Raw genomic sequence first — 72,089 nt, forward strand, 5'->3', positions numbered from 1 at the left:
TAGAAGAACAAACAGACACAAGATATGGAGACTATTCTTTATTCCTCTAAATATTGGTGATTACAATATAGAGCTCTCACGTATATATAGTTCTGCCAAGGCTTAAGAGTTTTGGTAAGAGCCCACATACAAATGGAATAGGACTAGAATTCTTTCTCCTTTTCTTCTAGGATTAAGTCCACAGTAACAATTGGTGTAAACTGGGAACCGTTCGTGCTCCTAGCACTGGCAGGCCGGGCCGGGCGGCCTTTAGCCATCCATATCTAGAAGTTAGATAAGCTATGACAGAAATGACTGTTGGCTGATTTATTGTAAAAGAAAAATATAGCTGGTTGATAGATCCGGCTGATAAATTCAAACGAACAAGGCTGCAAGTTGTTCAGGCCTGGCGGACAGCCTGCTGTGGCCGGTTGAGTTACCGGTCCATACTCTAACCGTGTGCCTTCCGCAAATGTAAATGGCCGGCCCACTATTAGGGAACCCACTATTGTTGATTTATTTAATATTGATTCTGTAAATAAAATTTGTTTTTCATAAACCGCAATTATAATAATTAGATTCTTACGGAAAATACAACTTTCATAAACTGAGCCAAATATATTATATACTGGATAAATGCTCATACGTTATATTTAATTCACATCCTTAACGATGCGTAATTGGGCTGATATGCACGGGTTAGGTAAAGTTACTGTCGTCTACCACTCTACCTTCTCGTGTCATCAGCACATTCATGAATCACTCACAGGCCTGCTGGGCCTATATTAGTTTGGGCTCCTTTTAAGAGCAAGTACAACAATTGGCTTATAACCAAGCTAATTAATATTTTTGCTGATGTAGAAGAGAGAATGAAGAAGAGAGAAGATAGTTTGGCTCTCATGCAGGCACCAAGCTGGATACGGAAGCATAAACAGTAGTGGGTCCCAATAGAGATATATATAAAAGAAGGAATAAGAAAGAGAATGAGAACATATAATAAAAAAAATTATAGATAAATAGAAGATTAACTATTATATAGCTTGACTCTTATAAATTGACATATAGCCAAGCATTTAACTTTATGATTGATCTTGCTCTAACAGGCATCGGGTAGCCCTCTAGAAACCCTAAGAATGCTGACATTATTTACTAATTGGCTCACCTATCTAGCTCAGGAACTTCATTTCGTTATTTTTCAGTTTAATAATTGGTTTATTGTTTAAGAATGTTGACATCAGGGAGCTCAGGAACACTCTCTCTTCTTTCTCCCGTAGCCTCCATAGCACTATTCTTCTTCTTCCTTCCACTCGTGCTCCCCCGCCCAGCTCTGCCGCCGCCACCCTCGGCCCCTTCTAGGTTTGGCGCAAGTACCCCTGCCTCCACCACCTCCTACCGCCCCACTATGGCATGCTAGGCCTTTGCCGGAGCTCCCCAGCCGTGGCTACAGAGCTCCAGCGAGCCCTAACGCGCCCACGGTGGCCGCCTTCTTCCCCTACCCCCTCCTTCCTCATGCCATCACGAGCTTCAAGCCGGACTTCCTTCTTTTTGTGGTGAGCTCTGGCCATGGCGCCCCTGCCCTGACCTAACCCGGTCGCCTCCGCCACCGCCGTCAGGGCCCCGAAGCCGCCCGGCTGGTCTTCCTCCCCTGAATCCCTTCCAAGGCCGCTAGAGTTAAGGTTGGGGGCGGCGGTGGTGCGATTGCTGCGGGGGAGGAAGAAAACAGCGGGGACAGGCATAGACGGGCGTGAATCCAACAACCTCCTTCCCCTTGCGAATTAGATGAGGGTGTGCCCACCGAAGCTTCATCGTGTGCGCACTCGGAAACTAGACAGCACGCTACAAAAAGATCCAAACCAGTCGACAGAGATCAAGAGTCAGACTAGTGGGTTCAAAAGTTTAACCCATCATGAATGGTACTAAGTATATCTGTACAAACCATATCAAAGGCTTGAGTTAAGTCACCGTACCAAGTCTACTGCGCCTGAAAAAAAGTTAACTTGTCAGTAAACATAACCAGAGTAAGCATTTTCTTACCAATTTTGCATGTTGCTGTCTTAGTGTCCATAGCTTAGCCGTCGAGGTACGGGACCTTGGGCACGTTCCCCGTTCCGGGAACTTCGTTCCGAAACACGGAACGAGAACATCATGGAACGTCATTCCCAAATGCAGTGGAATGCGAATCGGAATCATATGCACGAGCAATCACAAGAACGTCAGTCCCAAGTGACTATGGAACTTCGTCTCGTGTGCGTGCGTACTGCACCGTGCCCGTCCGTGAGCGGCCGGTGGCGGCGATTGGCAAAGAATCTAGTTGTCAATTGACTCATTAATCTGGACCTGCAATGGGCCTTAAGGTTGGAGTTGGATGGCCCAAAATGAAACAAAAAAATACAACAGTAAACTATACCACACTAGAAATCAAACTCATCTGGTTTAAAACAACACGTAAAACTACCAGAGCCAACCACTACGTCCCAGACACGTTCCTTTGAAAAGTGGAACGCGTTCCGCAACTTGAAGAACGAGACGAAGCTATATACCCCTTACGTTTCACAGTTTATGAGAATATCGTACCATGTACCACGTTTCCGTACCACGTACCCTATATTCGGAGAACTTAGCTGCTAAGGTCCATAGTGACAAAACATTGAGTATGTATGGTTTGGCCCTGGGTAGAGCACCTTCCAGCGCGCGCGGAGACTGTCGAGTCCACAGCCGCCTGCATTCCAGACCGGGCCGACGTCACCCTGCATCGCATCTCGCTGCCGTGCCCCTGATCCTCTGCCGAGTCCGCAGCCGCCTGCATTCCAAACCATAGTTAGTGCTTGTCTTTTACTAAAAGTCTATTTTATGGACCCATAACAACTTCATTCAAGATTATAGTCTTTACATTGTTAATAAACACTTTTTTTAATAATTTATGATTTTATTATGGTTGTTAGAATTAATTTTTCCTTTTCTCCGTTGCAACGCACGGACACTTTTGCTAGTAAAGATATATTGACAAACCATGCTTTTATGTGGGCTGTAGTTTTCATCTTCTTGTGAGTACAATACAAATACTATAATAATGAAGATCTTTTTTTATTTCAACAACATGAGAAGGAGCACTGCGCACTTTCCGTTAAGAATATATATATTTTTAATTATAAAGAACATCATAGGACGTTCTTTCTAAAAAAACATATCCAAGGCTTGAGATTTAAGTCACCGTGCCAAGTCTAATGCGTCTGAAAAAAGTTAACTTTTTTTTAAAAAAATAGTTAACTTGACAGTAAATATAACCAGAGTAAACATTTTGTTACCAATTTGCATGTTGCTGTCTTAGGGCACGTACAACGGCAACTTTCTGCCGTCTGCATACCTCGAGCAAAACAAAATAAGCCGATGTCTTCACGATTAAATGAGGAGAGAGATGGTTGCCGTCGCCTGATGAGACGCCGGCTGCGGCATAATCGTCAGTTGAGTGGCCGCCGTATGATCACGTACAGGGACGGAGCCAACGCACGGGCAGGGCGTGCTCGAGCCCCCCCTACGGCTCCTGAGTACGTAGAGCACCTCTAAAGCCCCTCCTTAAAATTTTACGTATACATATAAAGAATAGGAAGGGCTGAAACATTTTGGGCCAATTTTATAGAGAATAGAGCATTATTAAGTCAAAGCCCAAGGCCCAATAATGAAAAAAAAACTTTCAATCATCAAATCCAGTATCCACCGTAACCCTGCCCTTTCCTCTTCCCAGTCGCGACCTAGCTTCTCTTCTCCCCATTGCGACTCGTAAATTTCATGGCGGCGCCGCGGCGGGCGGCGGCTACCCTACCTGACTCCCTGCGGCCCTCGCGGACGGCGGCGTTGGGCGGCGCGGCTCCTGCGGCGGCAGCGCTGCACTGCTGCAACCAGGCGTAGGCGAGCAGGTGCCAGCAGGCGAGCAACCAGGAGCAGGCGAGCAACCAGGCGCGGCGGCCGGCGAGCATAGCGCAACCACCTCCTCTATTTCGGCGCGTCACGGTCGCTGCTCGCCGGAGCGGCGGAGCCCACCTCCACTCCACGCAGCAGCTGCAGCCTGCAGGTCAGCAGGGGGCGCAGCGAGCACAACAGCCAGCGCCCAGCACCGAGCGGAGTAGCCGAGTAGGACAACAGGCAGGTGATTTTTTTAACTGTGAGTATCTTATTCTTATGTAAGACTAAGTCCCTGATTCAAAGATTAAATGTTTTTATGTTTGATTCATGATATATTTTAATTTTTAGATTTTTAGAATGTCGAAAAGAACTTTGCGTGGCTATTTTTCAAGTTCAAGTGGCAGCGGCTCAACTCAGCATACTAATGAGAGCACAAATCAACCAAAGAAACCTAGAGAAGAATTTAGTCATTCAAATCTAATTGCTGACCCTGCAAAGCGCAAACCGATCGATTGTTATGAACCAGAAATTAGAGATCAAGTAAAGAGAGCATATGCTTTGAGTGGTCCAACCCAACCTCATGAATTTTCTTTTCCTCGTAAATGTATGAGTGGTGAATGGAGATCATTTCAAAAGACTTGGTTTGATGAATTTGATTGGCTAGAGTATAGTGAGTCCAAAGATGCTGCTTATTGCTTATATTGCTATCTTTTCTTTAATTCGGCAAAGCCTGAAAAATTTGGAAGTACTGTGTTTGCACATCAAGGTTATGTGAATTGGAAGAACGCTAAGGATACTTTTCATAAGCATAGTGTTTGCAAGACTCATGTAGAGGCTAGACTGAAGTGTGATGACTTTATGAACCAAAGGACAAGTGTGGTTTGAAAAATAGTTAAGGTAAGCACGGAGGAAGAAAAAAGATATGAGATTCGTTTGACATCTTCTTTAGATGTTGCAAGGTTTCTCATATCGCAAGGGGAACCTTTTCGTGGAGATGATGAGAGTTCTACTTCCCTCAACAAGGGTACATTCAGAGAGATGGTTGACTGGTATAAAGATAAGGTAGATATAGTGAAGGACGCATATGACAAAGGTTCTAAAAATTGCCAGATGGTATCTCCTGATATACAAAAGGATCTTGCAAAAGCTTGTGCAGAGGAAGTCACAACTGTCATTATGGATGAGATTCGAGGTAGAAAATTCTCGGTGCTTATTGATGAGTCTCGAGATGTATCAATAAAAGAGCAAATGGCGGTGATTCTAAGGTTAGTAATCCAAAATTGCAAATTTGCGCATAAATTTTATTACAATTATTTCTACAATTACACTAACATATAAATAAATATGTTGTGCAGGTTTGTGAATGATAAAGGACAAGTGGTGGAGAGATTTCTTGGACTTCAGCATGTCCAGAGTTGTACAGCTATTGCATTGAAAGAAGCTTTGGTCGGTATGCTTTCAAGTCATAATTTGTCTATCTCTATGCTTCGTGGGCAAGGGTATGATGGAGCTTCTAATATGAGAGGTGAATTTAATGGGGTGCAGAAATTGACTCGTGATGAAAACCCTTATGCTTTCTATGTGCATTGTTTTGCACATCAATTGCAACTAGTGGTTGTTACTGTTTCGACTTCTAGCGCAGACATTGCAGATTTCTTTAACTATATTCCTTTAATAGTCAGCAATGTGGGTGCATCTTGTATGAGAAAAGATGCCTTGCTACCTAAGCATCATGATGTGTTGCTAGAAAAGATTGAGAAGGGTGAGATTATGACTGGAAGAGGTTTAAATCAAGAAAGTAGCCTAGCCAGACCAGGAGATACTAGATGGGGTTCACATCTTAAAACTTTACTTTGTATTTTGGTGATGTGGGAGGCTATCATAGATGTGCTTCAGATAGTGAAGAAAGACTCCATTAAACCAACAAATAATGGTGGAGCTTTTGGTTTAATTGGAAAAATGGAGAGCTTTGATTTTGTGTTCATCCTACATTTGATGATAGAATTGTTGAGCATGACAGATATTTTGTCACGTGCTTTACAAAGGAAGGATCAAGACATAGTGGAAGCAATGCATTTGATCACGGATGTAAAAGATAGCTTGCAGGATATGAGGGAAAATGGATGGGAGCTGAAAGAGCATCTAGGCCCCCAGTGATTTCGGTGATTAATGACATTATGATTACTATGACTAACGTGTGTCTTGCAGAGGCAAAGTCATAGGTAAGGTCATGGTATATAGGTACTCGATGGACAGGGACGTACATGCCTACTTAATAGTGGAAATCATTTCGGTTTTCAAATGATGGATGGACGTCGTCAAGGCTAGACTAGGTCTAAGTGCCATATGGTGAAGAAGGGCACTTGGAGTAGTTTAGGACTTTGTTTTCCTTTAACCGTACTATTAAGAGGGGCTTTGATCTAGTAGCTTGACTTAGGCAAGGCTTTAGGTTTAGGTGTGGTGCACACTTGGTAAACCTAGCACTAGGCAGCTCAGAGATAGTCCTTAGATCGAGAGGAACAAACTTCATTTTGGAGCGATCGCGTTTCGACGAAGTTTGGGTGCCCAAAGGGGCACCGGACGCTGCACCGGACGCTCTGTGAGTGCGTCCGGTGAGGTCCTTAACCGTTAGAACAGTGCCGTGCTTAGGGTTAGGCACCGGACGCTAGCACCGGACGCACCGGGTAGCGTCCGGTCCCTTACCCAGGGAGGTTGCAAGCTTTCCCTGAGCACCGGACGCTAGCACCGGACGCGCCGGGTAGCGTCCGGTCCCATGCGCAGGGAGCATGTAAAGTTTTCCCGAGCACCGGACGGTGCACCGGACGCTGAGAGTTAGCGTCCGGCGACCTGTCAGAGCAAAGTGCAGGTAGCCGTTATGAAGCACCGGACGCTCGGTGCAGTGTGTCCGGTGCAACATAATGTGCGTCCGGTGACCCCGTTTTCAGTGGAAAACGGTTGGCCGACCTTTGGACTTTGTGGATAGTATTTATACTCCTCCACCTCGTCCATGAGAGCACTCTTGCCCATTTGAACATCAGAGAACCTTGTTGTGGAGCAAGAGAGTTGCAAGAGCCTAGAGAGGATTGAGATTTGAGTGATTTCTTGAGAGAATCCTTCTCTAGTGAGTTCCAAGAGTCAAGTGTGCATCCACCACTCTCTAGAGCCTTGTTTGGGTCAAGTGAGAGTTCTTTGCTTGTTACTCTTGGTGATCGCCATCACCTAGACGGTTCGGTGGTGATTGGAGGCACGAAGACCGCCCGGAGTTCTTGTGGGTGGCTCGTGTCAAGCTTGTGAGCGGTTTTGGGCGATTCACCGTGACGAAGTGTCGAAGAATCAGCCCATAGAGAGCACTTGGTCCTTGCGCGGACCAAGGGGGAGCAAGACCCTTGCGTGGGTGCTCCAACGAGGACTAGTGGAGAGTGGCGACTCTCCGATACTGAAAGCCCTAGTTTGGTTTTGGATAATTGATAAAACCCTAGTACTAACCTCTATGCTAAGTGTGTGTAGACTTAATGAGGTTGGTACATGCCAAGTGATGGAGCAAGAGATGATCATGGTGATGATTGTGATGACCACAAGATGATCAAGTGCTCAACTTGAAAAAGAAGAAAGAGAAAAACAAAACCCTATGGAGATCAAGGCGAAGGTATTGCTTAGGGTTTTGGTTTTGGTGATCAAGACACCATAGAGGGTGTGATCACATTTAGGATAGATAGCCGTACTATTAAGAGGGGAATTCTTTGGCTAAGCGGTTATCTAGGTGTCATTGTTCTTGTGCATGCATTTAGAACCTAGTGAGCTAACTTAACTCCTTCGAAGAAAATGACTGTGAAAATGCTAACACACGTGCACTTGTTGGTTTACACTTTGTGGTGTTGGCACACTTTGAGAAGGAGGTGGAGTTTGAAGGGTAGAGAGAGGATGGGTTCCTATCTCCTTCCCGCTGAGCTTGCGAGGCGGGATTCGGCGCTTTTCGAGAAAATGAAGTGCATATTTTCTATTGCGCCGGTGGAAAATTTGGAGAAGTCGCGGGAGTGTTTCTCGCTGAGGAACACTCACCGGACGCTGGCTTAGAGGCACCGGACGCTGTGTCTCAGCGTCCGGTGTGCAGGCTGCCTGACTCGGTTAGGGTTAGGCACCGGACGATAGGCACCGGACGCAGCTTGGAGCGTCCGGTGGTGTGCGTCCGGTGTTAGGAGGTTTTGCAAACCTCTCTGCACATGAGTCCGGTGAGCACCGGACGCTCAGGGTGCGTCCGGTGGCTTGCGTCCGGTGACCCTGCGAGTTTGCGGAGCTCTCTGCGCATGAGTCCAGTGTGCACCGGACGCGTCCGGTGCCAACCTGCTCAGCGTCCGGTGCTCTGCAGGTTACCGTTAGATTCTGACACGCAGCTGACGTTGGAGCACCGGACGCTGGTCTTGAGCGTCCGGTGCCCCTTTAAGAGCGTCCGGTGACCCCGAGTTTTGCCCAGTGAAAGAGCCAACGGCTCTATTTGTTTGAGGGGCTATAAATACGTGTTTGGCCGGCTTGGGGCTCACACTCTTGGCATTCTAACATACTTGACATCCTTGTGAGCCTAGGCAAACACCTCCCACTCATCTCCTTCATAGATTATACATCTTTGTGAGATTGGGAGTGATTCCAAGTGCATTTGCTTGAGTGATTGCATCTAGTGGCACTTGGGGATCGTTCTAGCTGCGGTTTTCTTGTTACTCTTGGTGGTTGCCGCCACCTAGACGGCTTGGAGCAGCGGAGGAGGATTGGCACGAGTTGGTGATTGTTCGTGGCCATCTCCCGGTGATTGTGAGGGGTCTTGTACCTTCCCCGGCGGAGAGCCGAAAGGTAACTCTAGTGGATTGCTCGTGTCATTGAGTTACCTCACTTGTGGGTAGGTTCTTGTGGTGTCCTAGTGAGGACGAGGTTCGTGCTACACCTCTTAGCCACTGAACCACCAAGTGTTGGTTGACACAACGGGGACGTAGCGTGCCGGCAAGCACGTGAACCTCGGGAGAAAAATTGGTGTCTCAATTGTGTTTGATTGGCATTCTCCCGGTGCTTGATTGTTTATATTGGTGATTGGTTCATCCCCTACACGGCGGTATAAATATCTCATCCTATCCTTTACTTACCGCAAACTAGTGTAATTAGTTTAGTTGCATACTTTGCCTTGTGTAGCTTAGTTCTCTAGTGTAACTTGTAGAGACTTAGTTCTTGTGTGCATAGTGATCATAGCAACTAGAATTGTTGGGTAGGTGGCTTGCAAACACCCCTTTAGAGCTAGAGCAAAAAGCTTCGCTTTCTTATTTACTAACTCCTTGCTCTAGTGAGTTTTTAGAATTTTTAAATAGGCTATTCACCCCCCCTAGCCATATTAGGACCTTTCAGATACCTCGGCAAAACATCGCCGAGCACTTTCCTCCACTACTCCTTTACTTTCTAGCATTTACTTTGTGTTTTTACATTCTTAGAATTGCCTTGCTAGAATAGGATTGGAACTAGGTTGCAAAACTTTTTATCCAGTAGCTCTCTAAGTCACACTAGGCACAAGGTGTTGAATTGGAGCTTATAGGTTGCTTAAATTTTTAGAGAAGCCCAATTCACCCCCCCTCTTGGGCATCTTGATCCTTTCAATTGGTATCAGAGCCTAGTGCTCATTATTTAGGCTTCACCGCCTAGAGAAAGATGTCTAACGGGGATGGACCGCCACCCATGTTCGATGGGAATGACTTCCCGTATTGGAAAATACGGATGGAGTCATACCTTGAGGCATGCGATGTAAAGTGTCTAAAAGCCGCGACCGAAGGGTTTGCCCCTCCGGAAAGAGCCACCGCTCTTACTCCACAAGAGCAAGAAAACGAGAAGTGGAATGCGAAGGCCAAAAACCACATCTTTAGAGGTCTTTGCAAAGAGGTGTTCAACCGCGTTCGGAGCCACAAAACCGCCAATGAACTTTGGAAGGAACTTTGTGCGCTCTATGAGGGAACAAAGAGTGAACGCGAGGAACGCTATCACCTAGTGATGAACAAGCTTAATACATTTGAAATGCTTCCTAAAGAAAATGCTAATGAAATGTATTCTCGCTTGAATGTCATTGTAGAGGAGCTAAATGGACTTGGGCTTACACAAATGAGTACGGCGGATGTAGCAAGGAAGATACTATGTGTGCTTCCCATTGAGAAATATGGGCACATAGTAACCGTGCTTCATCAAGGCGATCTTTCCACCGCTACACCAACCACCATATTGGGGAAGATCAATGCTCATGAGATGTACATGCACATGAACCCTCAAGATGGCTCCTCGTCGGCCAAGAAAGAGAAGAAGGATTTGGCTCTCAAAGCTTCTCACAAGGGCAAAGCCAAGAAGATTGAAGTTGAGTCATCAACTTCAAGTGATGATGATGCATCTATTGCCCTCTTGGTGAGAAGAACCACCAAGATGTTGAAGAAGCTCAACAAGAATGGAGTCAACTTTGATTCCAAGAAGAAGAAGTTCTTCACAAGTAGCAAGAGGAAACCCATCTCCGAGATGGATTGCTACAATTGTGGTGAGCTTGGTCATCTTGCTCATCAATGTCCAAAGCCCAAGAAGGACAAGTACAAGAAGAAGAACAAAGAGCAAGATGACTCAAGTGATGATGAGAAGAATGACAAGAAGCAATACAAGAAGAAAGGTGGCAAGAAGAAGGAGCACTACAAGAAGAAGAATGGTAAGGCTTACATTGTTGGTGATTGGCTCACCGACATTGAGAGCTCAAGTGGTGACTCCTCCGGCAATGAAAGTGATGATGAGAAGGTTGCCGCCATCGCCATCGATGCTCCATCACCATCATCTTCACCACCATCTACATCCTCTACACACCTATGCCTTATGGCCAAAGGTGACCGGAAGGTACAAAGTGAGGATGAGAGTAGTGAAAGTGATAGTGAATATGAATCACCCTCTTATGATGAACTTGTAAAATTGCTAAACAAATACACAAAAGTCATAAGAAAGACTAGAAGTGAAAATGAAAATCTTGAACTTGAAAATGACACACTTCTAGCAAAGCTTAAGTCTAGTGATGAGCTTAGAGACCAAAATGAGATCATGACCACTAGGCTCAAGGAGCTCAAACTCTCTCTAAAAGAGCTCAAAGAAAAACATGATAAACTTGAGAGTGTTCATGATGAGCATATCACTAGATATAGAGCAATGAAAGAAGAACTAACAACTCTAAAGGCAAACTATGACAACCTTGAGATTGCTTATGAACTTGCAATTGGTGAAACACATATTGCTACTAACAATGTTGCTAAGCTTGATGTAGCCACATCTTGTGATGACTTACTTGTGGAGAGCACAAGCAAATGTGTTGATTGCAAGGGCAAGAAAGTGGTAGTGGCCGAGAGTTATGAGGACACTATCAAGCTCAAGGATGAAATTGTCATGCTCAAGAAAGAGTTGCAAGACCAATCCAAGCACAAGACCATTGTGATTGAGTCACTTGATCAAGACAAGACACTTGCATATGAGAACAAGTTACTCAAAGAAGAAAATCAATATCTCAAGCTTGGTTTGATGTATGACAAGCAAGAAGAAGATGAGATATTCATCTTGGATGAGTTAGCAAGCAACAATGACCCAATCATCAAGAAGCTAACTCAAGAGAACAACAAGCTCAAGAAAGAGAAGGAACACCTAACCATGGGGTTAGCAAAGTTCACAAAGGGGAAGGACCTTCAAAGTGAGCTTTTCATGAACACCGTCATGAAGATGGACAAGAGTGGAATTGGCTACAAGGCACATCAAACAAAGCTCATCAAGTCACTAGCTACTCATGATCAATCAAGCAAGCTAAAACCAAAGAGATGCATTGAGTGTGGTCATGAAGGACACTTTGCTCATGAGTGTAAGGCACCACTACCACCACCCTTGCCCAAGCATGCAAGACCATTTGCCTTCAATGCTCCCTACATTGTAAGGAAAGACAAGAGTGGCAAGGTTAAGGTTAGCTTCATGGGGCCGCCCAACAAGCAAAGGCCAAAGAAGATTTGGGTGCCAAAGCAACTAGTAGAGAAATTCAAGGGCCCTAAGCAAATGTGGGTCCCTAAATCTCAAGCTTGATCTCTTGTGTGTAGGTGAACTACAAGACCGGTGGATCACATTGGGTAATTGATAGTGGTTGCACTCAACATATGACCGGAGATCCCCGGATGTTCACCTCTCTTGATGAAGATGTTGACAACCAAGAGAAGATCACATTTGGTGACAATTCAAAAGGGAAGGTCAAGGGGCTAGGAAAGGTTGCCATATCAAATGACAACTCAATCACCAATGTGCTTTATGTGCAGTCTCTAAGTTTCAACGTGCTCTCGGTTGGACAATTATGTGACCTTGGATTTGAATGTCTATTCAAGAAGAAGGAAGTAATTGTGACCAAGGAAGATGACAATGAAGTGATTTTCAAAGGCTTCCGGCACAACAACTTATATGTAGTTGATTTCTCATCCAATGAAGTTGATGTCAAGACTTGCTTATTCACCAAGACTTCACTTGGGTGGTTGTGGCATAGAAGGTTAGCACATGTTGGAATGGGTACACTTAAGAAGTTGATGAAGAAAGAATTGATTAGAGGCTTGAAGGATGTGACATTTGAAAAGGACAAGCTTTGTAGTGCATGTCAAGCGGGCAAACAAGTTGCAAACACTCATCCAACCAAAGCCTATCTCTCTACTTCAAGAGTGCTTGAGCTACTTCACATGGATCTATTTGGACCAACCACATATGCTAGTCTTGGAGGCAACAAATATTGCTTGGTCATAGTTGATGATTTCTCCCGGTACACTTGGACATTTTTCTTGCAAGACAAAGCCGAAGTTGCATCAATATTCAAGAAGTTTGCAAAGAATGCCCAAAATCAATTTGATGTGAAGATCAAGAAAATTAGAAGTGACAATGGCAAAGAATTTGACAACACCAACATTGAAGAGTATTGTGATGAAGTGGGAATCAAGCATGAGTTCTCCTCAACATATACACCACAACAAAATGGGGTTGTAGAAAGAAAGAACCGGACGTTGATCACCTTGGCAAGAACAATGCTAGATGAGTACAAAACTTCGGAGAAGATGTGGGCCGAGGCAATCAACACCGCATGCTATGCTTCAAACCGGCTCTTTCCTCACAAGTTCCTAGAGAAGACACCATATGAGTTGCTCAATGGGAAGAAGCCCGATGTCTCTTTCTTTAGAGTGTTTGGGTGCAAGTGCTACATCTATAAGAAACGCCAACACTTGGGAAAGTTCCAAAGAAGATGTGACATTGGCTATTTGGTTGGCTATTCATCAAAGTCCAAGGCATATAGGGTCTTTAACCATGCCACAAACATGGTTGAAGAAACATTTGATGTTGAATTTGATGAAACTAATGGCTCCCAAGGAGCAAGTGATAACCATGATGATGTAGGTGGTGAACCATTGAGGGATGCCATGAAGAACATGCCGGTGGGAGACATCAAGCCTAAAGAAGATGATGATGATGTGCAAGTCATTGAGCCACCATCCACCTCACATGTACCACAAGATGAAGACAAGGATGTGAGAGATGCTCATGAAGACACCCAAGTCACTCATGAGAAAGCGGTGGCACAAGCACAAGATGTTGATGCTCCCCAACCAACCCCTCAAGTGGCACCAAGAAGAACATCACATCTCCTCCAAGATCACTCTCAAGATCTCATCATCGGGAGTCCATCACGTGGTGTAACTACTCGTTCTAGACATGCTTTATTTATTGAACATCACGCTTTTGTGTCTCTTGAAGATGAACCAAAGACTATAGAGGAAGCTCTTCGTGATGCGGATTGGATCATAGCCATGCAAGAGGAGTTAAACAACTTCTCTCGCAACCAAGTATGGACACTTGAAGAGCGACCCAAAGATGCAAGAGTGATTCGAACAAAGTGGGTCTTCCGAAACAAGAAGGATGATCAAGGCAAAGTGGTGCGCAACAAGGCAAGACTTGTGGCAAAAGGCTTTTCACAAGTGGAAGGTCTTGACTTCGGTGAAACCTTTGCATCGGTGGCAAGACTTGAAGCAATCCGTATCCTACTTGCATATGCATCAAGTCATGATATCAAATTATTTCAAATGGATGTGAAAAGTGACTTTTTAAATGGTTATATTAATGAGCTTGTCTATGTTGACCAACCCCCCGGTTTTGAAGACTCTAGGTACCCCAAGCATGTCTACCGGTTGTCCAAGGCACTCTATGGTCTCAAGCAAGCTCCTAGAGCTTGGTATGAGAGGCTTAGGGACTTCCTCATTGAGAAGGGCTTCAAAATTGGGAAAGTTGACACAACACTCTTCACCAAGAAAATGAAAGGGGAAATCTTCATTTGCCAAGTTTATGTTGATGATATTATTTTTGGCTCTACTAATGAAGATTTTTGCAAGGAATTTGGTGATTTGATGTCCAAGGAGTTTGAGATGTCCATGATTGGCGAGCTATCCTTCTTCCTAGGATTTCAAGTCAAGCAAATGAAGGAAGGGGTCTTTATCTCTCAAGAGAAGTACACTCAAGATCTTCTCAAGAGGTTCAAGATGATGGATTGCAAGCCAATCAAGACTCCCATGGCATCAAATGGGCATCTCGACTTGGATGAGGGAGGTAACCCTATTGACAAGACTCTCTATCGCTCCATGATAGGAAGTCTACTCTACCTCACCGCATCTAGGCCCGATATCATGTTTAGTGTGTGTATGTGTGCAAGATATCAAGCAATGCCTATGGAATCTCACTTGATTGCGGTCAAGAGAATTCTTAGGTATCTAAAATACACACCCTGCCTAGGCTTGTGGTATCCCAAAGGTGCAAGATTCCAACTTGTAGGCTATTCTGATTCGGATTATGCCGGGTGCCGGATTGATAGAAAAAGCACATCCGGTGGGTGCCACTTCCTAGGTAGATCACTTGTCTCTTGGATGTCAAAGAAACAAAATAGTGTTGCCTTGTCAACGGCCGAGGTGGAATACATTGCCGCCGGGGCTTGTTGTGCACAAATACTCTACATGAAACAAACTTTGCTAGACTATGAAGTAGTACTAGACAAAGTACCTTTGTTGTGTGACAACGAAAGTGCCGTAAAACTTGCAAACAACCCGGTTCAACACACCCGCACAAAACATATTGACATCCGCCACCACTTCCTTAGGGATCATGTTGCTAAAGGAGACATATCTCTAGAAAATGTGGGAACGGAAAATCAATTGGCGGATATCTTCACAAAACCTCTAGATGAAGCTAGGTTTTGTATGTTGAGAAATGAACTTAATGTGCTTGACTTATCCAACTTCACTAAAAGATAAGAGTTGTGTGTTAAATCTTGTAAATAACTTTTGCTATGCATATCATGCATACTAAAACTAAAAATACAACTTGCATGTAGGGCTTGTCTAACATGGTTAAGATAACCCCCTTGTGTGTGTGAAAAAGCTTAACCTTGGATCAAACTTGTCGCACCCGGTTTAAAAAAAACAAAACCAGGCTAGCCATATGTGTGCCCAGGAAGTCCACACATACAACAACAGAAGCAATAATATCAAAAACAATGTTATATAGCGGAACCATACTTATAAATAACACTTACATTAGAGAATCGTAAAACAATAACTAATCTTCAAGCTCAATCTTCACAGGGACCGTTGACTGGGGGTAACATATGCCTAGCACTTCTTGTATCCTGAGAACATCCTTCATGACTCCATCCTTCTAATCAACTCTTTCTAGTGGACTGGAGTGGTGGGAAATAGCAAGAGTGAGCACATATCGTACTCAACAAGTATAACCAGGGGTTCATGAGGCTCAAAAAGCTTACACTGGTTTTACTGCATTTAGCTTTTATATGTAGATAGCATGTTTATATTTAGATAGCAAATGTCAAGGAAGCATAAATAATCCGATAATCACATGATCAGTTGTAAGCATAATTAACTCATAGCATAAACGATAATCAAATGAACATAATAACATAATAAGCTCATCGTCTTAATGTAGATGTCCCCAAGGCCGCTCCTGACCGTGAGCTCGGCTAGTATACTAGTTTCTAACACTCTGCAGAGGTTGTACATCTTTACCCATGAGTCATGATTTACCCTTTCGCCCGAGGTGATCAGCCTCTTAACCCACTTCCAAGGAAGGTCGGCAGGGATCACTATGAAGCCTTTCAAAAGTTCGTCTAACATGTTAGGGCCGCAAGGTTTCCTTCGCGAGCAGATATGATACCCCCTTCCGAATGGCACAATGACGCGCAACCTATACACATAGGGACAGGGGCTCGCACTATACCCGTGTCGGTTCAGCCCCTCTAGCGCCCTTTCGGGTAACCGCTAATAAGCTAGAAAAGGTCTTCATACTGAGCTAAAGCCAGAGCCATTATAGCCCTCATGGTTGCACTGTTATCCCGGGTGATCACGTACAGACAAGATCTCATACAGTTATTTGTCATTCTTTTATGTTCATTGCACAGCTATTAATCATCTTACAAGATCATGGATTATATCAAGCACTAGCACAACTACACGAAATGCATATCAAGTAGGTAGCAAGGAATCCAGGTAACAATCATCTATGATTTTGCTAAGGTTGACAAGGTGAAAGCATGCATATGATATATATGTGTATTTATAAGTGAATAGGTAACAAGGATGATCCCAAGTTATACTTGCCTTAAGCACTTGCTCAATTCTCACACCAACAGCTTTTGGTCATCATCTTCTCATCTTCAACGTCCACAAACAGTTCTCATCTACTCGTATCAAACACCACACATAGGCAAACATACAAACAACAATAGAACAACTAAGAACGGTACACCACACAAGAGAAAAGAGTGTACTAATAAATGATCAGCACTACAAGATCGCAAGAACCACCGAAACCGAACCTATCGTTAAAAGAAATGACTAACGATAGTTTTATATTATAAAAGAGAAGCTTACATATTTAATTTATTTAACTATTTAAGTAAACAAAATAATATAAAAGTTATTAATTCAGATTATTGTTAACATAAATTATTTTTAAAAGTCAAGTTAAAACTAATCATGTTTTATTTATAAATATTTAGATATCATTTATGCCAAATCCACACTAACATGTAAATACAAACTGACATATGAGAGCATCTAAAATCTAATCAAATTTAACATACATGTTTGGACTAAATAAATTATAATTTAGAAACATGATTATGTATACCATTTAATCAGGTTAACATTTATATATGAAATACATAAATATAAAACCTATACTGATTTTTACTTATCAAACTAGATTCAAGTGTATTAATCACTTTAGTATTTAACTATGTATAGAAAGCATGTTTGAATTGCAGTAGTGAACGACTCTTAAATCGGTATTCCCCCCCCCCATTATTTTGAATGGCATAATAAAATAGAATAAGAATAAATGTTTCCCTAATCTGTATATAGGGAAACTCCAGGTCCGAACAGCATTATTATCTACAGATCCCCCTTATGTACATATCCCTATGGGGAATCGTGCTTTAATTTTTCATTGCATTAAATATCTTGAATAAAAAAAAGAGGGAATTTGCTCTGATATAGATTATAGCCTGGCCTTCTTGGCCCACCTAAGTGCAATTACGATAAAAGAAAGGATATGTAGATAGGTATTATGTTTTAAGTTTGAATTAAACAACTTATAATTCAAAAGACATTAAAGTTGATATTAATTAAATTAATATTAATTTATATAAAAAAACCTAAACACAAATCCGTGTTGCTTTTAATTTGAAGCTTAATTGCATAAGCATAAATTAAATTAATATTTAACTTATAACATTCGATGATGTGAGACATGTTAAACATCGCCACTAACACGTAGCTTATGGTCGGCACGGTCGTGGTGCGACAAGAACGAATTTACGACCCTAGGTTGGTTTTAATTAAAAAGCTATTAAATAAATACTAAACAAATTGTATTTTTAAATTAATAAATTCAGAATTGGGACACATCATAAACATTGGTACTACTACAACGTTACGAAAATAACGCAACTTGAATGAACTGAATTAGATTTAAGATGATTAAATTGTAGAAATTACGGATGAGTGGTGATTCTGTAAATACCTCATCTTCTATCTTGTGCCGGATCGTAACCTCCATGGCCATGGCGTTCACTGTGTACGTGAGTGGTAGGAGGCTCGCCTTGCCTCCTGGCCAGGGAAAGACGCCAAGGTGGGAGCTCACCAGCTGACCAAGAGGCCCAACGTGGCCAGTGATGCGCAGCCCCGCACATGGGGCACGATGAGGCCACGTCGGAGCAGCTGGCCGGAGATAGCCTTGCCGGCCAGACTGGGACCAGTAGCGCAAGGGTCACGAGACTTAAGTTGGGGCGCACGTCCCAAGGGTGGCGCGATGTGCAGGAGCAGAGAGGGGTAGGGGTCACCGGCGGTCGAAAAAGATGAAGAACAGAGTCATCTATCTATGGTGGAGCTCGTCGGAAAACATAAAGAAGGGTTAGGAAAACGATCATACGGCCACGGATTCAAAATAATAATGACATGCCGGTGTAGAGGATAACAAGACGAACCTCTAGATGGCGACGGTTTTCGCAGGAAATGTCCAAGATGGCTGGAAAAGCTCGCCGAACCTTCGCCGGAAGTTCGTCGGAGCTTTAGGTTTCGAAACTTCGGCTTTAGATCTAGGACGATAGCAGTGGCGGCTCAGAAAACCGATCGTACTTTCGGAACCAGCGCGTCAAGGGCTACGCCGGCATATATATAGTGTTAGGGTTTTGGGTTGATGGAAAAACGAGATATTTTATTATTTTCGGAATTAATTAATTTCGTGAATAAAAATAATTCTAGAAAGTCCAGAATTAATATTTAAGGTCCGAAAAATACTCCGAATGGTCCAAAAATCATGAGAAAATTCTTAGAGATATTTTAGAACATGAGGAACCCAAATAAAGTATTTAGAGCTCATAAAAGATATCTTGGAGTATGTAAAAATTAGATTATGCTCACAGAAAAGTGGAACGAGTTTCAGGAAAATGCTGAAATAATTCCCAGTAACTTTTTAGAGATTGATTGACGGGTGAGGAACTGAAAGGAGTGATTTGGATTACACAAAAAAGATTTTGAGAAACTCGAAACGAAAGCATAGGCTGTAAAACAAGGAATAAATATGTGCCGAACAAGGAGCAAATTTATTTTTTACATTTTCATTAGCACTCAAATACAAAACTAAATCAATTTTCATCTGTTTTAAAAGGATCAGATTTTAGGGTGTTACAAAACTTGACAAGCATTAGTTTACTTTCAAGTATTGCATTACAACTCATATCATGTGCATGCTTGTTAGTTGATCGTTTCTTTTCGGTTATTCGTTGAGCATCTGCTGTGTTCGTCCATAGATAGGGGGAGCATTCAAAGCTCATTATGTTACAAACCCCTAGCTTTATGGCCATATGATGCTCTTTGGTGTTTTTCTCAAACTATTTTCATAAAAACTACTAAGCCTATGGCTAAATATTTGTGAAAATTTGAGGGTTTGAGAGAGGTCACTCATACCAGTTCCATTTGGTGTTTAATTGTGTGCTTTTGGAAATGGAACTTGGTTGGGTCAAAATCAGACGTGGTGCTTAGTTGAAAAAGTGCTCAGAGGAGCACCGGACGATGCACCGGACGCTGTCTCTGTGCGTCTGGTGCGGTGAGTGTGCCAGACTGCACTCACCGGACGCAGGAACAGTCTCCCTGTAGCGTCCGGTGTGGTGCGTCCGGTGCTCACCTGGTGTGCCCTTGAAGCACCGGACGCTCAAGCCAGCGTCCGGTGCCCATCGTCCGGTGCAATGCCGGATTGCAGACCTCTCTGCGCATGAGTCCGGTGGTCACCGGACGCGTCCGGTGCCACATAAAGATCGTCCGGTGACCCCGTGGCGGGCGCATTAAGCCCGCGCCCAGGGGTTTCGCGCGGCCGTTTTCTTCCTCTTCCGCCGCCTTCGCCCGCGCCTCCCCGTGCCCTAAGACCGCCGACCCGCCGCCGCCGTCGTCCATTCGCCGATTCCACGGCGCCCTTGACCTCTTCTCGCGCCAGATCTACTCCGAGGCCTTCTCCTTTTCCCTCTCCTCGCCAGAGCTCTCTTCTCTGCGAAGTGTTAGGGTTTGGGGTAAGTCCTTTGATCTATGCCCACAAGGTGCTCGAGTTTATGTGTCATTGGATAAGAAAGGTGTTTTGATCTCGATCTTGTTCATTTAATCCTTGTAGCACCTTGAGGAGAGGATTCGTGGTCTCCGGAAATCTTCGATCGAGAGATTTCATTCGGAACGTGTCTCGTCCGTGGATCGTAAGCCGTTCGCGCCCGTATCTCGTCTTTTCTTGCGATCTATAGGGTTTACTCACCTCTAGTTGGTATAATTTCTTATAAATACCCTATCTTGTCTATTCTCTGCAGCACCTTGTTCTCCGATTGGCAGTCGATTGTTTGTCAGACGATTGATATGCAATGGCTCGTACCAAGAACGTCAGTGGTCCGACAGCTGGCTCAGGAGGTTCCCCAGGAGGTGATGGTGGAGGTGATCCTCCCCGTCGCCTGTCAGCGGCAGAGAAGGGGAAAGGCAAGAAGCTGGCCACCAAGAAGCGGAAGGCCAGTGACAGAGATGCAGAGGTCGCAGAGGCAGTTGCAGCAGCGGCTGAGGCAGCCGAGAGAGGTGGTCGCTCAGGTGCTCTGAGGATAGGTGATGATCTTACGCCGCGTCAGAGGCGTGCAGTACTTGAGGCAGAGGCATTCCATGGATCCCCTCCAGGCACCGTGACGATTGGAGGACAGAGGGTTAGGCTTGTGGTCAGGGATCCAGCTCAGGAGGATCCAGACACTGAGACAGAGACCCAGGCAGAGGGTCCAGCACAGGAGCAGGAGCAGGAGCAGCCCCTCCGGAGGTCGACTTGCGCTCGTACTCAGGCCCCTCCTCGGACTGGTACGTAGGGTCAGTCCACCTCCACCGCTCGTGCTACACCAGCTAGAGGCACTCTTGCTTCTCGACCGAGGCCAGTCAGGATCCACAGGGATCTCTCTCTTGTGTCAGCCAGAGAGATCCAGCAGCTGAGGTTCGTTCCGTTTCCCACCTGGTTTCCAGCTGCCAGGGATCCCAGAGCCGGTGCCAGGTTCTACACAGTCGTCCAGGAGGACATCTACGAGGCACTGGTTCGCTCTCAGGCTCAGTTCAGGGAGCACAGAGTGATAGACCTAGAGATACTGGGGAACGTGGTAGGAGCAGACATTCGTCACTATTTCACCTACCTCCACGGACTTCCAGAGTTACTAGCACTCCCCGGCACTTACTGTGAGCAGTGGGTCAGAGAGTTCTACGCGTCAGTGTGGGTTTCTCCAGATCACAGTTATATCCACTACGCACTGGCGGGGACAGACTACAGAGTGACAGCTCAGAGGGCCAGAGAGGTGCTTAGACTGCGAGCCTCTTCCACCAGGATTCACCAGCTATGCTACGGGAACGTGGATCCCCCTCATCGTCCTCACGGTGGTGAGATCCCATCGGTTGACTTCGTGGCTCCCTGTTTCCGTGCACCTTTTGGGGAGGGCTCCAGCAGGACAGTGGGAGATTTGACACGCCCAGCTAGGATCCTCGACTTTGTGTTGAGGAAGACTCTTCTCCCCAGGACAGGCTACAGAGATGGATTCACTCGCATCCAGCAGTGGTTAGTTGCTCACCTCATCTCCCAGACAGAGTTCGACTTGTGGGATCTGATCGTCTCAGAGATAGAGGACACCATCACAGAGAGCTTCAGAGGTCGGCGTCAGTTGCCATACACACATTGGATCACCCTGCTTATACTTCGTGCTAGGCCACTACCTCTGCCAGCTCACTTGCAGAGGGAGTTGACAGAGTCCGACACTGTTTTTCCCCACTACGACCCCCGACAGATGTTGAGAGCGCACCACGACCTTCGCGGTGCACCTCCTCGTGCTCCACGTGGACCGGTGCCCCCACCTTCTCCTAGTGGCACCCGCAGTACAACAGCAGTTGCAGAGACAGAGGAGCAGCAGGACATAGCTATTGGCGCGTTTGCAGATGCAGAGGCAGAGGGTGAGTTTGACTTCGCCTCAGACAGCTCAGATGATGACTATCAGTCGCCAGTGACAGATCTCCCTCCCAGAGCACACGACCACGAGGCAGGCGATTCTTCGAGTACTTCAGACCCCGCCCTGCTTGCTATCTTAGAGGGGATGAGGGCGGATCAGCGCCGTGCAGCTGAGGAGCAGGCGAGGCAAGACAGGGATTAGGCTGCCATCAATGCAGCCATGCAGGCCAGGCAGGATGAGCTCCAGCGTCAGCTTCTCACCTTTCAGGAGCAGTAGCTTGCTTTCCAGGCCCAGCAGACAGCTATGATGGCCGCTCTCATGGCCGCCTCAGGGATTCAGCTACCGCAGATTCAGCTCCCAGGCACGTCGACTGTCGGGCCACCTACTCCAGTGCCTCAGACTCAGAGCCCGACTCAGCAGCCGCTTCAGTTACCAGCTCAGAGTCAGCCGTTCTCGACGCCACAGCACCAGGTCTCTCAGGGTGCTATCTCTTTCGGCTTTGAGCAGGTACCTCAGTTCACTCCTCTTCGCTCAGGCTTCACTCCTCAGTCAGCGTCAGCGTCACAGCTCGTGTGGGACTCGCAGACAGATCCGCACCTCAGCTTCACCTACAGTGCTCTGACTGGTGACCCTGCGCCTCCTCCTCTGCAGGCTCCTGCAGTCTTTACGGCGCCAGTTACCACTACAGAGCTTCTGTCGTCGTCAGTAGCGTCGTCCGAGCAGCTTGCACCGTCTACTACCGTACCAGAGACGACAGCTACAGCGACCGAGTCCGTGCCAGCTTCGTCAGCCGGACTCGAGCAGCCAGCACAGCCTGTGACAGCGCTAGAGCAGACCCGGACTGCTTCACCAGCACCTGCAGCTTTAGAGGGTCACTCCACCTCCTCCGCCTCGACGGCCGACAGTTCAGATGATGCAGCTCGCTTCGTGGCCGTGCTGAGGGACTCTACTGCTCCGCCTCCTCCTCCGGCTTCTTAGGTTTTTGGCGCTTGATGCCAAAGGGGGAGAGAGTGCGTATGAGAGTTAGAAGTTAGGAGTTAGGGGGAGCTAGAGAGGGTGTTTAGGAGTTTATTCTTTTGAGATACTTTTTATGTGTGCTATCTTATCATGCATCATGTTTACTTTTATGCATTGCACTTTGGTGAGATACTATGGTTGTGAGACATGACTTGTGGTTATTGTGATATCTTAATGTCATGTGTTTTGGCTCATATTACCTTTGCTTCCGCGTTTTTACTCCGATGTACTTATGAGCCTTGTGTTTATATCCTGTTGTATTTCACTCACATATTTGGATGCAGGGTATCGGACTTGGTTGACATCGGACTTGGTTGACATAAGCATGTCTAATCCCTTTGCTCTTATTGTATCATGCTTATTGAAACCAAGTCTCTTTAAAAACCTCAACTCTTTTCATACTCGAGGTTGTCATCAATCACCAAAAAGGGGGAGATTGAAAGAGCATCTAGGCCCCCAGTGATTTCGGTGATTAATGACATTATGATTACTATGACTAACGTGTGTCTTGCAGAGGCAAAGTCATAGGTAAGGTCATGGTATATAGGTACTCGATGGACAGGGACGTACATGCCTACTTAATAGTGGAAATCGTTTCGGTTTTCAAAGGATGGATGGACGTCGTCAAGGCTAGACTAGGTCTAAGTGCCATATGGTGAAGAAGGGCACTTGGAGTAGTTTAGGACTTTGTTTTCCTTTAACCGTACTATTAAGAGGGGCTTTGATCTAGTAGCTTGACTTAGGCAAGGCTTTAGGTTTAGGTGTGGTGCACACTTGGTAAACCTAGCACTAGGCAGCTCAGAGATAGTCCTTAGATCGAGAGGAACAAACTTCGTTTTGGAGCGATCGCGTTTCGACGAAGTTTGGGTGCCCAAAGGGGCACCGGACGCTCTGTGAGTGCGTCCGGTGAGGTCCTTAACCGTTAGAACAGTGCCGTGCTTAGGGTTAGGCACCGGACGCTAGCACCGGACGCACCGGGTAGCGTCCGGTCCCTTACCCAGGGAGGTTGCAAGCTTTCCCTGAGCACCGGACGCTAGCACCGGACGCGCCGGGTAGCGTCCGGTCCCATGCGCAGGGAGCATGTAAAGTTTTCCCGAGCACCGGACGGTGCACCGGACGCTAAGAGTTAGCGTCCGGTGACCTGTCAGAGCAAAGTGCAGGTAGCCGTTATGAAGCACCGGACGCTCGGTGCAGTGCGTCCGGTGCAACATAATGTGCGTCCGGTGACCCCGTTTTCAGTGGAAAACGGTTGGCCTACCTTTGGACTTTGTGGATAGTATTTATACTCCACCTCGTCCATGAGAGCACTCTTGCCCATTTGAACATCAGAGAACCTTGTTGTGGAGCAAGAGAGTTGCAAGAGCCTAGAGAGGATTGAGATTTGAGTGATTTCTTGAGAGAATCCTTCTCTAGTGAGTTCCAAGAGTCAAGTGTGCATCCACCACTCTCTAGAGCCTTGTTTGGGTCAAGTGAGAGTTCTTTGCTTGTTACTCTTGGTGATCGCCATCACCTAGATGGTTCGGTGGTGATTGGAGGCACGAAGACCGCCCAGAGTTCTTGTGGGTGGCTCGTGTCAAGCTTGTGAGCGGTTTTGGGCGATTCACCGCGACGGAGTGTCAAAGAATCAGCCCGTAGAGAACACTTTGTCCTTGCGCGGACCAAGGGGGAGCAAGACCCTTGCGCGGGTGCTCCAACGAGGACTAGTGGAGAGTGGCGACTCTCCGATACCTCGGCAAAACATCGCCGAGCACTTTCCTCCACTACTCCTTTACTTTCTAGCATTTACTTTGTGTTTTTATATTCTTAGAATTGCCTTGCTAGAATAGGATTGGAACTAGGTTGCAAAACTTTTTATCCGGTAGCTCTCTAAGTCACACTAGGCATAAGGGGTTGAATTGGAGCTTATAGGTTGCTTAAATTTTTAGAGAAGCCCAATTCACCCCCCCCCTCTTGGGCATCTTGATCCTTTCAGGAGCCATTACTCAAAAAAGTAAAAACATTATGTGAGAAGAATGAGATTGAAGTACCAGATATGGATAAGGAAATAAATGTTAGAGGGACATCTAGACGAAGAAAGCAAAAGGTAACAAACATGCATTACTATCATGTTGAGATTTTTCTTGTCGCCATTGATGCCATCTTGACTGAGCTAAATCATCGATTCGGTGAAATTACTTCAGAGTTATTAGTATGTATGGCTGCTTTTAACCCAAGGAACTCCATCTCTAATTTTGATGTGGACAAACTTGTGAGGCTTGCTGAAATTTATGCTGAGGATTTTGATATTGGTGACGTTGTTGTTTTGCCAAATCATCTTAGACAGTTTGTCAATCGTGCTAGAAGAACTCTAGAATTTCTTGGATGCACTGAACTTGGAAAAGTTGCTGAAATTATGGTCAAGACTAATATGCACACATCTTATAAATTGGTTTACCGTCTCATTGAGCTAATCTTGATACTACCGGTGGCAACGGCTTCAGTTGAGAGGATATTTTCAGCCATGTCCATTATAAAAACAGATTTGCGTAGTAAAATGGGTGATGAATGGCTCAATGATTTGATGATATGCTATAATGAGAAGGAGATATTTAGAAAGATTGATAATGAAAAGATCAAAAAGAGGTTTCAAGAGATGAAAAAGCGTCGTATGTTATTGCCTAAAAAATTAGTGGTATGATCTATTATCTTCTATATTCATAATTTGGAGGCCCATATATGTTTGAATACTCAATTTTGTCTATTTCTGTAGATTGCTACTTCGGATGAATAATGCGTGCCAATATCAGGCGTCATTTGTTAGCTTCGTAAATCATAATTGGACCTTTTGGTATGAGTGACCTACATCCTTTATTTTTTTATGTTATATTTTGCAAATTTCATCGTTAATTGAAGTTTCAAATATAAGACTTCCAATTTATTATATATTTGTCTATTGTGAGTGTTTATAGTAGAGCTAAGTCGCTGTAAGACATTTGTTCAGCCCTCTCTAAATTTTTTTCTGGCTTCGTCCTTGATCACGTACATTGCTTGGTGACACTTGTTGCATAGTTTGTGCCTGGTGTTTGCCTTATTTGGAGCAGATGTTCACTTCAACGCACATATTCTATAAACTAAATGTTCACTTAAACGCATACATTCTACAATTCTATTTCAGTTACATGTATATTCATTTCATTTTGATTCTTGATGTGGAAACAGAAAAATAGACATAAATGTTTCAATCATACTTGTTTTTTTTGGGTAAGACATGTTATATTTGATTTATGAAATTTATTATATTACATTATATATATAATATATGGTTTATCCTAGATTTCATCAATTAGCAACACAATGATATATAGAAATGATATTCATAATTGATCATGGCTATATGCAAGCATTAAACAATTTGTAGACAGCCAAATAGACAGTTGCTGTCGGTGGGTTGTATGAGCTGTCTGTTTAGGCATCTATTTTCAAAAACTTACAGACAGCAGCTATCTATGTTGTACATGCCCTTAGTGTCCATAGTGACAAAACCTTGACTAATGACTATGGTTTGGCCCTGGGTAGAGTAGTAGATGGTCCATCTTCCAGCGCGCGCGGAGACTGCCGAGTCCGCAGCCGCCTGCGTCACCCTGCATCGCATCTCGCCGGCGATCGAGCCCCTGATCTGCGGACAATGTGGTCGCATCTCATGTTCCTCGATCTGTGCTGCCACAGCCACTTTGTAGTCGCCTACCCGTGACGTGACGCAAGCCGTGACAGTAGCCGCGCGTCTTAGCATTGCATGCAGCAGGCTCTTCTCCATCCTCTGACCGTCTCCTCCTTCCCTATAAAAGCAGAGCCCTCTCCCACATGGCCATACACAGAGACAGACAGGAAGAGGAGCACGTACGACAGCAATGGCGGGCGAGAATAACGGGCTCCAGCTGCTAGACTTCTGGGTGAGCCCGTTCGCGCAGTGGTGCCGCATCGCGCTGGCGGAGAAAGGCCTGGCGTACGAGTCCCTGCCGCAGGACCTGTCCAACAAGGGCGACCTCCTGCTCCGCGCCAACCCGATCCACAAGAAGATCCCGGTGCTCCTCCACGACGGACGCCCCCCGGTCTGCGAGTCCCTCATCATCCTGCACTACCTCGACGAGGCGTTCCCGGCGACGCCGCCGCTGCTGCCGTCCGACCCCGCCGCCCGCGCGCACGCCAGGTTCTGGGCCGACTACGCGGAGAAGAAGGTGTTCGACTGCGGGACCCGGCTGTGGAAGCTCAACAAGGGCACGGCGCAGGCGCAGGCGCGGACGGAGATGGTGGAGGCTCTGCGGACGCTGGAGGACGAGCTCGGCGACAAGGCCTACCTCGCCGGCGAGGCGTTCGGGTTCGTGGACCTCGCCGTCGTGCCCTTCGCGACGTGGTTCCTCGGCTACGGCCGCCTCGCGGAGTTCAGCGTCGAGGAGGTGTGCCCGAGGCTGCTCGCGTGGGCGAAGCGGTGCGGCGAGAGGGACAGCGTCGCCAAGAACCTGTACCTGCCGGAGAAGGTGTTCGAGTTCATCGGCTATCTCAAGGACAAGTACGGCGACAAGTAGAGTCACGAATCCATCCATCACAAATTCACATGCATGTTCATCATGGTCGGTTTCTCTCTCTCTCTCTCTCTCTCTCTCTCTTGGAGTTCTATCTATTTGGTCATTGGCCATTGATGATGATTCGGTCTGCATCTCCTACTCGATGTCCGCTCCATGTTTGAGAATTGAATAAATAAAAAGGATATTTTTCCTGACTGCTCTGTTCCTGTTCTCATCCATTGTTCGTCGTTACATTGAGTAATTGAGTTGAAGATCTACACTATTGCTTACGGTGTCACCCAAAATGTATAAAAATCCAGTGAACCTCTACCACTTACCGACAACTTTCTATGCCAATCCAATTGTCCTTTCCCTCTGAGATCTCAACACGGTAAGGTTCTGCTATCATGCTACAAGCTTCCCCCAGTGCTCTGTTGCAAAATGGCCGAAGCGAAAAAAAAACGTGATGCGCAAGTCCAGCAGCGAGACGGCAGGGGCCGGCCGTCGCGGTGCACGCCGACGGCCCCGGTTGCTGGGGTTATTGGCGTTGTTGGTGTCTTGTTGTGGTGGCGGCTGATAAAGAAAGGGAGTGGTGATAGTGGTCAATATGGAAGGGGAGTGGCGACAGTGATACATTTTAGGGTAGGTATGGGAGCTGGAATTGTGGTACTGCTATGGCCGGAGTGGGGGGACACTTAGGGACGAAAACAGATCGTATATGGTTGGATATTACTGGTACCACATTTATTTTTATATTTTTGGTCAAATTTAGATTCGAATACGAATAATATCAATTCTATCGGATAAGATATGATTGGATGTCGACATCATAAATGTACGATTTAAGTATTCGGATACGAATATGATATTAGATGTTAAATATTCGGACTCGGATACGGACAGATCTAAACCCCTCTAAACGAATACGGTTGAAAAATATCCGTATCATTTTCATCTCTAGTCACACATTGCCTTGATGCCTTACGAATGCCTGGGGCTGACAAGAGTAATAAAAACCATTCCAGTGGTGAAAGAAGGCATATGCTCGGCACAACCAAATCACCGAGGTGATCCCAATCCCACCCTAACCTCATCAGCTGCTTACATGGTACTCCAACACAGGCCATAACCCATACATGGAGAGAATTGTAGGTACAACTTTAGAAAAAGCCATGACGGATTTCACATACGATGCATACCGACGGCCCCGGTTGCGGTGGGATTGACAGCCACTATGTACCGAGAAAATAAGGGGTCGGCTTCATAGACTAGCTTTGCCTTGCCTCTCCAACAAGAGCAAGCCTCACCTTGCTAGGTTGAGCAAGTCGCCGAGACCAGTAAGGACTTCTTACAAGCATATAGACCCCAAGGCAGCTAACCCATCAACCAAATGCATAGGCTTGATCCTACCAAAGAAGGCCTTAATGCAGCTTGGGGCCTCGGATTAGACTGGTTGAACTCTAAATAGACAATACATTTTTTTGAAGGTCTAGACAATACATTTCTAGCAAAGGCATGTGAAACTAATCAAAACCAGTCAGTTTTTTGCTTTTTTTAGGAGGGAAGGATAAGTGTTAAGATATATATTATAATTATAGAAGTTATGAATAGTATAGTAGTTCCATTTCTAACATAGTTTTGGGTTAGAGTTGTTTTAGGAGTACGTATGAGCATTGTGAACCTTTCACTGCGGAAATTTGTTGTCCTAAATGGCTAGCTAGTTCCTATATAAGTCAAAGACTGTTGGTGTTCGAGCAACTGATAACCCATTTATTTTCCCTTCGTAGATTACTTAATGATGAATACTGCTTTAATAATTCAAATTCATTATTCGGCACATGACATGACATGACATTCTGTTCGCTTAAACTTATCTACTGAATCTACCAGCAATTCAACAATGTTTTTCTCTCATAATAAATCAATGAACAATACTTTCAACTATAACTTTTCCTAGCGAACAGACTCTACATTGGCAGTGATGATGTGTCATACTTGTGTATTATGGTACAGGCCCTAATTAAACGAAAGTTCTCCATGTCTCCATTTTGGTTATGCTGTACTTGATGGCTAAGACTCTGTACAGAACACGAAAACTTTTCTCTATTTCTAGTTTTTTTTCTATAAAATAAAATTCAACTATTTTCTATGAAATTTCTATATGACTTTTTTAAAATAAAACTCTTATATGATTCATGTGAAATTTCGTTGCCAACGTATGTTAATTGTTGTGTGCAGTCTTTGGTGCACAAAGATTTGATAGTGCTCAAAGGCTCATCGCCACCATTTGGTAGGTGTCAGTTTTGGCAGGTACCGGCAACTTTTGCAGAACAACCCGGCTGACAAGTTTGAATCAGACAGAATTCCTTATCAGCGAATACATGCATGATCGATTTATGAATAGTTCTTTCTGGAGCATACTTTCACTCTTGAGCTTGAAACGTTCTGCTACGCAGAGCGGACAGCTTAGACCTTCCACAGTATGAAAGTAGAGCCATCAAAAAAAATTGGACCTCACTGCCAAAACCAGGAGTGTTCTTCAATTGCTGCAGCATGTAGAGCTGCTAGGTATAGGGAAGGACCTATAGGGGAGACAAAATAAATACACAAAACCCAATAGCTAAACTCAACTAATACTCTGCATGGGCCGGACACAGATTCAGTGACTTTCCTTGGTAAAGTCACGTTGTAACTTTCCCTATACTATCCATCGTCCAATTAAGATCCAATGAGTGAGATCGATTCAAGGCCTGTAATTGCTTCTTCTTGCACACACGGTCCCCCGCAGAGCCGCTCAGCTGCAGCACTGAATTGAAGCCTTGGAAGCTTCATTCGTCGCACTGTGCTTCCACAGCATCCCCTCGTGCAGGAGCACAACCACGCTGGCGCGGTGGTCAAGCCGACTTGGGTGCACGCGCTCCGCAGGAGCTTCATTCCCCCGCCATGCCGCCCTCCGTGCTGCCCGTGCACGCGCAAGGCGCTGGCCACACGCGTCGCCCCGCCACCCTCCGCGATGGTGGCGTGTGCTCGCCGCATCCCATGTCTGCGACGGCCGCCGCTCGGCGTGCCGACCTTCATACCAACTGCAACACTCGCTGCATCCTGTGACCACTATGCCGGCCGCTCGCTATGCCACCATCCGCGTTGCACAAAGCTCTGGCCGCGAGCTCGCCACTCCGGCCGCGCGCTCGTTAGGCGCATCGCTCCGCGATGGCGGCGCGTGCTCACCACATCCAATGTCCGCAACGGGCGCCGCTTGCTATGCAACCCTCCGCATTGGCGTCGCACGCTCGCCGTGCAGCCCTCCCCGAAGCTCCACTGTGTCGTCCCTGTCGTGCTCACTGTACCGGCGCGCACTGACCCAAGATGCGCTCCTGTTCGTGGACAACAAAGGTGCTAATGGCGGCGAGGCATAGGATGGCACTAGTGGCCTGGAGGTGCAGCGCAACAAAGCTAGAACAATGCAGCGCGCGGTGCCAGATTGCTGCAGCGGCACGGGCGCGTCGCGTGTTGTAGGACTTGGCCGCGATGGGGCGCGAGGTCTATGAGGGCAGCGAGCAGTGGCAACGGCGGCCCAGCGTGGGAGGCTCAGCGTGAAAAGGTCAGGGAAGTTTTTTTAGCCGTCGGATCTTGCTTCGACATCAGATACACACTCGAAAGTTACAACGTGACTTGCAGGAGCAACGTTACTGATTCCGGGAACGAGATCCTCTAACATATTGCGAACTATAGCAGAGAGACGTACCTATGCCCGATGACGTTCATTGGGCATCGAACGGCGCAGTGCATGGACGTTCGCGTCCCTCTAACGTAGTTCCAACTATGTTAGAGGATTTGGTTCCTGCAATCCGAGCCCGCATCGGCCAGGGAAGTACCAACAAAATTATATTCTATTATTTGGGCACTAGAGCAAGTAGTTATTCAGCTTCTAGTTTTTCTGGTACCGGTGAAAGTTGGAATCACTTGCTGGACTGCTGCAGTGAGAAAGAGTGACTCCCAAAGTCTCTCTCTTATACAAGCACCGCTCAAGCCTCACGCTGCGGAGAGCCTTATGGGCATTTCCTTTGTTAGTTCTAATCGAGCCGACAAAATAATAGGCTAATTTGCCCCATTAAGATCGATCTGTTCGTGTAGCACGTCTCACAATTGTGCTGCATAAGCATGCTGAGTGCAAAGATTCCTCATGCTACTCGACCAAGTGTGGCATACTAGCTAGTAGGACAATTAGTGTTATCAGCAGGACATGGTTCATATATTCATCACCATGCATGCAAGATGCAAACTGGAAACAAAACAATGCCCGGACTCACAGTTGACTGAAACAGGACAACAACATCTCCTCTGAATCTCTGGCTCCTCCAACTCCAAGTCTCCAATGCATGGCATCATCAGTGTGCCGGTACGAATTCCAACACTACCACGCCCCAAACTCCATCGCTCACCTGTTTCCCGCTTCACGCCCCTTCGCCCTCCCTCCAAACTCACTCGGTACCATCCCCTATAAATTTCCCTCTACATCGCAGCTCCTCGCTTCCAAACCCCTGGCAACACCTTGCAACCATGGCGTCCACTCTCTGTCGCTGTGGCTGCGCTCACCTCCTCCTCACCGTCTCCAACCTGCTGCTCCTACTCTGTCATCTAACACGTGCATTCCCACTACCATCACCACCACCTTCAAACGCCGCCTCCCCGTCGCCTCCTCCTCCGGTGCCGCCGCCGCTACCGCGAGGCCTCCCACGGCTGATACCGGCGTGGTCGCTGCCGCCCGTGAACCCGTTCACGGCGAAGGCGGCGTTCATCCGGTACTGGAACCGCAAGGTGCGCGGCAACCGCCCGCACCCAGCCTTCCTCTTCGCCAAGCTGTCGCCGCTCTCGGCCCCCGACGCGGCCACCTTCTCCACCCTGGCCTCCGCGGGCAAGCTCGCCTCCCGCATCCGCGACTTCTGCGCCGCGGCGTCCCTGCTCTGCCCGTCCACCCCCGCGGCGTCCTGGTCGGCGGCGTCGTCGTCCTCGTCCGTGGACGGTGGCGCGGCCGGCGGCGTGGCGGCCTCCTCCTCCGGCGGCGGCGGCGCTGCCTCCTCCGCGCCGTTCAAGAACTACGAGAACGGCAACTTCAGCAGCTACGGCAACAGCGGCGGCGGCGGCTCCGACCAGTTCGCGGTCTACTCGAGCGGGAAGAGCGGCCCCGTTGACTCGTTCAAGCGGTACGGCAAGGGCTCGCTGGGCCGGAACGACTCCTTCACCAACTACGAGGAGGGGGGCAACGTCGGCACGTCCAGCTTCAACTCCTACACCACCGGAGCCACCGGCGGCGCCGGGGAGTTCGCCGGGTACGCTGGACAGACCAACACGGTGGCGGTGACGTTCGCCACCTACGACAACACGGGCAACGGCCGCACGCACGAGTTCACGGCCTACTCGCAGGACGCCAACTCCGGCGTGCAGAGCTTCACCGGCTACGGCAAGACCGCGAACGGCGCAGGCGAGTCCTTCAAGACCTACGGCAACAACTCCAACACCGTCGCGTCCGGCTTCATCAACTACGGCGACAGGGCCAACGGCTTCAACGACACGTTCGCCTCCTACGGCCTCGACGGGAACGCGCCCCAGAACACGTTCCGGAGCTACGCCTCCGGCAGCAACGCCGCCGTCGACGAGTTCAAGGCGTACAGGGACCAAGCCAACGTCGGCGACGACAGCTTCGCGTCCTACGCGAGCAACGCCAATGGCGCGGCCGCCGACTTCGACAGCTACGGCAAGTCGACCAACCCCGGGAGCGTCGCGTTCAAGGGGTACGGCCAGGGATCCAACCCTAACCACCGCATCGGCTTCACGCACTACTCCGGCGAAAACACGACGTTCAAGGCCTACTCCAACGAAGGCGTCGAGTTCAAGGAGTACCAGAACATGTCAAAGATGGAGGTGTCCAAAACGGCCGCACCGGCGACAACGGCTGGGCACCGGCTGCCCATGTGGTCGCCGGAGCCAGGGAAGTTCTTCCGGGAGCGGGACCTCATGATGGGCAACCGAATGCCCATGCCGGACATCGCCGACAAGATGCCGCACCGCGCGTTCCTGCCGAGGGACATCGCCGCCAAGATCCCGTTCGAGGAGAACGCGGTGTCGGCGCTGTTCGGAGCGCCGCCGGGCACGGCGATGAGGCAGGTGGTGGCGTCGACGGTGGCCGAGTGCGCGCGACCGCCCAGCCTGGGCGAGACGAAGCGGTGCACGACGTCGGCGGAGGACATGCTGGACTTCGCGGTGGAGATGCTGGGCAGCAACATCGCGGTTCGCAGCACGGAGTCCACGGCGGGCGGCGGCGGGGACGTCCGGCTCGGCAAGATCACGGGCATCGCCGGCGGCAGCGTGACGAGGTCCGTGTCGTGCCACCAGAGCCTGTTCCCGTACCTGGTGTACTACTGCCACTCGGTGCCACGGGTGCGGCTGTACGAGGCGGACATCCTGGACGTGGACTCCAACCGGAAGATCAACCATGGCGTGGCCATCTGCCATCTCGAGACGTCGGATTGGAGCCCCAGCCACGGGGCGTTCGTCGCGCTCGGTGGGAAACCTGGTCAGATCGAGGTCTGCCACTGGATCTTCGAGGGAGACATGGCTTGGACCCTTGTTGATTGATGTTTATGACACCACAACCGTTAGATTTGCCTGGCCTGGTGGTTTACCTACTCCTCTCAATCTCATTAATTAAAGAAAAAAAATAACCCTTTTCTGACTTCTTCTCTGTTTATTTATTTATTTATTTAATTCAGAAAGGTTTTTTTGGGCTCGTTGCTGCTGCGGATATGTACTCCTATGTTGTGACCAAGTTGACTTCATCAGTATATAGCACATGAAAAGAAAAAGTACGTGAGATCACAGGTGGGTAAAGTGGTGGTTTGGAAGCACCTACAGCATACAAGTGAATTGCTGTATTGTTGGCATACATTGGAACGACCAACTAGGTAGTAGCTTCCAAACTCTGATTAATAAATCAGTAACAGTCTAACAGAAGCGTGATCTTGTTTGAAAACATGACACTGGAAAATAAATATGAGCTCACCTTCAGCTAAGGAACTTTAATTAATTTATAAACGACTATTCACTCTCCCCTAGTTAGCCACCTATCTCGATCTTACACCAATTTGTGCAACCTTCTATTTATCACTACATGATCCGCCGGGTACTATGCAAAGAGTTTCTCTACACCATCTCCTTTGTGATCTTCACTGACTGATCCGGCACCCTATGATCAAGTGATTCAGTTCTTTCTCTCCACTGCTGTTGCTTGATTCTTCATGGTTTCTTCTCTTGATTTCGCACATTTATTGACCCCTTGCATCAGGATCTATGTGAATATATCTGACACAAACTCAGTACATATGTTAGCCTTGTTTATATTTTGATCGTCAAAACCACAAAGGAATATGGCATAAAGGCCATATTCTCTACAGTTGTGCAAGAATATATGTTTGCATTGTAGCCTAACACATTGTTAAAGTAGGTATTGTATGAGTACGAAATTATTAATTTGATGTACTGCTTGATATTTTTTTTTAGAAAATTAACGATATGTAGTGGGTTTAGGTTGCAAAATTACTAGGGATGGCAACAGGGTAGATTTGTTCGGGTGGAGCCTCCACACCCGCACCCAAAACTAGAATTTAAAACATAAATCTGGCCTGAACTGCCCCACTACCGACCCTACAAATTACCTTGACAATGACTGGCGAAAAACAACCCACACAAAAGGATCATGGGTAGTAACTGAACCTGCACCATCTGCCCAAGGCATGCACGGCCCATCAACACAAGTTAGCTACTCAAGCTGAGAAACAAACAGTACACAAGTTTCACACCCAGTTCGAGAAGAGACGTGCCTACACCCGTTTCCTCTTCCTCTTCCCCTTCCCTTCTGCTATTCTTCCTTGTCCTGTCACTGTCAATAGTTTGTTATTAGTACTTTTTGCGAGTTGATACATAGCCTTCTTACTTTTTGCGAGTTGGTCAGAGCCAACATACTGAAAACAGAGTTAGTGGCATTTAGCTCCTAAACCAACCTTTGTGATATGATGGACAGGACTAGTGCTCAAGAATAAGTGGAAATTCTGTAGATTATCAACTGACCTTTACCGCATGAATCATCTGATCCCAGATTTTCTTTAACGACAACCTCAGCAGCTGAAAAATCCTGCAATTATTATCATCTAATGAGATTTACCCAATAGGCCATACATGTCTTTGCCCATTAACAATTCAACAAGTCACATGATTACTTGACAACATTCCAGCAAAGCTTGATATGACTGGAAATGATCAGTAAAATGTTAACAGAACATGAACAGGCATACCACTATGCCCCTCAACTATGGTGTCACACCCGGCCCAATTTGGAATTTGGCCCGTGGTGGCCCATGTGCATGTTATGAGATAATAGTGGAGGATTTAGTCCCACTTTGGTTGATAAGGGTGGGTTAGACCAACATATAGGGCTTCTAGAGTCCATCCCACCATCCTCGGGTTAATCCTTTTACGTGAAGCAAGGACGAAAGCATAAGTGGATGATGGTAGGTGTGGTTCGCTCAGCGTGTCAGTGGATCTGAGCTGTTTAGACTTTGGGGCTTTACAAATGGTATCGAAGCCGACCTTGGCAGCCACGGGCACGTGCGAGTCAGGGCGCGAACATAGGATTCATTGTGCATGTAGGCCCTGCGGGGTGCACAGCGTGGCACATGTGCCGGCACTGGAGTACAGTCGCGTGTGCTAAGAGGGAACATTCCTGGTCATTGTTTGCCCGGTTGTGGGTATGTTGGACCGACATGGACGTCGGGTCCTTTGAGGGGGGTATATGTCACACCCAGCCCAATTTGGAATTTGGCCCGTAGTGGCCCATGTGCATGTTATGAGATAAAGTGGATGATTTAGTCCCACCTTTGTTGATAAGGGTGGGTTAGACCAACATTTGGAGACACCATCTACTGCATAGTGCATACAAGCAATCAAGCAACAATCACTAACTGCACTGCAGAAATAGAACAGGTCGAGAATGGGGAGAGGAAGACGAAGTGGGGAGCAAAAAAATCAAGCAACAGGAACAGGAAGGGGATTAACTCACGCAAGTTTGCTGGAGCCTAGATCCATGTTGCAGGGGCGGCAACTCGTCGTTGGCGGCCAGCAAGCGGGGTTGCAGAGTCCCGGGATGCGGCGCAAGTCACGGGCGTGCGGGTATCAGATGGAGGCTTAGGGCGTCGGGCACAGAGGAAGGGTTGTTTCTGGGCTGGGCCCTATCCACAAGGCCGATACGTATCAGCCCACGTATCCATAATTCTGGTGTATCAGATACTCCGAGGATACATATCCTGGTGTATCAGACACGTATCCGCGTCCGATACATATCGGATACACGATACACGGTTTCCTGGACGTATACGTGTAACATAGCAGGAAACTAAGGTGTGGCAACAGGATATTATGCATTGTGTAAACCTACAACAATGGATGGTGATATGCACATAATAATAGATAATAAATGTAGGGTGCTAAAAATGTTGTGATCAGAGTAAAGGGTGAATCACAAGCCAAAACGAGTATCAGGGTGACAGGGTGTCAAAAGAATATTATACTAAATTAGATTAACTGTTGTTAACTGATTTATTCAAGGTGTAAAATTCGACCTACATTTTCATGAGAAGTCAGATCCGCAGCAGGTGTAGCTCCTTGATTAACCATCTGCTGCTGGATCTTTTTCTGCTTCTTCATTGGTCCACCAATTGGCAAAACTTTGCCACTTCGTAATCTCCTGCCAATACTGTCTTCTGAGCCTCGAATAGCTCCAAACTTTGGAGTCATCCCTTCAGTTGGTAGTTCTAATGCATCCGTAGTCCCAAGGTTCACTGAATCTTTCCCAAATTTTGGAGTAACCATTGCATGCTCACTTGAACAGCTGGGCATATTCTCTTGCTGAATATTAGCATCTTTCTTAGCCTGACCACAACCTACTGTGCTCCTGTAACCTTCATTCACAACTGACGAAATTTTGGATGGTGCCAATATGTTGCCATCAACTTTTGAGTCGGAGCTGATGGAACCTGAGTCGAAATCATTCTCTGTGAAATCAAATCCGATTTTACTGCTAAAGCTGTCACTTAAGAATTTTGCCATGTAATCTTCAACTGAAGGACTTGGTGGACCAGTAGTAGTTTCTGATGGTGATAGTGCATGTTCATCATCTGGCACCATCTTTGGATTAACAAGCCTTTGCCATAGATCTGGAAATCCAAAATCAAAGCTTTCGCACACCTACATAAAGTCATGGATATACATACAGATGAGAATTTGCTGGTCATTTCTTAAGGCACTCCAAGAAATTAAATTACCTAGGATCAGCTAGATGGGTATCTAAAGTATTAAAGCAAAAAGAATATAACAAACTGGTGCACAGAGCTGTCCATAGTAGCAATGCACCTTCTGAAACACCAGTCCCTGGAGACCAATCATAGCAATTACCTCTTCAGAAAATCCATTCTCGCGTGTTTTGGGAATATTCAAGCAGTGTCCTATTTCTATCTGGTAACCATCCTCGGACTCAATTGAGGTGTAATCATGGCGCTTCACAATGGCAGAAGATCTGAACACTCGGACTGCCATTCTCATGTTTGAGGACGATGCTCCTTTCCTGTTTGCATAGTAGGCTACAGCATCGTGAGATCAATGGTAGAGTACCAATGGAAATCGTTTGGCATTTTTTTTTCTTGCTACCATTGAATTTCTCAAATTGCCAAAGAAAAATATTATATTCCCGATCTACTGAATTTCTGTAATTGAGGACAAAGGAAGGGATCAATTTTTTTTACAAACAGGATGCACAACTAAAGCACATTTGGAAGGGTAATTGGGAACACGAAATCGATAAATGGAACCGCGGAGGAGATGCCTCATTTGCTCGGCCATTCGCGGGGTGAACGTGGTTCCAGCGACGCGGATCTTGCCCTCCTCGCCCTCCACTCTCTCCAGCCACCAATCGACGAGTATAATCTGAACGCAGCGAATGAACACATTAGTCCACCGGAATCCACAGCGCGCAAAGACGAAAACTGAGAGACCGGGAGGGTGAGAGGCGCGTACGCATTTCCGCGCGATGCGGTCGACGGCCTGGGCGGAGAGCTCCGGGATCCGGGGCACTACGCCGATGGAGCCCGGCGCCGGGGTCCTGTGGCTTCCGCCGGTATAGTCCGGCGCGGGCTGGAACGGCGCCGAGATACGGGGGCTTCCGCCGGTTGAGCCCTGCGGGGGCTGGGACGGCATTCCCGCGAGCGGCGGAGTGGCAGCGCCGCGGGGCAACAAAGGAGAGGAGACGGCTGCGCCTGTGACTGAGCGGAGTTTTCCATTTGTTTTGAAAAAATCGACTACGCGGCGGACAGCCTCGGCGGACGCCACCGGGATCCGGGGGCTTCCGCCGGTGGAGTCCGGCGCGGGCTGGGACGGCATGCCCGCGAGCGGTGGAGTGGCGGCGCCTCGGGGCAAGAAAGGAGAGAGGAGACGACGGCTGCGCTGCCTCGTAAGCCCGGTGTCAATAGTTTATAAGGCCGTGTTTAGTTGCTCATGGGAAATATTTCGCGATACTGTAGCATTTTGGTTTGTTTGTGGTAACTATTGTCCAATCATGGACTAACTAGACTCAAAATATTTATCTTGTCAATTTCGACCAAACTGTGCAATTAGTTTTTATTTTCGTCTATATTTAATACTCCATGCATACGTCTAAAGATTTGATGTGACGGAGAATCTTGAAAAATTTTGGGTTTTTAGGTGGAAGTAAACAAGGCCTAAGGATGAAACTTCTCTCTCATCTGATGAAACTCCTTCATTTAATAATCCTGCCAAGTCAGCAATTATGTTTATGTGGCATCCTATTTAATGTGCATGACACTCTCATGAAACATGCATTGAGACTGGCCTAACCGGAGGTTAATGGCACGCCGCAGGTGTAAGGCCCTGTTTAGTCTGTGATGAGAAAATTTTAGCACTTTTGTTTGTTTGTGGTAATTATTGTCCAACTATGGATTAACTAGGCTCAAAAGATTTGTCTTATACATTTCGATCAAACTGTGCAATTAGTTTTTATTTTCGTCTATATTTAATACTCTATGTATGCGTCTAAAGATTCGATGTGACAGATAATCTTAAAAAAAATTTAAGTTTTTGGGTGCAAGTAAACAAAGCCTAAGAGCAACTCCAGTAGGACCTCAAGCCCTAATATAACTAAATATGCGTGCTCAGGCTAAAAACATTACTCCAGCAGGTCCGACCCATATTTGATTGAGCACCCATATTTCTCCCCAGACCCCATTCCTGTTGGCCCAACAGAAGAGCCCCCATCCTCCATCGTGTGTTCTAGCCCCAGTGCGCTCTCTCTCTCTCTTTCATTGCATGTGCATGACACCATACGGTAACCGACTTGATGCTCTAATTGTGTCCCTGTCCAAAGAAAAAAGAAAGAGAAAGAAGAAAAAGATAATGATGAGTGGGTCCCTTCTGTCATTCTCTCTGGAATAGGTTTGGTGGCCCAAATTTAGGTGCTACTGTTGGAGTTGAAGCAAAAAAGTTGAGCCCCAAGAAATAGGAGGAGCACCCCAATTAAAAGTATAGGCCTAGTTTTGGGGCTACTACTGGAGTTGCTCTAAGGCCCTGTTTAGTTCCCCACCCAAAATTTTTTTATCCATCCCATCGAATCTTTGGACACATACATGGAACATTAAATGTAAATTAAAAATAAACTAATTACACAGTTTGGTTGAAAAATGCGAAATAAATCTTTTAAACCTAGTTAGTCTATGATTAGCCTTAAGTGCTACAGTAACCTACATGTGCTAATGACAGATTAATTATGCTTAATATATTTGTCTTGCAGTTTTCAGACGAGCTATGTAATTTGTTTTTTTATTAGTTTCTAAAAACCCCTCCCGACATCTTTCCAACGCATCCGATATGACACCTAAAAAATTTTCATCTCCAATGTAAACAGAGCCTAAAGATGGCAACAGGACCGAAACCGGAAACCAATGGGTTTTTACTCTATAAGATAAGAATATGGCTTTGGATCAATTTATCTTTATAGGTTTGCTATCGACCAAGAAGCTAAATTTAGTGTGTCTATGGACATAGGTTTGGAAACATTGTATCTAAACCCGAAAACCTATAGATTTTCTAAACCTAATATATAAAAACATTTTACTTATCATATACCTATGCAAATAGAAAGTTACTTAAAAGAAATGCACAAACAGAACTAAAAAACAGAAAAAATAATTCATGAGGGATAAAAATAGAAGTAAATGGTGCCTTGTATTTTTGGGCACCGTACCCACATGCGCTACGTACTAGGGCTTTGGCAACTTGAATATACATGCATATGCACCTAGGCCCACTACTAGCCCGCCCAAATGCCCTTCACGGCTACATGTTGAAAAAATCTATTTTTCCTCCCTAAACTTGCACGAAAGTCCATTTTTTCTTCCTGAACTCTAAACCAGACAAATTATCTTCCTTAACTTTTTAAACCGTGCATTTTACCTCTCTAGAGCGGGTTCAAAGGCGATTTTGCTATATTGGTTTTGTCTTTTTTCATTTTAAATTATTTCAGCTGAATCTTTGAAAAACCATAGTAAATCATAGAAAAATTATAAAATAGAAAATATAGTTTTGTTGGACTCTACATAATTAGGTCTATATAGTAAACATATAATATGGTATGGTTTTGTCCTTTTTTTATATTTATTTGGCTGAATCTTTGAAAAATCATAGTAAATCATAGAGAAATAATAAAATATAAAATCTAATTTTCTTATACTCCACATGAGTATATATACACAATGAATATATAATATATGTATGTTTTAGTGGGTGTTTGGGACTGCTCTGCTCATGTTTTTTAGCTCCGCTACATGTTTTTTAGCCAAACGGTTTCAGCTCTATGCACTGAGTTCGAGGAAAAAAGGTGAAGTTGTGAGAGCACCTAAAGAGGTACTCCACAAACTCTAGTTTTTTGCGGAGCTGCTCCACGGTGGAGTTTGTGGAGCAGAGTTCGTGGAGCAGTGCCAAACACCCCCTTAGTCCGACAAAATAATTATAGAAGCTCCAACTATGAAATATTTCATTAATTACAGAAAAGCATATATCTAAAGCTACAACAAAAAACTTATACTAAAGCATACCATAATATATATTTACTATGTAGATATGCTCATGTGGAGTCTAACAAAATTATATTTTGTATTTTATGATTTTTCTATAATTTACTAAGATTTTTCAAATATTTAGCCAAAATAAATAAAAAATAAAAATACAAAACCTTTATAGCAAAAACTTTATATTAAAGCATATTATATTATATGTTCATTGTGTATATCTACTTATGTGGAGTCCAATAAAATTGGATTTTCTATTTTATGATTTTTTTGATTTACTATGATTTTTCAAAGATTCAGCCGAAATAATTAAAAAAGAAAAAGACAAAACCACTACCGCTGTAGCAAAACCACCTTCGAAGCCGCTCCAGGGAGATAAAATGCACGGTGTGAAAAGTTGAGGGAGGTGGTTTATCCGGTTTTGAAATTGAGGGAGGAAAATCAGACTTTCGTAAAAGTTGAGGGAGAAAAAATAGACCTTTTTCCCTACATGTTTGCACATTCGATATTCCCCATGGTAATGGGCCTTGGTGCACGTAACGAGCACATGAGGCTTACAGGGCTACCATATAAGTAGCACTCCACTAATTAGTCCCACCTCACCAACAGATTGAACACTGTATGCTTACATACACTATAAAAAAGGGTGGCGAGGGTAGGAATAAGCTGACAGTCCTTTATTGGACTGTATTTTGTCGGGCACGTGTATGGGTACATATTTGTACCCAACTGTAGGTATAGGTTTTTTAATGGGCATGAGTTGGCATGTGTATTTGTACCCATCTGTAAGCTTTCGTTTTCTACATTATGATATCGTTTTCTATATTATAAAACCGTTTTCGAATTTTGTTACACATAAAACTTTGTCAGTTTTAGTTGGTTTCACAACCATTTTTATTTATTTTTTATACTCTTTAATTGCTAAAATAAATATTCCGTACCGACCGTTTTCTACATTGTAATTCCGTTTTCGACCGTTTTCATCCTTTATCTGTAGGTATAGATTTTTTAATGGGCATAAGTTTTGACATGGGTATGGATTAGTTGTACCAAGTGGTACGTATCCGTTGCTATCTTAACGCACGTGTGTCTAGCTGGGCGACCGCTCCGCTTCCATGAAGGGAACAATTTTTCTATTCGTAAAAAAGATTTTCTAGACCGAAATAAATTAGTTATATACTACTACCTCAATATTAAAAAAGAATTCAATCATGGATTACTATGAATTTAAATTAATTTATTATAAATTATAAAAATACATTTCGTAATAAATCTAATGTTATTATTTGATATTATAAATATTGATATTTTTAAATTGGTCAAACTTATAAGCTACCAAAACATGACACTGTGTTAGAATTGTATTTACTTTAGCAAATTTGACCATCTGTTTTTCTTCTAAATAATCTTAGATACTTCAATGTATATAACACTAATGAAGTATGTTCAATAAAGAATCATATATGAGAAAACTTGATGTATCTAAAAATCTTTTGTAGAAAAAAAAATGTATGGTCAAAATTGCTACAATAAAAGTTTAGTGACAAGTAAATGAAAACGGAGGTAGTAATAAAAAACAAAATTTTCACTATATTTTTGTTGCGATATATTTTTTCCACTTTTTCTTCCGCTTACACAGTCAGTGTAGGACAGCGAGATCGATTGCCTCTGTTTGTGGTTTTGGAAAAAGTATCAAGAAAAAAGAAATATAAGGGAAGGAAGGGGTCCCGATGGAAAAGTGCGAGAGAGAAAGAAAAGGTGAGAGGATCTAAATTGAATTTGAGAAATTCAGGGATTCCTGATGTAAAAGAGCAGCCCTTTGTGCCTTTGTTTCACCTCAATTTTTTCCCATTGTGTTTCATTTTTTTGCATTTTTTATTTTTTCGTTTATGTTTTTTTGCTTGTTGTTTCTATTTCGAACCATTATTTTTCCTCTATTTTTGATCAGTGTTTTTCTCATAAAAATAAATATTAAATATAACATTATAGGTCTTTGAACCTTGGTATCTCTTAAGAAAAATGATTTTTACCAAAATATAGTTTTAATTAGTAACAGAACTTATTTTTACCAAAATCTGATCATTCGATGGACTAACTAATCAAATCATAAACTAAAATCTTACTCAGTTTGTTGCCTAAATTGATGTAAATAAATATATGTCTATAATCCCAACAAAAGCTACATACAAAAAAAACCGAGAGAGATCTTCTATCATAGTCATCGATAGATAGACCAATTCTTGACACGTCGAAAACTACTCATTGCCAACTTTAATAAATATTAGAATTGTATATTTTATAAGCTGCCAAAGAAGTAATGAAACTCAGTGTTTAATTGTAGCAATACATGTTGAACCTTGGTATCCCTTCTCGAAACAAAGAATTTAACTAGATATAGTTTTAATTAGTAACAAAATTTATTCTTACTAAAATCTAGATCATTCGGTGGACTAACTAATCAAATCATAAACTAAAATCTTACCCGGTTTGTTGCCTAAACTGATCTAAATAAATATATGTCTACAATCCCAACAAGAGATACATACAAAAAACGCATCGATAGATAGACCAATTCTTGACACGTTAGAAACTACTCATTGCCAACTTCAATAAATATTAGAATTGTATATTTTATAGGTTGTCAAAGGAAGTCACAAAACTCAATGTTTAATTGTAGCAATACATGCATAATATGAAATTAAAATTATGATATATTGACATCTAAATATTTCTATGCTTTGCAACAGGAAAAATAATATATAAGTATTGTTTATTAATTCAATACATGATTAAGAGGACAATGTCATATATTGCAACTAGACAACTATTAGCTTAGTACTATGGTACCAAGAAATAAATTATAATAAATTATAGAAAGGATAAAACATAGATAAATATGTACTATTTATGACTTTATTATTCCTATTTAATTTCTACTCCCATTGTAAAGCACGAACACTTTTGATAGTAAAATAAAAGATATACATAAGAAAGTACTTAATTGGACATATGTGCATGCCACTTTATCTAATATTTATCTGTATCTGTTTCATATCTATACTTCTTTGTCTAATCTAAAAATAATGAACAAGCAAACTTTGGCCAACGGTTCATCTATTTTTTTGTCTATCTTCCTCTAACTATCGGACAATGAAACTTCTTCCATCCACACACCACACACACACACACACACACACACACACACACACACACACACACACACACATATATATATATATATATATATATATATATATATATATATATATATATATATATATATATATATATATATATATATTGGTATAAATTAATTGCACCCTAATAATAATTATAATAAGATTATCCACAAGCGCACATATATATACTGATCAACACTTCACCAAGATCAACCCGGTTTTAATATCGAACCCAAAGGAACAGTAGGTGATTTATGACCTAGCTTATAATTCTTAATCTAAGGGGGCACAAAAAAAATCTAGAAACTATTAATGATGAGGAAATACTAATGTACTCTGGTTCCAATAACCGGTAAACTTTGTATAGTATCGTCTTATCGGGCAAGTAACCTGAATAGGGGAAGAATCAGAGTAATCCCCTATCAGGCACGTATAAGCCTATCAATCCAATCAACGGGAAGTGGACTATAGATAAATCAACACAGCTATAAAGTCACCTACGCGAACTACCACTGTCCGCCTGATCAGGGGACATTCACAAGCAACCATAGCCCAGATACCATGTCTACGCTACGAATCACTACTCCGACCTAGGAGCTACCCAAATCATAGTACTCAATATAATATGAGTTGCAAACCAAAGATGAATACAAACAAGTTGCTTACTTGAACAAGAAGGGTAAATACAAAAGTAACTCAGAACGCAGTTCCAGATGAGGGAGCCAAATCTAGACAAATACAGCTCCTAAGGAAGCTCCGACAGGCCGAGACTCCTCCAAATCTCTACTCCTCTACTCTATCTCTCTAATCTCTATCTTGATTGCTAGCCTAGATCTAGTGGATCTCTATCTAATGTTATGGCTCTTCTTCACTTGATATAGCCTCCTCCTGGGGGGTCTAGCCTTCTATTTATAGTCTGGTGGGGTGAACGCGCGCCGTTGGTGTTGACACTAGCTAACACCACTTAGATACTAGGTTGTCATCCCTAGCATGGCGCCAGAGTGTACAAAGGTATTTATAAATGTAAAGGCTCTCTAGAAAATAATCTATTCTATCCGCAAGCGTACAGATAAAACACCTCATTGTAGCATTTCACGAGGATAAGTATTCCAGGTATCGTTATTTATAATTTTGCTCAAGGGATCTAAAGAGATGGAATTAAATCAAGGGGCAAAATCTATCAAGGCATAGACTAGAGATAAACTTGCAAGAACATGATTACTAATGAGAAACTCGTCACACAGTCACTTACTTTAGCAGGGGGTAAACCATAAAGATAATGATAATGAATTATAAGTTCATGGGTAGATAACACAACGATTATAAAATAGACTACTCCTCATATATGTAGGTGATGTCGGATTAGCTAGAGAATGGATTCTAAGTTATCTACTAACTACTAAGTCATAATCTACTCTAGTTATCTACAAGATCATGTATAGCATAAAAGACTCTTCATTCATGTATAAGGAACATTGATAAAGTAAATCATAACATCGCATGACTTACTCCACAATACCGGTTCTGCCTGTCCTATCAACGGAGGGTGGACTATATAAGAATCAACGAAGCTGTCACTATCGCGAACTACCACACGACTCGGCCAATAGGATACATTTGCAGATAAATAACATCTAAGCACCACGCTCACATGTGATCTATCACCTAACTCCCTCGCGTCAAGAGCTAAGCGCTTTGCAAACTTATACATAAACTCATTATCAATTAGAACTATATCAAATATAGAACTAGAGCAAACTAAGAACATAATAATTAGAGACATAATGCAATTAGAACAATAGAATTAGAGAAAGATATGAATAATACCAATCTTTATTACCGAAGATCCGAATCCAGAGCGTAGTGCTCTACTTCTCTAATTGCTATCTAATCAATCTCTAAACTTGAAGGATTAGGGAGTAGCTAATTCTAATTCTCTGTGGGAGAGAAGCTCTAAACCCTAACTTTGATGGCTACCTCTGAATAATGATTTCTCCTCCCTCCTCCAGGGGCCAGGGGGTCTGGTTTTATAGTCCCCTCAAGTGAACGTGAGCCATTGGATCAAACCGACATAGATTGTATGGTTTAGATTGATCCTTTAGGTCGGTGGAGTCTTGCCCCGAAGCAGAGTCCTGGTTGGAATCCAACCCTGGGCGGGCGCCCAAGGGGGGTGAGCGGGCGCCCTACCCCCGAGCCCGAATCGCTTTCCGTTCGTTCCCGTGGCTTCTGGATCCTTCTAGATTGAGGAAAATTACGCGGCACGTAATTATCTCGTTGTAAACATGACATGTGGGTCTTCTCTCCATATTTTCTGATAAACCCCTGCAGAAATAGATAAACACCAAAACTCGTGGAATTCTGTCAGATAAAACCCTAATTCTAGATGTTTGTTTCATATTGATCCTTTTTCATGTTTATTTGATTATTAATTTTAGTACTTAAGGACCGTCAACAAACTCCCCCAAGCTTACCCTTTGCTCGTCCCTGAGCAAACAGCTAAACTCAGATGGATCAGGAGTTGCTTCGATGTTTTCTTTTCTGACAGACACACATGCTTTTACATAAAAATTCTTCCAGATTAAAGTGAAGTGTTATGAAGTTTAGTACCTGCACTTAAATCTTAAGTAATCGAAAGACAAAATAGTTAAGTCAAGCACTATCCCTCTTGTCTATACTTCACCTTTGTTCTAGAGTTTTTTCATAAGTTTTCAAAATAAAACTCAGAGTTCCCAGCAATGATTCTCTCAAGTCTCTCTATATGTGGTATTTGTGGATCCTTACCATGATATCACTTACCTATAGCTAATGGAATATTTAAGTGGAGCTCATAGGAGTGAAAAAACAGCTCATACATATGTTGTCTAATCGAGTCATGGATCCAAAGGAACTTAGCATATAATTAAATCAAGATGTGCATGTGTGGTGGAGTAAATGATAGTGATGATGAAAATGCATAAGTGATAATAAAACTTAGTTCTCATTGCTCCTTATATTGCTATCTCTCCTCCTCTTTGATCTTTGCTTTGGGAGAACATGGGCTATCTCTTTTTTTTTCAGGTGGGTAGTAGATACCCCTAATTCTACTGTCGGACACTTGTCCATTTTTTCCGCTCAAGTGGGCATCTTTGTACCCCTAATTCTACTCCGGACACTTGTCCATTTTTACCTCTCGTCTCACTCTTTTTCTTTCTTTTCCGAGGTTCCGGGCACTTGCCCCTTTTATTTCCTCGTATATTTTTGCATAACCCATGCCTCTTCTGCATTGAATCTTTTTAGAGAGAGAGAGAATAACAATACTTGGGACAGTGAGTGATAATATTTTTAGCAATTTTAATGAATGGTGGTGGATGCTGTGGTAGATGTGTGCAAGTGAATATCTTAATTTAACCACATGAAAAGCTCCTAAGGGTCGACACAGCTCGATCAAACTCAATGTAAATATAGTAAAAGATGTTATAGCAAGTATGGCTGTGGTAGGTAGTTTGTTATGCTAGGAACTCATCATGTGATTTGTAAGTCTTCAAAATAAATCTCTAGAACTTGGTGTAGTAGGAACAAGATAAACAGTAGCTCAACTTTATATCATGCCTTTCTCTTACCTAGACTTTAGTTTTATGCTTCCCAAAGATAGTAATTTTAGTTTTAGTAATTCCTGGAAGAACTCTAATATAAAAGCTAGGTACTTGTAGGTAAGCAAACAGAGCAACTGTTCATCATTTCCATCATGTATCTTTTTGGTCTTTTTGTTTTTTCTAGAGATTTGTACTTAACAGATAAAATAAAGCACACTTATCTACATACTCTTTTTATTTTGTTTTTATGTTTATAAAATGCAGTAAATTAAAGCAAGAAATTATTTATTTGGTTTTCTAAGTTTTTTTCCTTTTAAGATAAATTAAATACTAAGACAGAATAGAATAAATAGGAAGAGTAAATAAAAACTTACTTGATAAATTGGGGAGGAACTCCCCCAAGCTGGATGTTGACGTCGGTCTTACCCGATATTCCAGAACCGCATCATGGTTGTGATGTTGTCGTTCATTGTTGTTGTATCTTGTCTCAGCTCTTCTACTGCAGCGGCATGGTCCTGGTTCTATTTTTGTTGCTCTTCCAGGAGTCTTCCATGTTCTGCTTGCGTGTTCTGGATGTCGAGGAGGGTGTTGTCGGTACGAGTGAAGAAAGCACCGGCCTCTTGATAGTAGTTATTCGTGAAAGCGTAGGAGGCGTCGGAGTATCATCCTGCATCAAATTGGGGCGGAGGTCTGGATCCTGAAGCTCCATATGGATCAGTGGAATACCTGCCCGTATGAAAAGGCGGGTTTGTCCACTGGTGATCTTGGCTCTCCGGCCATGTCTCTTCTGTTGGCTCTTGTGGTTGCGCATGACGAGCCCATGGGTCTCGAAGGACTCGAGGGTTGTAATCGCAATAATGCAGGTGTGCTGCTTCTTCTGGTCCGGGATCAGCTCCATACCAGGTGCGTTCTCGGTGAGTGGTTATCCTTTCAGATGCCACTCGCTGTGGAGTTCTCTGGTTCACTGGTGTTGCTGCAATCTCAATCAAAAAGTTTTGCACAGCGTAGAGGCCAAGGTTCGGGTTAGGTAACTGAATCTTGCCTTTATCATCATATAGCATATACATTATATTCCCCTCTTTCTTTAACATCCGAGCTTGTCTAAATGTGTTATAGCCATGATAAATTCTTAATTCTTCTATGAAGTCCAACGATGAGTTTTCTAGTAAGTGAAGATTAGTGGCTAGACGAGTGATAAGTGAAGTACATCCTACTGGTCCCTGCAGACTAGGTATACTAAGCCAATGTGAAACTAATAGTGTAACAGGTGAAGTGGGTACTTTACTAATAGCAGCATATAAAAGTTGTAAATCTCCTACTCTTACTTTCCTAATATCGTCACGATAGAAAAGATTGTACCCAAGCCATTTGTGAAACATCCTAAGAGTGGGGTGTTCCATGTCACTGGTTCGGGCTTGACTGTAAAAATTATCTCTAGATATTTCTCTCCAAAACTGGTGTCTCTCAAAATTGGGTAAATCGGAGTCAATGTTCAGGATGCATCTTGAAGAGAAACCAAGATGGTCACTCAGCTCTCTCCAAGATAACATAATTTCCTGTTTGAACATCCGAAAAACAATTCCCCCCTCATAGTATTGTAAAGTGCAAAGAAATTCGAGGGTGAGAAGACAAGAACCCAGCTCAGTTATATTCCAAAAATTTGTCCAACCCATCATCTGAAAAATTAAGTCAAATTCAGTGTCCATACCTGTTTCTTGTAGTAGGATTGGATCGAGAGTAGGGGCATGAATAAAATCTTTATTCTTCAGTTGCTGATAGACTTCCTTCTCTCTTCGGGTCTTCAGTCCAAGGTCTCCTATCTTGAGAAGGACCTTAACTTGTTGTCCTGATGAAGATGATGGAGCTTGTGTGGGTGTCGGGTCAACGCTCATCTCTGATGGCTGTGAGGAGTGTCGGGCTGAACTCCTTGTACCAATGTTCTTGAGAGCCTTCCCTGCATTCTTAACCTTCTTAAACATCCTGCAAACAAAGGTTGGCAAAAAACACGACTGGTGGAAAATGTGAGATAAAATGTTAGTGGTCAGCTGTCCGGAGTGTCAGTAATCCAGGGGTTAATCGTTCAAGACAAGTTTCTATTTTGGTAGAGCCTCCCCCTAAACAACTTTTACTTCCGCTTAGATAACGGGATCACTACTTGCTAGGTGACAATCACTCTCTAAAAAGAACTCCAACCTTCCCTTCCACTCTCCTCTTTCTCTCTACTCTCTTCTCCTCACTACAAGAACTCCTTCTCGGGAAACTGAAACTTGTGTGGTTTTCTGGAGCGTTTGTGTGAAGAGAAGGAGAGCTGGAGGTGGCCTTTTATAGGAGGAAAAGGGGACAGGGCGGGCGCCCTTGGTAGGTGGGCGGGCGCCCACTTGTGATGCCCATCCTGGGTGTGCCTCCTCCACTTGCTTCCTTGCTTTGATCTCACGCAGAATAATATTGTGTTGGTGGTGGTTGGACGGTGGAAAGATGTCAGGTGAGTGGAAACATATTGGTGGATGAAATTATGTGATGGGATGTATGTGAGGTGAAGTGTATGACATGTGGGACCCAAGGAGTGTGGGTCATGCTTCTAGAAGATCAATATAAATAAATATAATGCATGAAAAATCTATGAGAATTGAAACTTAATTAAAATGATAATGGGAAATATTTTTGTGCCTCCACAATAATTAATAAATATGGGTTGTTACACACCACGAATATTATTTATATGGGGCTTTTTGATTATTATAATTATGCTATGAATATATATGACTAATGCAAGAATTAATTATGTAAGAATTTAAATATGAGAGAATTAATAATGCGGATAAATACCGATTTACCTCCCGGTGAGGGTTTGGGATTTTCAGGTCCCTTAAGCTGGACCTCCAAATCTTTTAATCTTCTGAGTTACCTTCCTTCGAAGATGGTGTCTCCAGTGGTTCTTCATAAACTTCCTTCACTGTAGAGTCTCTCTGGTCTGGGTTTGAATGTGAAGTGTTCTTCTTGACCGTTTATGTTGAACTTGATTTCTCCCTTCCCGACATCAATGTGGGCATTGGCAGTGCTCAGAAATGGCCTTCCAAGGATGATGGACACTTTCGAGTCAGGACTCATGTCTAGTACTACGAAGTCTACTAGCACCAGGAAATCTCTGATCTTGACTGGAATGTTCTCGGCGATGCCCAACGGGTGTCGAATCGATTGATCCGCTAGTTGTAGGCACATTGATGTTGGTTCTAAGGTTGCATGCTCAAGCTTTTTGTAGACTGATGCTGGCATCACACTGACACTTGCTCCGAGATCATAAAGTGCCTTATTGAAGTGTCGGTTTCCGATCGAGCAATCAATAGTGGGGCATCATGGATCTTCCTTCTTCTTTGGTGGTTTGTTGAGGATGGCCGCACTACATTCTTCTGTCAGCTTGATAACCTCAGTGGTGGGCAGTGGTCTCTTCTTGTTAAGAATATCTCTGATGTACTTTGCATATGTAGGTACCTGTATGGCATCGAGCAGAGGTATGTTGACATATAATTTCTGAATGACCTCTACAAACTTACCAAACTGCTCATCCGACTGCAGTCCTCTGTTTCTTCTGGGAAATGGCAAATAGTTGGTGTCGTAAAAATCTTTCCTCATTTCTCCAGTTCTTGGTGGTTGGAGCAGATCTTCTGCTTCAACTGGGCTTTCTTCTTCTATCACTGCTGGTTGCACTGGTTCTGATGTTCTTTGTTTCTCTTTTGGGTATGGTGGATCTCTGGTGGCTTTACCTCCTCTAGTAGTTATATTCTTTACCTGCTCAAGGTTAGTAGCAACAGGCAGTGCAGCAGCTAACTTTATTAATTTAAGCTCTACCCTTTTATTAAGAGCGTTTTGCTCATCAAAGGCAGTTAGTAGAAAATCCATTTTATTGTGTATATCTTTTAGAGATGATTCATTTGTATCTAGCCTTTGTTTAACTTCATCATTAATTTTGGTTTGTTGAGCAATTATCTCTTTTAATGAAAGTTGCTTGACAGTATTACCTGAATTCATACCATTGCTATTGGGTTGACTCGAAGTTGGTTGATATTTGTATGCTATCTCAATGGCCCTTTGATCTTCTTTGAACTTGGCCCTCTGGTCAATCCAATGGAGCAAATTTTCCATCTTAGTTGATAATGCATTTACTTCTTCTAGTATTCCTTCAGTTTGATGACATTGTTGAGCTTTATCTTGGAACCAGCTTTGATTTTCTACTATCTTATCCAAAAGTATCTCTGCTTTTCCAGTTGTAAGTTCCAAGAATGATCCTTTAGCAGATGCATCTAGGCACTCACGAGCCTTCTGGGTTAATCTTTGGTAGAAGGTCTGCATAAGTAACCATGTGGCCATTCCATGGTGAGGACAATCTGATATGTATCCTTGAAAACGCTCCCATGCTTCCGAAATGGTTTCTGTCTTCTGCTGTTGAAAACTGACAATATTTCCTCTTAAGGCAGTTGTTTTGCCTATAGGGAAAAACTTTGATAGAAAGGCATCTGACAAGTTCGTCCAGTTGTTGATGTTATCTTGATGAGTGTAGAACCACTTCCTCGCTTTTCCTTCTAGTGAGAATGGAAAAAGGCGAAGCAGTATGACGTCTTTGTCAACTCCGTTGATGTGGATTGTGCTTCCAATCTCTAAGAAATTCTGCAAGTGTGCACTAGCATATTCATGTGCCTTTCAACTGAATTGTGTAGCTTGCACCAAATTGATGAGGCTTGACTTGAGCTCAAACTCAGGTATTCCTTCTTCTACTGCAAATCTTGGACCAGTTGGAATGTTCTCAAGCCTTGGAGCAGAGAATTCTTGCAAGGTCTTGTGTGCCATAGCTTCAACAATTGGTAGCTAGCTTCTTCTTCTCTTGATTGCTTTGGTTCTGATGATGGAGAGTTGAATGTACCCAAAGTCAATCCTGTTATACCCTGTCTAAAAATATAAACATAGAAAAACAACAGGGTGAACCTGCCAAAGCAGAGGTGCCTTGTTATGATTTCTCACTTAGTAGCTGTTTTTATGCAATTATTTCTCTATAGTCTAGTCTAATATTTTATATGAATAACCTTGACTGATTTTCTGGCTTTCCTAAATATTACCCTTTTGTTCCCTTTTATGACTTATTCCTGAGACTCGTATAATTCCTATAAATCCCCGGCAACGGCGCCAGAAATGCTTGTTGACACTAGCTAACACCACTTAGATACTAGGTTGTCATCCCTAGCATGGCGCCAGAGTGTACAAATGTATTTATAAATGTAAAGGCTCTCTAGAAAATAATCTATTCTATCCGCAAGCGCATAGATAAAACACCTCATTGTAGCATTTCACCAGGATAAGTATTCCAGGTATCGTTATTTATAATTTTGCTCAAGGGATCTAAGGAGATGGAATTAAATCAATGGGCAAAATCTATCAAGGCATAGACTAGAGATAAACTTGCAAGAACATGATTACTAATGAGAAACTCGTCACACAGTCACTTACTTTAGCAGGGGGTAAACCATAAAGATAATGATAATGAATTATAAGTTCATGGGTAGATAACACAGCGATTAGAAAATAGACTACTCCTCATATATGTAGGTGATGTCGGATTAGCTAGAGAATGGATTCTAAGTTATCTACTAACTACTAAGTCATAATCTACTCTAGTTATCTACAAGATCATGTATAGCATAAAAGACTCTTCATTCATGTATAAGGAACATTGATAAAGTAAATCAGAACATCGCATGACTTACTCCACAATACCGGTTCTGCCTGTCTTATCAACGGAGGGTGGACTATATAAGAATCAACGAAGCTGTCACTATCGCGAACTACCACATGACTCGGCCAATAGGATACATTTGCAGATAAATAACATCTAAGCACCACGCTCACATGTGATCTATCACCTAACTCCCTCGCGTCAAGAGCTAAGCGCTTTGCAAACTTATACATAAACTCATTATCAATTAGAACTATATCAAATATAGAACTAGAGCAAACTAAGAACATAATAATTAGAGACATAATGCAATTAGAACAATAGAATTAGAGAAAGATATGAATAATACCAATCTTTATTACCGAAGATCCGAATCCAGAGCGTAGTGCTCTACTTCTCTAATTGCTATCTAATCAACCTCTAAACTTGAAGGATTAGGGAGTAGCTAATTCTAATTCTCTGTAGGAGAGAAGCTCTAAACCCTAACTTTGATTGCTACCTCTGAATAATGATTTCTCCTCCCTCCTCCAGGGGCCAGGGGGTCTGGTTTTATAGTCCCCTTAAGTGAACGTGAGCCATTGGATCAAACCAACATAGATTGTATGGTTTAGATTGATCTTTTAGGTCGGTGGAGTCTTGCCCCGAAGCAGAGTCCTGGTTGGAATCCAACCCTGGGCGGGCGCCCAAGGGGGGTGGGCGGGCGCCCTGCCCCCGAGCCCGAATCGCTTCCCGTTCGTTCCCGTGGCTTCTGGATCCTTCTAGATTGAGGAAAATTGCGCGGCACGTAATTATCTCGTTGTAAACATGACATGTGGGTCTTCTCTCTCCATATTTTCTGATAAACCCCTGCAGAAATAGATAAACACCAAAACTCATGGAATTCTGTCAGATAAAACCCTAATTCTAGATGTTTGTTTTATATTGATCCTTTTTCATGTTTATTTGATTATTAATTTTAGTACTTAAGGACCGTCAACAGTTGGATCAAACCGACTTAACAAGCGGTCGAGATAGCTCCTCAGAGGCGGTAGAGGAAGCTTTCGGAAGGGGGGGGGGGCAAACCCTAGCAGCAGGGGACCGGTCGACGCTAGGGTGGGGCCAGCCAGCCCCACCTGTGAAAGCTCTAGTTTGGTTTTGGATAATTGATCAAACTCTAGTACTAACCTCTATACTAAGTGTGTGTAGACTTAATGAGGTTGGTACATGCCAAGTGATGGAGCAAGAGATGATCATGGTGATGATGGTGATGACCACAAGATGATAAAGTGCTCAACTTGGAGAAGAAGAAAGAGAAAAATAAAACCCTATGGAAATCAAGGAAATGGTATTGCTTAGGGTTTTGGTTTTTGTGATCAAGATACCATAGAGGGTGTGATCACATTTAGGATAGATAGCCGTATTATAAAGAGGGGAATTCCTTGGCTAAGCGGTTATCAAGTGCCACTAGGTGTCATTGTTCATGTGCATGCATTTAGAACCTAGTGAGCTAACTTAACTCCTTCGAAAAAATGATTGTGAAAATGCTAACACACTTGCACATCGTGGTGTACACTTTGTGGTGTTGGCATACTTTGAGAAGGAGGTGGAGATTGAAGGGTAGAGAGGGGTTGGGTTCCTCTCTCCCTTCCACCGAGCTTGCGAGGCGGGATTCAGCGCTTTTGAGAAAATGTAATGCATATTTTTCTATTGTGCCGGTGGGAAGTTTGGAGAAGTTACAGGAGTGTTTCTCGCTAAGAAACACTCACCGGACGCAGTGCACAGAGGCACCGAACGCGTCCGGTGCTATGTCGGTGTCTGACTAGAGAGTGCAGAGCACACCAGACGCTCTGCACCAGACGCAGGAGATCTATTGTGCGCGCGTCCGGTGCTTGTTAGGGTCGGTGCGCTAGACTGCACAGTTTTCTGGCAGGGCACCGGACGCACCGGAGTGAGTCCGGTGCTCAGCGTCCGGTGTGTGATCTCTTTGCAAACCTCCCTGCGTATGAAACCGGACGCACTGGAGTGAGTCTGGTGCTCAGCGTCCGGTGTTCAAGCTTCTTTGCGGACCTCTCTACGCACGGGTCCGGCGAGTATCGGATGCGTCCGGTGCTCACTTGACCGCGTCCGGTGGTCTGCAGGTGACCGTTAAGAGATCGACGTGTGAAGGTAAAAAGGGGACACGTGGCAGTTTTTTAGGGCACTAGACGTAGGGCTTGAGCGTCCAATGTTTCCCTACAGCGCATCCGCTGATCTTGATTTTAGCCCAGTGAAAGAGCCAACGACTCTATTTATTTGAGGGGCTTGTTGGGTATTCTTAACATCATTACCAAAAGTAGACAGTTTTCTAATTCTAATAACGGTGCCAAAAATGCCAAACCTATCCCTCACACCACTTAAGCTAAGTTGTCATCCCCAGCATGACATGAGAGACGCGGTATTGAAATATGCAATTGCTCTTCTAAATAAATAATGAATGGGATCTGCAAGCGCACAGATTAATACCGATGTAGCATTTTAACCGGGAAGTATTCCAGGTATCGTTATTTATATTTTTACCACTGGGAAGGGATTAACAATCATCAATATTGATTATAGAATAGAATATGAGATTGAGTATCTATCATTGCATGTATAATTGAGAACATTTATCTAACTCTTTCATACAGGGATAAGTGTCACATAAAAGATATATAAAATAATGAATAGTGACAAAGATAATTAATCTGATCATAACTAGTCACATAATAAATATGATAAGCACCTCAATTAGATACTCTAGAATGTCATTAGCATGGAATTAGAACGAACTACAAGAATATTCGCTAAGTTATTCTCAACTATATAGTCTAGCATTATCATAATTAGTGCAAGCATACTTAGCAATCATTACGAGACAAGACTACGCCCATGCATAGTGATATTAGCAAGGTAAATGAGAAACATAGCAATCACTCCCCTGTAATAATATTGCTCTGCCAGCCCAATACACGAGAGGGGGACTATATAAGAATCAATAAAGCTGTCACTATCACGAACTACCCCACGATCTGGCATATTGGGTACAATCGTAGATAAATACGGTATAAGCACCACGCCTACACAATATCTATCATTTACCCATGGATCCGATGGATAAATGCTATACGATCCTAAGCATGTATATAGATCCAATCTAACTAAGCCAAGTATATAACCATGATAAACTAAGAACAATATAATCTTGAATATAAACAAGTAGAGCAAAGTCATAAGTAATATATTGAAGTAGAACAAAGTCATATTCATAATATTGAAGAACAAAGATGATTAGAAAGCAATTAGAAGCACAATTAGAGAATTACCAAGAATCCTCTTGACAGATCCGGAAACCAATCGAAGATTGACTCCTTCTAGTTCTAATCCTATGTAGCTATACTAATCTAGATATCTAATTGATGTGGTGGCTCTAATCTTGATCAGAGGCTTCTTCTCCCTTGAAGAACAATGAATTAGGGTTGAGAGGCTCTCTCCTCCAGGGGCCAAGGGGTCTGGTTTTATAGTCCCTTCAAGTGAATATGGGCCGTTGGATCAAACCGACTTAGATTGAACGGTTATCCTTGATCCTTTAGGTCGGTGGAGATCTCCCGAGAAACAGAGTCCTGATTGGCCTCCAAGTCAGGGCGGGTGCCTAGGGCAGGAGGGCGGGCGCCCTGCCTCTGGCCCCGTTCGGCCTCCGCTTCCTTCCCGTGGCTTCTGGAGTCTTCTAGATGTAAGATAATTGCGCGGCATGTTAATATCTCTATGTAATCCCGACGTGTGGGCCTTTCTTCCGTATTTCCTGATAACCCCCTGCAGAAATAGACAAACATAAAAACTCATAGAATTCTGTCAGATAAAACCCTAAGTCTAGATATTGATTTCATTTGGATCCTTTTCTTTGTTTATTTGTTAATTAAATTTGATACTTAAGGACCGTCAACAAACTCCCCCAAGCTTACCTCTTGCTCGTCCCTGAGCAAGGATAGACTCAGCGATGGATCAGAAGTTGTTGCAATATTTTAAAAATTGACGGTACACATGCTTTTAAATAAAATCTCATCTCTGAGTTAGAGTAAACTGTCAAGACTTAAAACTTACTTACTTAACCTTTCACCATGGGACTTGTAACCGTCACTTCTGTCTTGAGTAGTTAAAAGATAGAACAGTCTAGTCAAGTGCCATGTCTCTTATTCGTGAGATTCCTTGTATGATTCTCTCAGATCTCTCTTTTGTGGTATTTCTGGATCCTTACCAAGGCAGTGATGGTATATGCCTTCTCTCAAAATATGTGGTATTTGTGGTATATGTTGACGGTCCTTAAGTATCAAATTTAATTATCAAATAAATAAAGAAAAGGATCCAAACGCAACCAACACCTAGAATTAGGGTTTGATCTGACAGAATTCCACGAGTTTTGGTGTTTGTCTATTTCTGCAGGGGGTTATCAGGAAATAAGGAAGAAAGGCCCACATGTCGGGATTACATAGAGATATCAACGCACCGCGCAATTTTCTACCATCTAGAAGACTCCAGAAGCCACGGGAAGAAAGCAGAGGCCGAAAGGGGCCAGGCCCAGGGCGCCCGCCCTCCTTCCCTGGGCGCCCGCCCTGACCTGGACTCCGTTCGGGACTCTCTTCGCACACGATGTTCCACCGACCTAAAGGATCAAGGATAACGTAGTACCACATCGCCTACCGACCCAAAAAACGCATAGAGGAGGAGGACTATATAAGGAGACCCCCTGGCCCCTGGAGAAGACAAGAAGTTATCATAGAGTTGAGGGGTGCCCTCGAAGGAAAACCTCTTCTCTAAATAATATTTTTTTAGGCTTAGCAACCAATGTGAGTAGAAATAGATCTTCTAGTTTCTACTAGATTGAGAGAGATAGAGTGGAGGTGTAGATCGGAGGAAGGCCGGCCTGTCGGTGTCTACTCCGAGTTGTACCTACGGGGTCAAGTCTCCTAACCCGAGGCTTGCTTCTAAGATTCTTCAGTAATTCGACTTCTAATTCTAGTAAGTTCTTGTTTTATTGTTCTTTGGTTTATGAGTTTACTTTAATCCTCTTCCGGTTGAGTATTAGAGTAATCATTGCTAGCATGAACGTGGTGTTTAGGCTAGGGTACTCATAGATATCCCCTGACTAGCTGGACCGTGCTAGTAGCGAGGAACGTGACATTTCCGAGTTACCTTTGTATCCCATATCTTGTTAGCAGGACGGGTAGGTTTATAGGTGCGGGTCGAACATCCTTTGTGGTGTCTAGATTCCGTATGCCTCCCTAATAGAACAGAAGATCATCCTTACTAAGGTTAGAACGAGACTACGGTTGCAGTCTTCTCTATACATCACTCACATCGAGAAACATTCTTTGTAGCCTAAAGGGATAGTAGCAATAGATTTGGTTAGTCAGATGCACCCTTTCTCCGAGTGGTAAAAATATAAATACGATAACTCTGGATAACCTCTCGGGTGAAATGCCCACCGATATCCGTGCGCTTGCGGATCATTTCCTTATTGCGTTACCAAATATCAACAAGCATTTCTGGCGCCGTTGCCGGGGAGAAAGACGGTTTGCTGAGATAACTTTGAGTCTTGCTATTATCTTGTTTTATACTTTTATTCTTTTTATTTTTATGGATAACTCAAATTCCATACCTATTATTGAATTCTTTGCACCTTCGGAGACCAGCCATAGACCATGGGAGTCAACAAGTCCTGCCCCTAATTATGATATGTGTCCGGAGTTGATTGCAATAGGTCAAAACCAACCCTTTTCTATAGCCGAGGTCCTATCTTTTAATCAAGAAGATAATGCACTTTTAGCTACACCTAGGGAATCTGTTAATCTTTCTATAAATTCTGGTTTAGACCTAGCCCTACAAGACCATGTTTTTTCTCGATATTTTCATATTGGTCTTAATCATATAACCTTTGGTAGAGTCTTTCTTTCTTTATCTATTAGAAAAGGAAGGTATGTCTTCATTTGTGGACATCCTTCTTGTACTAGTCCTCATAAAAAAATCTTAGAGATAGAGAAGGAATCATCTCCCAAACAAGGAAAGGAAGTTTCAATAGCCGATTTCCAAACATTCCAATCCCATGATTCGGCTATCCAACCCATCCTTGAGCCTAATAACTTCTACTATTCTCTTTCTCCTGAACCTCCCGATAATCCTATGAATCTCTCTAGACATCCCATGCATAAGAGTCACCAAGACCATAAGGAGGATCGAGAAGAGCAACATCAATGGCTAGAGGGCATAAAAAATCCATGTGCTATCACCACATTTGAGATCTCCAACCCTCTCTTCTTTTCTATTTATAAAAACTTTAAAAGAGCGGTTGTCGATGCATATGTCTATAATAAATATTGCAGATCTCATTGCGTTGATTGATGGTTTCCCAAGGACAAGCTTAGTGTCCTAAAACAAGCACTTATCAGATCGTAACATGAACTTCTAATTATTTGCAAAATTGCCTTGTGTATTGAGCATATAAAGATAATTGTAGAAATATTCCTTCGGGTATTCTTGCCACTAACCTTTCTAGGATTGGAGCAAGAAGATCGGATGAATGACAAGCACAAGGTATGTCCAACCAATCATCATGCAACATTGAATTAAATTCATCCAACATTGAATTTTGCAAAATTCAAGCTTGGGGGAAATACCTTACATAAAAACATCATTTGCCATGTTGCTATGTTGGTTGTCCTTACCTTTGAGACATGCTCAATTTGTTAAATACTAATTACACTACTTCACCTCCACTTGAGTGAATCTCTATAAATGCTGTCATGCTACCTTTGTCTATTTACTAGCAAGTGTTGGTTTGGAAGTACTCGACATACTTCCATTGGCATTTAAATTAAGCATGGTGCTTAGGTTAAATAGCCTTCCTTAATCTGATTAGACATGGAGTCTAGTTTGGTTACTGAACTAAAAACTGCTTGAGTAGATATTGGTATATTTTGTGGGACTAACACCTGCAGGAAAACTTTCAATATCAACCTGGGAAGTCCTGAGATAAACTCACATTGGAGATGAAGAAAGTGACACTTGAAGTTTAACAATTTGCACAAGAAAGACGTAGCTCATAAGAGATGATTCATGGAGGGTGCCACAAACACGATGCACAACTGCTAAGAAAGGAAAGCTTCCACAAGGTGATACTGTACCGTCACTCTTCAAGTAAGGTAACATTTTAAGGTACTTGACTATCACTTTTATAAGTTTCTCCTTGGTTCTAGCATTCACATAAATAAAGAGACAAACATGTATGATTTGTAGCTCCAATTAACCAACCCAATTAATTCAGCATGTTTAGTCTTTTAATCTTTGTTCTTAGTACTACCTTCATGATCCCACACTCCTAATCATATAAGCTAAAATGTTGCACATTCAATCTTTGGAAGATATAAACAAAACATAAATATAGATAGATTATCTTTCCATTAGGTCGAGCCATCTGATCTGACAAATATTTTAAATGCTACACTCATGATCCATCAACTTTGTCTTGCTCACTATGTTTAAGGTTAGAGAAGAACAAATACACTTTTGGTTCTGTTGGTGTTTTCCACCAACAGGGCCCATGCACTTGATCTCTGCCTTGTCTCTATGAACAGGTACACTTCGAGCAAAACCTGAAGGAGTTTTACAACTCCCAGACTCCACCAAGTAAAGGACTTGGATCTACAAGCACAAACACACTAAGCAGGATATTGCCAACACCGCACTTCGAACTGCTGAGCAAACAAAGAACATGGATGACTCCGTATAAAGAGGTGCAGACATCAAGGTCCACACCTAATCAAATGATGCACCTAAAGGATGAAGACGATGAGAAGTCTTGTCTAGAAGATTTAAAACTTTGGATCCTTGTCGGAGGAGGTCAAGATCGTCGACTCAAGTCACCTTTCTTGATCAAGAAGGACGACCCTGGTGTTCCAAGCATTGAGTGCACAATCAACAGATACTCTTTTTAGAAGACACTCTACGACACCGGATCTAACGTCAACATAATGGCCGCAGTCACTTATCAGCTCCTGCATGAAACTATGCCCCTACAACCAATATACATTCAGCTCCAGATGATTTTTAGGTCATTGACATGGGAGAAGACGAGTACGATCCACCCACCATCCTTGGAAGACTGTTCCTCAACACTATCAAAGCAATCATCTACATTGGAACCGGAGAAGTCCACATGTACTTCCCCTCTGAGAAGGTACGCAGCTATTTTACTGACCATAACTATATAGTTGAAGACTCTAAGCAGGTCAGGACAAGAAGACGACGCAACCGCAACCAGAGGAGGCAAATCATCAAGAACGGATGGGTAGACTACGAAGGAGAAGTGATAAGGACTGAAGACATACAACTTGAACAGAACTGTCCTGAGCAGACCGTAGCACCGAGTCAGGTGTGGAGAGAGAAGATAGTTATACACGAAGAGGAGGCGCCGCCGAAATCACCGACTACGCCACCTAGCGAATCCCAGGACGACTGAAAACACAAGAAGTCCCGTTCGGAGGACTTAAAAACACCGAACGCCTTGCCAAGAGGTAAACTTGGTAGTTATCCTTTTCCATTCAATAGTTTGCTTAGTTAATCAGGTTCATGCTATCTTGAAAAGAAAATAAAAATGTTAAAAAAATAGTAAGCCCCATGTGAGTATGCTCATGGCATAAAACCCATAAGTACATTCACTGTGGTGGCATAAAAATAAAATAAATAAGTTTTCATCTTACAATAAAATAATAAGTGCATGATCCTGCTAAATAAGTAATATTTATTGAGGAGGCTCAACATGATAAAGGCTAGATATTTATGCTAACACTTAACCAGTTCCACAAAATTTTGTTGTCTATTTGAGCTCCACAGGATTCAAGGATCAAAAAAACGAGACTAGCAGACGAAGGACATCCTAATCGCTGTCAGGATGCTGCCGACTTTCAAATACACCTCCATCACCTGCTAGCTACATCAGAAGAAATTACGTCAAAATCCAGCTTGGGGGAGAGCACCCCCATTAATCCAGCTAAGTGTTTTTACTCGCGTTTATACTTTACTCAAATAATAAAATATTCATAATCATAAAAAACCCAAATAAAGATTTTGTGCTTTTATATATATCTTTACTTAGTTTGCTAAATAAATAAATAAATAAAGTTTGCTATGAACCCTCATGATAAATGCTCACATGGAAATGATGAATAGTTGCTCTGCCATGACTAGTTCTTAAAATTGAAATCTCTCTTAAGTTTAGGCATAACTGTTATAATTTAAACCTGCTCTAAACCCGAACTTGTGGGAAGAGTACTTGATCTAAAGTCTAAGTTGTTAACGGGTATGATATGGAAAGGTTGAGCTGCTGTTTATCTGTTCCTAGAGATGCCAGAATTCTGGAGAATTTTATCTTTAAAAAATCTTTAAAATATCACATGATGAGTTCCTCTATGATGAGAGTTTAAATTCCTACCACAGCCATATATACATGCTTATTAGACTGTGAACCATATATTTACTTTTTACTGCTTATGAGCATTGAGTATGGTCAAACTGTGTAGACCCTAAGGAGCTTGTCATGTGGTTAAAATCAAGATTCACTTGCACGTTCACTCATACATGCTACTTCTACTCCGGAAGTACCATCCACATATATCCACTTATTTCCATCTCCAGAACCACACAAAAACATTCTACTCCTAATCTGGGAAAGAATGGCCAAAAATATTTCTGTTTTTCCCTGTGGAATAAATGCTCCAGTTATTTTGGTTACTACCACTTGCTACATTCTTTCAGGAGATGGGTGCTCTAAAAAAAGAGAAAAACAATAATACGAGGAAATAAAAAGGGGCAAGTGCCCGGAACCTCGAAGAAAAGAAAAAGTGAGACGAGAGGTAAAAATGGACAAGTGTCCGACAGTAGAATTAGGGGTACAAGATACCCACCTGAGAGGAAAGAAAAAGAAAATATAGAGCATCTAATTCTCCCCAAAAAGCTTCAAAGTGCAAGAAAGGTATGTATCCCCTTAAAAGAGTAAAAATAGAATTAGACTTTCACCATTGTTATCACCATCATCACCATACACCCACCACACATGCACATCTTGATTTGACTTATTGACTTGTTTCTCTGGATCCATGGTTTGACTATGCGATAAATGTCATGTAAGTATGTATTAGCTGTCTCCCACCTATGAGCTCCAGATATCAAACCTTATTAGAGTAGGGTGAGAGAGAAGGCAATATCACTATGCCTCATAGCACAAATACTACATACTTTGAGAGAATGCATATACCATTACTGCCTTAGTAAGGATCTAGAAATACCACATAAGAGAGATTTGAGAGAATCATATAAGGAATCTCTGAGTTTTATTTGAAAATCTGCAAAAACTCCAGAGCTATAGCTGATCAAGAATAAGAGACATGACGCTTGACTTGACCGTTCTATCTTTTAACTGCTCAAGACACAAGTGACGGTTACAAGCCCCATGGTGAAAGGTAAAATGAGTAAGTTTTAAGTCTTAACAGTTTATTCTAACTCAGAGATGAGATCTTGCTTGAATGCGTGTGTACTTTTAAGGCATGAAACCACTGCAGAAACTCTTGAGTCCATCCTTGCTCAGGGACGAGCAAGAGGTAAGCTTGGGGGAGTTTGTTGACGGTCCTTAAGTATCAAATTTAATTATCAAATAAATAAAGAAAAGGATCCAAATGCAACCAACACCTAGAATTAGGGTTTGATCTGACAGAATTCCACGAGTTTTGGTGTTTGTCTATTTCTGCAGGGGGTTATCAGGAAATAAGGAAGAAAGGCCCACATGTCGGGATTACATAGAGATATCAATGCACCGCGCAATTTTCTACCATCTAGAAGACTCCAGAAGCCACGGGAAGAAAGCAGAGGCCGAAAGGGGTTAGGCCCAGGGCGCCCGCCCTCCTTCCCTGGGCGCCCGCCCTGACCTGGACTCCGTTCGGGACTCTCTTCGCACACGATGTTCCACCGACCTAAAGGATCAAGGATAACATAGTACCACATCGCCTACCGATCCAAAAACGCATAGAGGAGGAGGACTATATAAGGAGACCCCCTGGCCCCTGGAGAAGACTAGAAGTTATCATAGAGTTGAGGGGTGCCCTCGAAGGAAAACCTCTTCTCTAAATAATATTTCTTTTTAGGCTTAGCAACCAATGTGAGTAGAAATAGATCTTCTAGTTTCTACTAGATTGAGAGAGATAGAGTGGAGGTGTAGATCGGAGGAAGGCCGACCTGTCGGTGTCTACTCTGAGTTGTACCTACGAGGTCAAGTCTCCTAACCCGAGGCTTGCTTCTAAGATTCTTCAGTAATTCGACTTCTAATTCTAGTAAGTTCTTGTTTTATTGTTCTTTGGTTTATGAGTTTACTTTAATCCTCTTCCGGTTGAGTATTAGAGTAATCATTGCTAGCGTAAACGTGGTGTTTAGGCTAGGGTACTCATAGATATCCCCTGACTAGCTGGACCGTGGTAGTAGCGAGGAACGTGACATTTCCGAGTTACCTTTGTATCCCATATCTTGTTAGCAGGACGGGTAGGTTTATAGGTGCGGGTCGAACATCCTTTGTGGTGTCTAGATTCCGTAAGCCTCCCCAATAGAACAGTAGATCATCCTTACTAAGGTTAGAACGAGACTACGGTTGCAGTCTTCTCTATACATCACTCACATCGAGAAACATTCTTTGTAGCCTAAAGGGATAGTAGCAATAGATTTGGTTAGTCAGATGCACCCTTTCTCCCAGTGGTAAAAATATAAATACGATAACTCTGGATAACCTCCCGGGTGAAATGCTCACCGATATCCGTGCGCTTGCGGATCATTTCCTTATTGCGTTACCAAATATCAACAGTATAAAGCATAGTGAGATTGTCTTCTCTCTCACCCTACTCTAATAAGGCTTTAATATCTGGAGCTCATAGGTGGGAGATAAAGTATACATACTTACAAGACATTTATTGTATAGTCAAACCATGGATCCAAAGAAACAAATCAATAAGTCAAATCAAGATGTGGATGTGTGGCGAAGGAATGGTGTATGGTGATGATGGTGATAACAATGGTGAAAGTCTAATTCTACTTTTGCTCTTTTGAGGGGATACATACCTTCCTTGCTTTTTGAAACTTTATGAGGAGAATGAGATGCTCTATCTTTTCTTTTCTCTCAGGCGGGTATCTTGTACCCCTAATTCTACTGTCGGACACTTGTCCATTTTTACCTCTCGTCTCACTTTTCTTTTCTTTCGAGGTTCCGGGCACTTGCCTCTTTTTATTTCCTCGTATCTTCTTTTTTTTAGAGCACTCATCTCTTGAGATAATATAGCAAGTGGTAGTAACAAGATAACTTGAGCATTTATTTCACAAGGGAAAAACAGAAATACTTTTGGTTATTCTCTCCCGGATTAGGAGTAGAATATTTTTTAGGTGATTCTGGAGATGAAATGGGTGGATATATGTGGATGGTACTTCTAGAGTAGAAGTAGCATATATGAGTGAACGTGCAAGTGAATCTTGATTTAACCACATGACAAGCTCCTAAGGGTCTACACAGCTTGACCACACTTAATGCTCATAAGCAGTAAATAGTAAATGTGTGGCTCAAAGTCTAATAAGCATGTAAATATGGGTGTGGTAGGAATTTAAACTCTCATCATACAGGAACTCATCATGTAATATTTTAAAGATTTTTAAAGATAAAATTCTCCAGAATTCTAGCGTCTCTAGGAACAGATAAATAGCAGCCCAACCTTCCCATATCGTATCCGTTAACAACTTAGACTTCAGATCAAGTTTTTATCCCACAAGTTTAGGTCTAGAGCAAGCTTTAAATTATAACAGTTACGTCTAAACTTGAGAGAGAACTTAAAATGTTCAAATTAGACAGAGCAACTATTCATCATATCCATGCTTGAGTTTTATTTAGATACAGATTAGCATAGCCACTTTATTTATTTATTAAACACACTAAGCAAAAGATATATATATATATATATATATATATATATATATATATATATATATATATATATAAGCACAAAATCTTTATTTGGTTTTCCATAGTTATGTATATTTAAATTCTAATATAATATAAGTATAAAGATAGATAGAAATACTTATCGGGATAAATGGGGGTGCTCTCCCCCAAGCTGAATTTTGACGTAATTTTTCTTGATGTAGCTAGCAGGTGGCAGAGGTGTATTTGAAAGTCAGCAGCATTCTGACAACGATTAGAATGTCCTCCGTCTGCTAGTCTTCTTGATTCTAAAATTCTGTGGAGCTCAAATAGACAACAAAGCTTGTGGAACTGATTAAGTGTTAGCATAAATATCTAGCCTTTATCATGTTGAGACTCCTTAATAATTATTACTCCCTGTTTTTATATTTTCGTTTTATAAAGCAGAATAGAAATATTTATTTTATTTTTATGCCACATTGTGAATGTACTTATGGGTTTTATGCCACTCGTATACTCACATGGGGCTTACTATTTTTCACATTTTTATTTTCTTTTTAGGATAGCATGAACATGATTAACTAAGTAAACTATTCGAAATAATTAAAAGGGAAAGGATAACTACCAAGTTTACCTTTTGGCAAGGCGTTCGATGTTTTTAAGTCCTCTGAACGGGACTCTCCATTTTCTCAATTGTCCTGGGATTCATTGGGTGGCGTAGTCGGTACTTCCGGCGGCGCCTCTTCTTCATGTATAGTTATCTTCTCTTTCCACACCTGACTCGGTGCTACGGTCTCCTCACGATAGTTCTGTTTAAACTCTACGTCTTCTGACCTTACAACTTCTCCTTCATAGTCTGCCCATCCATCCTTGATGATTTGCCTCCTCTGGTTGCGGTTGCGTCGTTTTCTTACCTGCTTACTGTTGACACTAGCTAACACCACTTAGATACTAGGTTGTCATCCCTAGCATGGCGCCAGAGTGTACAAAGGTATTTATAAATGTAAAGGCTCTCTAGAAAATAATCTATTCTATCCGTAAGCGCACAGATAAAACACCTCATTGTAGCATTTCACCAGGATAAGTATTCCAGCTATCGTTATTTATAATTTTGCTCTAGGGATCTAAAGAAGATGGAATTAAATCAAGGGACAAAATCTATCAAGGCATAGACTAGAGATAAACTTGCAAGAACATGATTACTAATGAGAAACTCGTCACACAGTCACTTACTTTAGCAGGGGGTAAACCATAAAGATAATGATAATAAAGTATAAGTTCATGGGTAGATAGCACAGCGATTAGAAAATAGACTACTCCTCATATATGTAGGTGATGTCGGATTAGCTAGAGAATGGATTCTAAGTTATCTACTAACTACTAAGTCATAATCTACTCTAGTTATCTACAAGATCATATATAGCATAAAAGACTCTTCATTCATGTATAAGGAACATTGATAAAGTAAATCAGAACATCGCATGACTTACTCCACAATACCGGTTCTGCCTGTCCTAGCAACGGAGGGTGGACTATATAAGAATCAACGAAGCTGTCACTATCGCGAACTACCACACGACTCGGCCAATAGGATACATTTGCAGATAAATAACATCTAAACACCACGCTCACATGTGATCTATCACTTAACTCCCTCGCGACAAGAGCTAAGCGCTTTGCAAACTTATACATAAACTCATTATCAATTAGAACTATATCAAATATAGAACTAGAGCAAACTAAGAACATAATAATTAGAGACATAATGCAATTAGAACAATAGAATTAGAGAAATATATGAATAATACCAATCTTTATTACCGAAGATCCGAATCCAGAGCGTAGTGCTCTACTTCTCTAAATGCTATCTAATCAACCTCTAAACTTGAAGGATTAGGGAGTAGCTAATTCTAATTCTTTGTGGGAGAGAAGCTCTAAACCCTAACTTTGATGGCTACCTCTGAATAATGATTTCTCCTCCTCTCCTCTAGGGGCCAGGGGGTCTGGTTTTATAGTCCCCTCAAGTGAACGTGAGCCATTGGATCAAACCGACATAGATTGTATGGTTTAGATTGATCCTTTAGGTCGGTGGAGTCTTGCCCCGAAGCAGAGTCCTGGTTGGAATCCAACCCTGGGCGGGCGCCCAAGGGGGGTGAGCGGGCGCCCTACCCCCGAGCCCGAATCGCTTCCCGTTCGTTCCCGTGGCTTCTGGATCCTTCTAGATTGAGGAAAATTACGCGGCACGTAATTATCTCGTTGTAAACATGACATGTGGGTCTTCTCTCCATATTTTCTGATAAACCCCTGCAGAAATAGATAAACACCAAAACTCGTGGAATTCTGTCAGATAAAACCCTAATTCTAGATGTTTGTTTCATATTGATCCTTTTTCATGTTTATTTGATTATTAATTTTAGTACTTAAGGACCGTCAACAAACTCCCCCAAGCTTACCCTTTGCTCGTCCCTGAGCAAACAGCTAAACTCAGATGGATCAGGAGTTGCTTCGATGTTTTCTTTTCTGACAGACACACATGCTTTTACATAAAAATTCTTCCAGATTAAAGTGAAGTGTTATGAAGTTTAGTACCTGCACTTAAATCTTAAGTAATCGAAAGACAAAATAGTTAAGTCAAGCACTATCCCTCCTGTCTATACTTCACCTTTATTCTAGAGTTTTTCATAAGTTTTCAAAATAAAACTCAGAGTTCCCAGCAATAATCTCTCAAGTCTCTCTATATGTGGTATTTGTGGATCCTTACCATGATATCACTTACCTATAGCTAATGGAATATTTAAGTGGAGCTCATAGGAGTGAAAAACAGCTCATACATATGTTGTCTAATCGAGCCATGGATCCAAAGGAACTCAGCATATAATTAAATCGAGATGTGCATGTGTGATGGAGTAAATGATAATGATGGTGAAAATGCATAAGTGATAATAATAAAATTTAGTTCTCATTGCTCCTTATATTGCTATCTCTCCTCTTCTTTGATCTTTGCTTTGGGAGAACATGGGCTATCTTTTTCTTTCTTCTTTCTTCTTTTTTTTTCAGGTGGGTAATAGATACCCCTAATTCTACTGTCGGACACTTGTCCATTTTTTCCGCTCAAGTGGGCATCTTTGTACCCCTAATTCTACTTCGGACACTTGTCCATTTTTACCTCTCGTCTCACTCTTTTTCTTTCTTTTTCGAGGTTCCCGGGCACTTGCTCCTTTTTATTTCGTCGCATATTTTTGCATAACCCATGCCTCTTCTGCATTGAATCTTTTTAGAGAGAGAGAATAACAATATTCGAGACAGTGAGTAAAAATATTTTTAGCAATTTTAATGATTGATGATGGATGCTGTGGTAGATGTGTGCAAGTGAATATCTTAATTTAACCACATGAAAAGCTCCTAAGGGTCTACACAGCTCGATCAAACTCAATGTAAATATAGTAAAAGATGTTATAGCAAGTATGGCTGTGGTATGTAATTTTGTTATGCTAGGAACTCATCATGTGATTTGTAAGTTTTCAAAAATAAATCTCTAGAACTTAGTGTAGTAGGAACAAGATAAACAGGAGCTCAACTTTATAGCATGCCTCTCTCTTACCTAGACTTTAGTTTTATGCTTCCCAAAGATAGTAATTTTAGTTTTAGTAATTCCTGGAAGAACTCTAATATAAAAGCTAGGTACTTGTAAGTAAGCAAACAGAGCAATTGTTCATCATTTCCATCATGTATCTTTTTGGTCTTTTTTATTTTTTTCTAGAGATTAAACTTAGCAGATAAAATAAAGCACACTTATCTACACACTCTTTTTATTTTGTTTTTATGTTTATAGAATGCAGTCAATTAAAGCAAGAAAATATTTATTTGGTTTTCTAAGTTTTTCCTTTAAGATAAATTAAATACTAGAATAGAAAAGAATAAATAAGAAGAGCAAATAGAAACTTACTTGATAAATTTAGGGAGGAACTCCCCCAAGCTGGATGTTGACGTCGGTCTTACCCGATGTTCCAGAACCGCATCATGGTTGTGATGTTATCGTTCATTGTTGTTGTATCTTGTCTCAGCTCTTGTACCGCAGTGGCATGGTCCTGGTTCCATTTTTGTTGCTCTTCCAGGAGTCTTCCATGTTCTGCTTGCGTGTTCTGGATGTCGAGGAGGGTGTTGTCGGTACGAGTGAAGAAAGCACCGGCCTCTTGATAGTAGTCATTCGTGAAGGCGTAGGAGGCATCGGAGTATCGTCCTGCATCAAATTGGGGTGGAGGTCTGGATCCTGAAGCTCCATATGGATCAGTGGAGTACCTGCCCGTATGAAAAGGCGGGTTTGTCCACTGGTGATCTTGGCTCTCCGGCCATGTCTCCTCTGTTGGCTCTTGTGGTTGCGCATGACGAGCCCATGGGTCTCGAAGGACTCGAGGGTTGTAATCGCAATAATGCAGGTGTGCTGCTTCTTCTGGTCCAGGGTCAGCTCCATACCAAGTGCGTTCTCGGTGAGTGGTTATCCTTTCAGATGCCACTCGCTGTGGAGTTCTCTGGTTCACTGGTGTTGCTGCAATCTCAATCAAAAAGTTTTGCACAGAGTAGAGGCCAAGGTTCGGGTTAGGTAACCGAATCTTGCTTTTATCATCATACAACATGTACATTATATTTCCCTCTTTCTTTAACATCCGAGCTTGTCTAAATGTGTCATAGCCTTGATAAATTCTTAATTCTTCTATGAAGTCCAACGATGAGTTTTCTAATAAATGAAGATTAGAGGCTAGACGAGTGATAAGTGAAGTACATCCTACTGGTCCCTGAAGACTAGGTATACTAAGCCATTGTGAAACTAATAGTGTGACAGGTGAAGTGGGTACTTTACTAATAGCAGCATATAAAAGTTGTAAATCTCCTACTCTTACT

General features: G+C 43.1%; 3 protein-coding genes across 9 annotated transcripts; 2 read left to right on the top strand and 1 right to left on the bottom strand.

Moving 5' to 3' along the window:
- Positions 26,863-27,759, top strand: LOC8055526 (probable glutathione S-transferase GSTU1). Its single transcript, XM_002460019.2, has one exon. The coding sequence runs from the start codon at positions 26,890-26,892 to the stop codon at positions 27,562-27,564; it is 675 nt and encodes a 224-aa protein (XP_002460064.1). The 5' UTR covers positions 26,863-26,889; the 3' UTR covers positions 27,565-27,759.
- On the top strand, positions 32,104-34,332 carry LOC8055527 (BURP domain-containing protein 14). Its single transcript, XM_002460020.2, has one exon. The coding sequence runs from the start codon at positions 32,104-32,106 to the stop codon at positions 34,177-34,179; it is 2,076 nt and encodes a 691-aa protein (XP_002460065.1). The 3' UTR covers positions 34,180-34,332.
- Positions 34,503-39,086, bottom strand: LOC8055528. Of its 7 annotated transcripts, XR_002449594.1 has the most exons (8): positions 38,665-39,086; positions 38,474-38,574; positions 38,005-38,215; positions 37,219-37,839; positions 35,668-35,731; positions 35,421-35,479; positions 35,256-35,322; positions 34,507-34,902 (listed from the first exon to the last, which is right to left on the bottom strand). XR_002449594.1 is itself a non-coding variant. In XM_021452138.1 (7 exons), the coding sequence occupies exons 1-6, from the start codon at positions 39,025-39,027 to the stop codon at positions 35,421-35,423; spliced, it is 1,419 nt and encodes a 472-aa protein (XP_021307813.1). In that variant the 5' UTR covers positions 39,028-39,086; the 3' UTR covers positions 34,503-35,322. The 7 variants fall into 7 exon arrangements, 4 of the variants coding, with proteins under 4 accessions (XP_021307813.1, XP_002462232.2, XP_021307812.1 ...); XR_002449595.1 differs by having other exon boundaries at positions 34,503-35,322; positions 35,601-35,731; XM_021452138.1 differs by having other exon boundaries at positions 34,503-35,322.

The sequence above is a fragment of the Sorghum bicolor genome, chromosome 2, assembly GCF_000003195.3.
Source record: "Sorghum bicolor cultivar BTx623 chromosome 2, Sorghum_bicolor_NCBIv3, whole genome shotgun sequence".
In the NCBI taxonomy this organism is placed as follows: Eukaryota; Viridiplantae; Streptophyta; class Magnoliopsida; order Poales; family Poaceae; genus Sorghum; species Sorghum bicolor.

What these genes read in the sequence shown, in the direction of transcription:
- LOC8055526 (XM_002460019.2), top strand. Translation starts at nt 26,890, where the DNA reads ATGGCGGGCGAGAATAACGGGCTCCAGCTGCTAGACTTCTGGGTGAGC.
- LOC8055527 (XM_002460020.2), top strand. Translation starts at nt 32,104, where the DNA reads ATGGCGTCCACTCTCTGTCGCTGTGGCTGCGCTCACCTCCTCCTCACC.
- LOC8055528 (XM_021452138.1), bottom strand. Translation starts at nt 39,027, where the DNA reads ATGCCGTCCCAGCCCGCGCCGGACTCCACCGGCGGAAGCCCCCGGATC. An exon ending in CGAATGGCCGAGCAAATGAG is followed by an intron (nt 38,216 to 38,473) that starts GCATCTCCTCCG and finishes CTATGCAAACAG; the next exon opens with GAAAGGAGCATCGTCCTCAA. An exon ending in AGATGATTCATGCGGTAAAG is followed by an intron (nt 35,480 to 35,667) that starts GTCAGTTGATAA and finishes AACTATTGACAG; the next exon opens with TGACAGGACAAGGAAGAATA.